Genomic DNA, 72,089 nt, shown 5'->3' with positions numbered 1-72,089 from the left:
CAAAGAGAAAGCTACCATTTTTTGAGAAAAAATCTTTAAAAAAATGAAAAATTAAAAACAAAGATAAGAAATCTTAAATCAGTTTTAGCTGAACTCTCACATCTCTGACAAACAGGGTGACGAGTACAATAACGGGTACTGGTTTCTTCACATGCAACTCACAATACTAAAGATGTGTTTTAAACAACGTTTATCTGCAAGGAACTGTATCGACTCCATACCCACAAGGTTAAGATCTCTTTTTAGTACACCTCAATAAATGGCATAGCCAATTAATCATCAATTGATATCAGATTTGTATCTAATATATAAACATAAGATGCATACAATCAAGTCATCCAACCAGACCAAATCCAAAACATCCAAAGGTAATGTACTATTCACTTGATCTTCTGTTAATCTAATATTAATCTTGAGAATTTGATTGTGTTATTCCAGGAATAGACTACCATAGAGGTTACAAAAGGGCTCTTCTGGAAATTTCTTTGGAGAGGAATAACTTAAAAGTTATTTATAGTTCATGTTATGCGCTCTATGTCATCACAAAGCACTAAAAGGGTTGCAGTCCATGAAAATCGAGCAAATAGTTTTAAAAAAAAATCAGATGAATGTAATTAGTACATGGAGTCACCAATTATTTACCAGTACTTAAAGTACTCATCAAATGGAAAAGGAATGTACATGTATACATGTTTAATTGACCTAACCCTGGCCAGATATAAACTTTTACCACACCTCAACATGGTTAGATTGCTTGTTGACCAATGATGGCTGCTTCTGCTGACATCAAGGTCAACTTTCACAGGCTTTTGTGGTTTTCATGAGAGGGTTTCACCACATAACAACTGTATTGAAGGTTGGCAGTAATCTTTGCTATGTACCTGTATACGTACATGTATGTATTCACTCAGTGCAACAAACCATGTCTGCAAGACTTGATGAGGTAGGCGTTTGCAGACATGTAAATCGACAAAAAACTATTTTACCACGGCAACAAAATTTACAATAAATCAAGCCAACTACTGGAAGCCATAAACTTGTGAGTGAACAAACCCTTTACTGAAGTGCATGTTATGTGTTTTGCTTGAGCCAAGTGTAAACATGATCATATACTAGTAACATGATAGCTCCTCCTGGTCCAAGTCTCATTATCTTTGGTAGAAGGCCACGATAGAGAGCAAAGAATCTATACAATACAAATAAAAATAAAAAAAAAACTCCATAAGTGAAGAATACACATATGTTTGTTATATGTCTGGCACTGTGACATCTGAGGTAAAGTTGATGTGTGAATTATATAGAAAGGTGAAGGTGGAAGAAGTTGCCAGGAGCAATGTTATTGGGAAATTTGTGTGCCTTTTTTTGGTGGTCGGTTGAATATACTTTATCTAAAGTCCTCAGAACATGAAAATTAATTGATGTGACTCCCACTATGTACAGTACCTGTAACACCTCAATCCCACTGTCGTGTGATCTATTACGAAGGACAGGATTGACTTTTCGTAGCTGATGGCAAAAAAAATTGAACCTTTCAATAATTTTCTACAATCTATGATTTCCATGACTGATCTGAGACGATGACTACAATTGTTCTACAATTAAGACCACTGTTTCAATAATGACTCGAATCATGACTAGGTGTAAACCTGTTACAACCTCCTCTTCCTTTCTTTTTTCTTCCCCTCCTTTAAATGTTATTATGCTTTTTACCAATGTCTTAGTATGTTTGTTGACAACTATGTAAAGAAATCATATTACATTAGGGAAGATGTCATGAATAAAAAAACACCCCATATTTTTTTGAACAGTTACGCCAAATTTAGTTCTATCATTGGTTTATGTTATACAGAAAATGTTGTGCTGTGCAACTTTAATATTGTATGAATACAGAATTGCATTTTCATGGAATATGGAATTGCGCTTTAATGTATTTTATTATTTTTTTATATGACAAATAGAATTGAAATAGAATTATAATGAATCTTGGTAGGAAATAGAGAAAGAGAGAGATAAACAGAACTGTAAAGTTTGCTAATCTAACTGACTTTGTTATATTGTCTTACCCTTCTTCTCGATACACCATAGCTATAGTCCTAAAGCATCCTTTATACTTGACTTCACCTGGAACAGGCTGTGGCCCTTGTATTCTACTCTTAGCAACATCAAATGGAATATTGATTGTAGATCCTAGGCAACCAGCCATCAAACCAATTACAAACTTACGCCCAAACTCTAGTCGTGGATCCTACAAGGAAACAATGTGGATAAACAAATAGGATTCAATAACTATATTGATTGACACAGCTAGAATTTTAAAGTTGAATCCAAGCCATATGAAAAGCTGTTTTAACAGAAAAGGGACAAATAAGAAATACAGATAGGTAGGTGAAAGCTTGAAAAATTCAGTCATACAATACAATAGTTTGTGAATTTTTAAAGGTTGTGAAAAAAATGGAAACCTCAACAATCACTGGGATTTCAGATTGACCATACTAGTCGGTAGTGATTATATGTAGTGAAGCTACAAGTATCAAAAGAAGATAAACTTATACAACATTATCTAAATAGGGCAGGGCTACATAGATGGGTCAAATATACATAATACTGATAACAAGTACCTATTCTCCTTATAACTGCAAATGGTTTAAGAAAAAAAAAATCAAATTACCTGTGAGGATGGTATTAAATCCTTGATATTGTGATAGAAACTAAAATAGATCATATTAAAGACACCATGTCTACCCAATGTAGCTGTGAGTCCTCTAAAGAGACCATCGGAACCAAATCCATCTGTTCTTATCACATGTCTTGCCATTCCAAATGCACTCGGTTGCTGGAGAAATAGTAACAGTTATTGTGTTGCGATCAATTGCAAATATCAAATACATGTATAGCACATCAGTGAGTTTTGCTGGAAGAAGCAGGTCAGCAAACAATTGTAAATTTGCCATTTAAAGACTTGAGATTGATCATATAATGACTTAAAATTGACTGGTAATGGATTGCATGGTACTTGCAATGTTCCCTGAAAACCTTTGATTTAACAAATCACAGAGTTGTCACACCCATCTTAAATTGGATGAAAGAGAACAACAAGATAAATGAGAAATTATTGATGTACATACAAAATATGAGAGAGCAACATAAGCATTCACTCTGTGCTATTTCAATATTTGAGAAGAAAAAACAACTAGAAATTATGGTAAGCAAATAAACTAAACATCGCTATAACATATTTCACAGGGTATGACTTCCATTTTTATATAAGCGGGAGTCCTCATTCTGATGAAAAATATTTTGTTTGCTGAAAAGAAACTTATTCAATACAAACTAAATCTATGCAGTTGTATTTTTGCCCTGTTTTCAAACTGCATTGAATTAAAGAACATACTGGATTTGAATAGTTCCTCATCTTTTCTCCTCATCTCTGCACATAACTTAACTCTATCTGGGCTTAATACCTATTACTACCAGGAGAAAGATCAACTTACCTTTTTGAATGTATTTTGATCAGCCTGTAACCTTACTTTCACCACTTCAAATGGATTGATTAGTACTCCCTCAGTCAACCCTGAGCAAAGCCCTGCAAGAGTGAATGTCTGCAAACAAAATATCATATATAATTATCACATTTTTGTGAATCTATAAACAATGTGTATAAACTGGATCACTCTCATTGTCATTAACCCACCCAATCCCCCACAATACAAACACAAACACAAGAAGCAAATGGCCCAAGAAAAAGAACATATAACCTCACAGAATAAATAGGGTGTAGAAGGTGGTTGAAAAGACAAAGGTTTTGACTAGGATGACTTCCATTAGTACTCTAATTATAAATGTATCTATAATTGTCTTTATTTTACATTTTGCTTCTAATGGATGAAACTAATATTCACTGAACAAATACTGGAAAATTACAATTTATACTTAATTACTTCACATGTGACTAACATGACTTTTTATCTCAAGTTAGAAGACATGATTATTGTCATTCCTTCAAAAAGGAAGGAGATAACAATATTCTCCATATTCTATAAATAATCACACATTCTGCACAATGTAATGAGCAGTAAGCATTCTATATACTTTAGTTTATGGCAATATTCAAACAAATTCCTGAAACAGCTCCCGTGTTCTGTAGCACAAAGCTTAGCACATGGCCATAGGGATGATTTTCTACCATTTTAATAAAATTGATTATGTGCTATTCAAGCATACACATTAACTGTACAATCAATTGCTAGTTTTGTGTTACAGACCACTGCAATCTCAATACACTTACCAGCGCAGTTGGTGAGGAACTTCCAAAGAGGAATATCTTTTTATACTGTTCAAAAGTGAAGAACTTAGTGGCCCTTTTAGGAGTCTCTGCCATAATGGGAGGTAATATACCTTTGTACAGGGACAGGGTTCTGAAAATAGATTAAGAACATCCTATCAGTTCCTTTTAACTAGTGACTAAAATTGCTGTTTAATGTTACAAGGACAGTAGATAGGGGTGATCCCCATTTAAATCTAAAACGTGGCCAGAATCATGTTAAGATTTCTTATAAATTCATCACAAAGACATTAGAAAAATCACAATCTTGCCCTTTTTAAGCCATCAAGCAATTCAACTGATATAACACACAATATCATAACGTCAGACCTGCAAACCTTCTACAACAAAAAAAGTTATTTCTTAGAAGGAAAAAAAATGATTTTTTTTTGACAAAGAAAGAGTGTTTTATTTTTATTTTTTCTCAACGTAACAATCGCCAGTCTGTTGTAGTGAGATCAGTGAAAAAAGCAAGTGAAATTACTCTACTTGAAAACTTGATAATTCACCCTTTTAAACATGTGCTCGTAGGCAAGTATTTACTTGTTTTTTTCATGCAACAAGTTACTGGCCCGACAGTGATTTTTACCGGTCTGGGACTGTCACACGCTGTGCATAATACATACTCCATGATCGGAAATTTAAAAAAGTAACAAATCATACAAAAAAGTATTGAGGAACAAATACTCTAAACAGGCAACGGTTGGCATGTCTGTAATGTCCATATGGTTTATATTTTTCCTTCATTTGAATAATAACAGGTTTTAAAAATATACTGTACATACATTATGAAAACAGGTCCTTTTTACATTTTTTTATCAGAAGAACTGCTGGTTACTTCAAATTGAATCTTTGTTTAATTGGTTAAACCATACAATTAGGCATGAAGATATCTTAACCCATTGAAAATTGTATTCTGTTATTCCCATAGACTTTGTATAACACGGTCAATTTGTCAACGGGTTAATAGAAATAGATGAAAGATTGAATGCTAACCCTTCTGTCCTGGTCATCTGTTTAACACAATCCCACATTCCATTGTACTTCATTGTGCTGTTAGGTGCACCTTGAATCTGAAACCTGCGGGATGAATGAATGAAATACAAACAGATCAAGGAACCTTCAACTAAAAACAACCAAATAATTATAAACTCTGAAAGTATACAATAGACATGGCATATATATCATAATTATCATTATTATTATTGTTATCATTATAATTATTATTATCATTGGCAGACAAAAAAACAAAACAAGTGCGAATGATAAAACAAATTGATTAATTCCTGATCAACATTTACTCTAAGGATGGGACACTAGATTTTAAAATATGAAAAAAAACAATTTTTTTTTTCTAAAACCTAAGCATTGTATAGACATGGTATACCAAAGCTCAAATTGTGTATAAAGTCCATAGGAAAAGTTGAAGATGCACAGAGACAATAATTTTTTTTTTCTGGTCACATGCCAACAGGAAACCAGGGTGTGTAAACCAACGTTATTACAATTTAGTAATAGTAACGTGACATTTAGTAAAATTTGAATTTTTTTCTTCTTTTCAATACCCTGGGGCAGGGGGATGGAGTGCTACAATAAAATAAATTCATATAGAAAAGAAACCAATAAAGATTGAATCATTAAAATGTTTAATAGAATTCAAACAGGGTGGGAAATCATATTTTCATTTTCAGGGGCTATTTTTATTTTTTCATATTGGGGCGATTGCTGAATTTTGGGGGCTATTTCTTTTATCTCAAGGGGTACTTTTTTTGGTGCAATGAACAATAATGTGTATGCGCAAATATCATTATTCTGCCATGCGTATTGTATTGATTTTCTAAATTACTAAATACTGTTTTTAGTAATTCAGAACATCACACATCTCTTTATGTGTTTTTTTTAATACAAGTTGCAAGGCATTATGAACGTTAATCATCATTCAACAAATGAGGTAATTTATCTCACTTTATCTGAATACTATGGTAAATAATTAGCCTCTTCACACCATATCTGAATGAGTATTAACGGAAGTACAAGGACAGTATTCATTCCAACAGGATCTTCCTATGAGTCAAGGGCAGATTGAAAAGATATGAAAAGGTTAAATACCTTGTTTTGATCACATCAAGTGGATGCATGATACTGACTTCAACAAGACCTGTAGGTAGAGCAAAGGGGGGATCACACTATGCTTGAAGGAAGATCAATATATGTCAAGGGGAATAACAGCATACTATATGATCTTTGATAGTTCACTATAATTAACAGTACATACATGTAGACAATATATTTCTATATATGCTCCATGCCATTCATAATTCTGAATGTACAATCAATAATGTAATCACAATTCACTATAAATAATTTGCATCATAGAATAAATTATAGGGAGGCATGAATATAGTAAAGGATAGACTGGCTATGCATACTGATAACAAATAGCTAATAAAGCATAACATGGCAACTACATAAAGCCATGTATCTAAAAAAAAGTAGTGTTTAAAAGAGTGAAATCGCCAGCTGAAAAAATAATGCTGTACAGGACAATAGCTTCTCCTCAGATATGGCAACATACTGTGGCTTCTTGTTTTTAGGGAGAGACACAGGACTTTGACAGGATATAATATCTTGTCAATTAAACAAAGTTATTTTCCTACAAAATGTGAAATACAAGGTGCTCTCACACAAGGGGGAAGAACCAAAGAAAGGGAAATTGGAGGGAATGTACATGTACATGTAGGACTATATACGCCTCCCCAATTTATATAATAAAAAAGGATAATTGATGACAAACCTGCCGAGCCTCCTGCCGTTATCTGCTGTCCAGCCTCCTTTAGCCTTCCCATGTTTCTTTACTCTCTCTCTCTCTCTCTGACAAGAAGCACACGCGATTCAGTTGATATTGCAACATCTAATAAGTACTACAAGTGCATCACTGCTAGGCTTTTCTGTACAATAATAAAATGCATTTATGAGATAAATATGATTTGTTTAAATGACTGGAAAGTCAAAATTACAAGTCAATATAAATTGGGTCATTATCATTTGTCACAAAGGCAGATGGTAAGCTTCCATACATCACCTTCGGTACTGTATATGTACTGTATGACAGACCCTCATGAACTGAACTGTCAACAAGTCGTCAATCAGTGCTAGTGTTTACCTCTCTGTAGCAGCTACGCAACAATTGTGACTGATTCTCATTAAGTCATGTGTACGCCTAAAAATCCATCTACCTATAAAGGCCACATTTTTGTTAATTGGATAGTCATTACAGACAAGTTTCAGAGAAAAATAAATAGATAATTTCCAATGTATACGTACATGTATTTGGCTAGGATTGATGGATGCAATTACAGTAATAATCAATCAGAATTAAAAATCCTATATCATTTTTTATTTCATTTCAGGATTACTAACTTTACATTTATGAAGTATGCAATACTGTGTATTGAATTTAGAAATAAATTGTAAAATAACAATAGAATCTCTAACATTTGAAAACTAAAGGGATGCATTGTTACAGTGATGGAATTTCCATCATTGTATTAACAATGAAAGGAATACATATACAGTGTTAATCTCTAAGCCAAGTGGTTTCATGGATTCTAGAAGAGGTTGTCAGTATGGAGTATACCCAGTTGTTGTGTGTCCAGACAATCAATTTTAAACAGCTATTTCAAAAAAGTTAACAAGAAAAGTTCCATCAATTTTTAGTATAAAGACTCAGACTCCGCCACAGACTCACTCCTTTCCCTTTCTTGTCAACGTCTCAAAATCAGTGATTTGAAGCCAGTTCGCAGTACCCCACACGTATTAATTCATCGCCGAATCCAAAATGGCGAACGCGAATTGTGCATGACCATGCTATCATTATTAGCTTTCTTTTATAGAGCACAAGAAGGCATTACGGCATTGTACGTAGGAGTGTCTATGGACAGAGGAGGATAATGACAAATTTCCTGATATTTTTTGACAATTTTTGAAAGTCTTGCAATAATGAAAATATTTCATGAATTGCAAGAGAAACTAGGACTACAGTACAGGGAAGGAAAATCAATGTTTTTGGTTCTTTGTTTAACAATTCACAACCCCAGTTTCTTCTTAGTCACGGAGATGGTGCAGATAACTTTGAAGAAAGTATTTCTGAACAGCTAAATCGTGAAATGCAATCTCTTTCCGTAACAATCGATCCTAACGACCTTTTATCACCAATATCTGAATCTAAATACCTGACTGAAAATGAATTTGTTAAAGAATCTTCCGCCTTTAAAAAAGATATGTCTTTCTTCCAGTTTAACATTAGAAGCCTCTCAAAAAATCTGGACATTTCTTAAAAAATAATCTTTTCATTTCTCTGTTATCGAGTTATGCAAAATTTGGCTGACTGATAGAAATTATCCATTACATCTTTTAGATAGGTATTCATACTTTGGGAATAATCGAAAAAACAAAACCGGTGGAGGTGTGGGATTGTACGTCTTAAACCAGTTTCAAACGAAGTCTTTAGAGGATTTAAATCAAATGTCAAACCTTGCTGAAACTGTTTTTGTTGAAATTATTGTCCCAAGAGGGAAAAATATTGTCATCGGGGAAATTTATAAACCACCTCAAGCAAATCCTCTTGATTTTTTTTAATTACTTGAGGGTCTTTTATCTTCACCAACTCTAGAAAATAAAGTATGCTTTATCATGGGGATTTTAACTTAGACCTCTTAAAATGTAACTCGTGTAATGTATGTCAATTATTTTATGATATAATGCTTTCGAAATCGTTTTTTTACCCTTAATTAACAAACCCATTCGAATATCTGATGTACATGTATCTTCAACCCTTATAGATAACATTTTTACAAATGTTGATCAATGCTTAAGTTCCGGAATTATTATCAGTGATATGTCTGACCACTACCCGGTATTTACTTTTTCCCCAACCCCCGACCATATCATAGACTGCTCCAGGTCTATGACTCGTAACTTTTCTGAAGACAATTCATACAAATTTAGAGAATGTTTAGCACAAGCCGACTGGTCCCAGGTGTACATTAATTCCGACCCTAATGAAGCATATAATATTTTTGTAACAGGTTTCTTAATTTGTATAATACCAACATTCCATTGAAGTCTTCATCCTGGAACTACAAAAAAACTCTGAGATCTCCCTGGATCACTATGTCTCTTCTTCGTTGTATTAATTGGAAAAATTGTCTCTTTTATAAGCACAAAAAAATTAAATCAGATCAAAGTAAACATCAATACTCTTCATATCGTAATACCCTTACTACTTTACTTCGGACCGCTAAAAAGAATTATTTTTCTAGACAATTTGAAGAAAACAAATATGATGTCTCAAGTATGTGGAAGGTGATAAACAATGTTCTAAATAAAAAAACAATCATCTACAATTATGATGAACAGCTCCAAAAATAGAAATCCAATGTTGATTGCTGAAACATTTAATGATTATTTCATAAATATTGGCCCAAATCTTGCCCGCGACATTCCAAATTCCGATGTTGATTTTCGATCGTTTTTAAAAGAACCTAACGGTCAATCTATATTTTTTTACTCCCATTACTTCTCGTGAAATTATGATCATTGTTAAAGATTTGAAAACTAAAAAAAGCTCTGGCTATGATAATATTACGAATTTTCTATTGAAGAAGACTATAAATGAAATAGTACAACCGCTAACTTATTCATTCAACTTATCTTTAATAACTGGGGTAGTACCAGAAAAAATGAAAATATCAAAGGTCATACCGATACATAAGAAAGGTAATAAACATGATATTGGAAATTATCGTCCCATTTCTTAAGCTCTTTTTCCAAAATTCTCGAAAAATTAATATACTCCCGCACTGTTAATTTTCTAAATAAATATAATATTTTATCGAAGGTTCAATTTGGTTTTAGAAAGAAACATTCAACTACCCATGCATTATTAATGTTTTTAGATAAAATAGCTACATCAATAGACGCTTTTTCTCATACTGTTGGTTTATTTCTGGACTTCTCCAAGGCCTTCGATACAATTAATCATGACTTTCTTATTTTCAAATTATCACACTATGGAATAAGTGGAAAGGCCTTGGAGTGGTTCAGAAGTTATCTATCTAACCGTCAGCAGTTTGTATGTATTAACAATAAAGAATCTCATAAAAAACTTATTACATGCGGAGTGCCACAGGGGTCTTTAATAGGCCCTTTATTATTTCTCATTTACATTAATGACTTTCAAAATTGTTCTAATATTCTTTCATTCCTTCTGTTTGCAGATGACTCCAATATATTTATCTCTCACAAAAATCCTCAAACTCTCTTTAATACATACACTAAATCATGAACTAATTTTTGTTAACTGGATACATTCCAATAAATTGTCTCTTAATATCAATAAATCAAATTATATCTTATTCAGTAATACGATCGCTAATTTACCTGGACCTGTATTTTTAAACAACACACCTCTTGTAAAGGTTGACACGACAAAATTTCTTGGCGTATATATCGACAGTAAATTAACTTGGAAAGCCCACATTAATCACATTAGTAAAATTATATCCAGAAATACTGGTGTCATCTGCAAACTTAAGTCATCTTTTCCCACCCGTGTCTTGTTATGTTTATACTCCACTCTAATTTTGCTGTATTTAAATTACGGTATTCTTTCTTGGGGGAACAGTTTAAAACTTCATATCAAGAAAATTTTACTTATCCAAAAAAGACTAATAAGAATTATTAATAATACAAGTTACCGGGCTCATTCTAAGCCACTCTTTTATTCATGTAATGTTCTACAAATCCATGATCTTTATGCATTTAACCTTGGAATATTTATGTTTCAACTCTCAAGAAAAGAATTACCCACTACCGTATCTTTTCTATTAAAGGAGAATGAAACTCTTGGAGCAAGTTAGCTTTTGTGAAAGCAGAAAAATCAAAGAATAAGATCAACAAAATTTTGAGTAAAATAGGACTAGTAATAGAAGAGTTATGAGCATTTGAATGTCAAGATCACTAATGCTATGGAGATCCTCCAATTGGCAATGCGACCAAGATCTATGATGTCACAGATGAACAACTCTCCCCATTTGGACACTGAAAATATACCCCAAAACATCTCTTTTTGCTCATTCTAATCATATGACAAACGACTCATCAATGATATAATGTTGTGAAACCTCTGTACTTGTCCTCTCATAAAGAGAACACCTCACCTTGTGATAGACTCTATAAAAGTGAGAATATAAGTGAAATAAGTACTAAAGTAATGAGGGAGTTGTACGTGTGTGACATCACAGATCTAGGTCGCATTGCCAATGGGAGGATCTACATGGCATTAGTGATCTCAATATTCAAATGCTCATAACTTTCTTATTATTCATTCAATCTTCCTCAAACTTTCAACAATATGTTTCTTAGATGTTTCTCTTTGATATGGATTCAGCTGGTTTCAAGGGTTTCATTCTCCTTTAAGAAGGAATGACGAGATTCACAGCTATCCTACTTGTCAAAGTCATTATTATCATCTTCTACGTACTCGTACAGCTTTTTCACATAAAACAATTTTGCGACCATAGATTTTAACATAAAATTCTTGCATGCATTTTTCTTTCCTTTTGCTTTTTTATGACCTTTTATTTCTCTTCCTTTTCCCTTTTTCTCTCTATTTCTTTCTTTCTTTCTGTCTTTCTTTCTTTTCCTTCCTTCATTCCTTTACTCTTATCCCGTTTTTTTTCCGGTGAAATCCACTGGGGATCAAGGGCCAGCCTGCATGCCCCCGGCGGCTTACGCCTCTGCCGTGGATGTAGGCCTAAGCTATACGCATGATCTTAATCTTCATTATGATTCAAACTAGAGGCGCATCCAAGATTTTCCAAAGTGGGGGGGGGGGGGGCTCGGGGTGAATTTTCTCAAGTAAAATTTGACAATTCTAAAAAAAGGTTCTTACCAAAAAAACCCGGTCATTTTGTCTTGCGTAAAGTTTGACAAGTAAAAAAAAAATGGTCACTCAAAATGAAAGTCATTTTGTCCCCGTAATATTCGGCCCCCCACAAAAAAAATAAAATAAGAAAAGGGAAAGTCATTTTGTCCACGTGATATTTGGCACCCCCCGCCCCCCCCCCCCCCCCCCAAAAAAAAGGTTTTAACTATAGTACTGGGCTAAAGTAATGATCGAAGGTAATTTTGTCTCGTGTAGAATTTGACAAATGAAAAAAAGGTTGTCACTAAAAAAATGAATTTCATTTTGTCCCGCGTAAAATTTGGCAAGCCCCCCAAAATTAAAAAAAAAAAGTTTCTAACTATTATAAGGCTCGCAGGTCATTTTGTCTAGCATAAAATTTGGCAAATAAAAAAAGGTTGTCACTGAAAAATAATAATAATAATAACAAATAGAGGTATATTTATTACCCAGAGTAACCACTTCAGTTCCGAAAACTGTTCTCCCAGCGGGCCCTGCTATTATTACCCGAGCTTTAGCTGGGCTAAAAATGAAGGTCATTTTGTCCCACGTAAAATTGGCAAGCCCCCCCCCCCCAAAAAAAAAAAAAAAAAAAAAAAAAAAAGGAAAATGGTTTTTAACTAATAGTGATCGAAGGTCATTTTGTCTCGTGTAAAATTTTTTTTAAGTTGTCACTAAAAAAGAAGGTCACTTTTTCCACCGTTATATTTGGCAAGCCCCCACCCCCATAAAAAGTTTGTCCCTAAAAGTGATGTACAGAAAGTCATATTGTTAATTTGTTCCCAGTAAAATTTGACAAGCAAAAAAAAGGCAAAAAAGAGAAAAGAATATGAACGAAATATCCCCATTACAAATAATGCTGTGATTCTCATAAGGGAGGGGGGGGGGCACATAACTAGTATTAACAAAATGTTTAATTCCAAAATGTTTACTATAAATCTCAAAAGGGGAACGGGCAGAAATGCTCACCCCCAACCCCTCCCCCCCCCCCCCCCCGATCCGCCACTGATTCCAATCAATAATTACTTTTCTCTGCAATACTGATGCTTTGAAATCAAGATACTGAAGATTGATACGCTTAACATAAATTATGAACGTCTGACAAAAAGATAACCAACCGATCACCTGACCGATCAGCTGACCAGTACGCATATCACTTCGGAGTTGATCACTCGTCGCAGCTGTGTGGAACGCTCACCGAAAATCAACAAAAAGGGCCTGAAATGTAAGTTTAACAATAATCGATTTTAATTTCAACTATTTTTACAACTAAATAAATGTTTACCGACCGAATGAAAGGTATATCGGATAACTCTAACTTGTATTAAGGTGTACATTTACCAAAGCCTTGGGTTGGAAATCAGAACAGCATTGTCCAACCCATAATTTGGGTAATGTCACCTATGAGGTCCATACATGTTATTGTTAATGTTTGGACCTCATTGGTACCGGTACTAGGAGTAGGAGTGGCAATACATGTGAGTGGCTCTGACCCTCTGCCGTGCGTAAAAATGCAGAGAAAGCTCGGTTTCTTCAGATGAGATGGCGCACACTGACTGGGCCTGGGGACTCGCCGCCAGTGGCTCGTGCACAGTGCGGCACCTATCTAAAGAAACCTCGCGTGCTCTGCATTTCCACTTACCATGCTAACGCACTCGGCTGCATGCATTATTTGTATAGCACTCCACTGACTGACCAACAAATATCATAACGTGAATATCTGCATGTGGGGCCATGGCATTGGCATTAATTACTTTGGTCACTCAGTTTTGACAAGCGAGTTAGGGAAATTAAGTTCCTAAAAATGGATCTTGCTTCCAAATAATTAATGCAATCTGACTAACTTATCAATGACTACGGAAATTCGACCATTTGAAATTGATTGGAAATGATATATCTATGAAATCACTTACCTTGCCAAGCCGTCTATGCCAGAGTGAGCTGAGATCATAGAGATGTATACCGGTACTAATAATTAGTACGGTACATCTCTATGGCTGAGACTGTAATCGATAATCGGAAACATGGCCTAGGGGGCGCGGCGCGCGAGGCCGAGCGAGAGGACCAGAGCGGAGGAGGCCGCCAAAAAGAAAAGGTGCCGCCGCGGCACGTCGATGTCTGAAATGTGTAACTCCCCCCAGTCAGATGCAGACCGCAGTTTATGAGCAAAAAGGCCAGATTCATCCAAATCATCTCGTGGCTGAATCCTCCTCCTTGCAAAATCTCGTGATTCTTGAGATTTACTTTTTTTAGGAATTTACCTGTTTAACCTCAAGTTAAATGAAATATTATTGCACCATCAGATAGAGTAAAAGTTACTCTTTCATATTGGTCATTTATTTTGTATACAATATTTTGTTAAATAAGTAAATTTCTGGCCTGAAATTGTGCCTCAAAACTGAATTTTCTTCCTCTGTTTTCTTTTGCAAATTGTGCAAAACTTTTTATTTTGAGCCTCAATGATATCTATATCACCATAAAGCTGAACTTCTGTACTTTCTCACAATGCCACTCTTGATATGCGGCACCTTTTAATCGGGTCAAGATCACACTTTTCCCACCAAGGTACAAGACGAGATTTCTGAAATTTTGTACTTGCATGAAATCCAGAGTTCTGATTGGCTGGATAAGGTTCACAGAACAACAGGTGCGGGGTATTTGAGGAGATTACCACATGGGAAGTGTGACCTTCCCACGAACCCCCCAGGACCAAAATCCAATTGAAACCAGTTGGATTTCCAACTGGTTTCAATTGGTTTCAATTGGTTTTAACTGGTTTCAATTGGTTTTAACTGGAATTCAACAATTTCCAGTTGAAACCAGTTGGGCAACTGGAAATCCTAACTGGAACCAGTTGGGTAACTGGAAATGACTTCCAATTGGAAATGATTTCTAACTGGAACCAGTTGAGTAACTGGAAATCCCAACTGGAACCAGTTGGGCAACTGGAAATCCTAACTGGAACCAGTTGGGTAACTGGAAATGACTTCCAATTGGAAATGATTTCTAACTGGAACCAGTTGAGTAACTGGAAATCCCAACTGGAACCAGTTGGGCAACTGGAAATCCCCGGTGGAAATCCTAACTGGAACCAGTTGAGTAACTGGAAATCCCAACTGGAACCAGTTGGGCAACTGGAAATCCTAACTGGAACCAGTTGGGTAACTGGAAATGACTTCCAATATTGGAAATGATTTCTAACTGGAACCAGTTGAGTAACTGGAAATCCCAACTGGAACCAGTTGGGCAACTGGAAATCCTAACTGGAACCAGTTGGGTAACTGGAAATGACTTCCAACTGGAAATGATTTCTAACTGGAAATCCTAACTTGAACCATTCAGTTGTGTAACTGGAAATCCTAACTGGTACCAATTGGGTAACTGGAGATGACTTCTAACTGGAAAGATAGGTAACTGGAAATGAATTCTAATTGGAACCAGTTGGGTAACTGGAAATTATTTCCAATTGGTTTCCAATTGGAAATTTTCCAGCTACCCAACTGGATCCAATTGAAACCAGTTAATTTGCATATTATCTGCCAGTGTGCACAGATTAATGTTTTATGAGATTAATCATCATTAACAATGTATCTATTTAATTCTTTTCAATTTCAAGTACCACACTTTTTAAAGATAAGTATTTAGAATACTTAGCAGTGAAAACCATGTTCATAAATGTTATAGATTATAATTAAAACAGATTAAAGGATAATTAGTACACCACTAACTGTTACCAAATTACATCAAATAAAAATACATATATTTGAAGATCTTCCATATAAATATATACACATGAAAGTCTGTATTTTATCAATGCCCTTTACATTGGTACTAATAGATATATAACACTGCTTCTGTGTTGGCATGAGAAATAGTTAGTGCAAATGCTAATTATTTTGTAACTAATTAAGTTCGTTCCAACTGGAAGTTCCAATTGGATCTAGTTGGAAACCAACTGGTTTCAACTGGTTCCAGTTGAAACCAGTTGCCTCCAATTGGTTTCAACTGGAACCAATTGAAACCAGTTGCTTCCAATTGGATTCAATTGGTTTTAATAGGGAAATTGGAACAACTGGAACCAATTGACACCAATTGCCAACTGGTTCCAGTTGCCCAATTGGTTTTAATTGGAACCAATTGGTTTTTAACTGGAACCAATTGGCAACTGGTTTTCAATTGGAACCAGTTGTTCCAATTTCCCTATTGAAACCAGTTGGCCAACTGGTTTCAATTGGTTTTGCCCTAAATTGGTTTTAACTGGATTTTGGTCCTGGGCCAGGCACTGGAACCGTTGGAATTTGCCATTGTGTGGTCTTTTTGACTAATCAGAGTGCAGTATACTTGTTTTCAAGCTGCTTTATGTACTTGGCAAATGAAAAGTTTGATCTTGACCCGATTAAACCAATTCTTATTTTTAAACCTATATCATTTCAAAGCATACATATTCAGCTTTATCATGATATAAACATCATTTGGGCTCAAACAAAAAGAAAGTGTGAAAATAGCAGCTTTTGTCAGGTGAAAATATTTATTTTGTAGCATATTTTAGATCAAAATTTTAACCTATATTACAAAATCTTTGAATAAATCCAAACACATGACCTGAAAGAATTATTCTTCTTCTTTACAATGGTACCAAATTCATGAAATTCGATGCATAATTAGAGCAGCAATGACCGAATGAAAAGAGGCGTTTTGGTCCGCATCAAGCTCATTAAATATGCAAAACATCTCAAGTCATGAATATCACTTGGATGAAAGAAGCCACTTTCTTGGGACCTGCAGTCTGACTGCCCCGGGTTCATCATGGTTCTTTACTTACTTACCGTACTTACTTGGATCATGGAGCTATTAATGCTTGGATGTAGAGACGTAAAGCTTGTAGCTTATTTGCCCCTCGTCACGTTGGATGGTCTCTGGTATATATTAGGGTAAAAACTTTAGTGGATGGTTTTTCATGAATATCACTTGGATGAAAGAAGCCACTTTCTTGGGACCTGCAGTCTGACTGCCCCCGGGTTCATCATGGTTCTTTACTTACTTACCGTACTTAATTGGATCATGGAGCTATTAATGCTTGGATGTAGAGACGTAAAGCTTGAAGCTTATTTGCCCCTCGTCACGTTGGATAGTCTCTGGTATATATTAGGGTAAAAACTTTAGTGGATGGTTTTTCCATTGCCTCTCAATAGCTGATTTGATTATTGACACTTGATGCAGAAACTGCTTCCTCTGGTAAAGCATTCCAGTTATTTATACTCCTAATTGAAAATACATTTTGCCTTATTTGCAATTTGCATCTGTTTTTTCTTAGTTTCATGCTGTGACCTCTGGTTCTACCATGAACATCAATCTCAAAGAAGTTGTTTAGGTCAATTTGATCAAGTCCTTTTGAAATTTTGTATATATATTTGGATCAGTTCAGCTATTTTGTCTTCTATAAGATAGAGACGTAGGTATAGTTTTAAAGCCTTCAGCCTTTCAGGATAGTCTAGATGACGTAGATGAGGCAAAAGGCTTGGTTGCTCTCTGTTGTACCTTTTCAAGTAGATCTTTATCTCGTTTATATACAGGAGCCCATGCAGAGTTGCAATATTCCAGAGTAGGTCTTACAATGGCTTTATAAAGCTTGAGCCATCCTTTCTCATTTAATGCTGTGAAAGACCTCTTAATCATTCCAAGTTTTGCATTAGCCCTTTTTGCAATGATCAGCAGCATGGGTGCTGAAGGACCCGGCTGAAGTTCTCAAAAAGGACTCCTATAGATCAGTCTTAGTCTCTTTTTCATCAGACTTTACTTCTTGGTGACCGTCTTCAGTTGTCATATGGTAATGGTATATAATTTTTTATGTGAAGCTTTGATCCTGCACGGCACTTTATCCCACTGTATGCACTATCTAGAGAAGGCATATTTTATCTCCATGGCTCTCTTTATCTTGAATCAAATAAAAAATTAATGAAAATGCTTTATGCAGTACCGTACTGATATTATTGATAAAAAAAAATATGTGCATATATAAAAACCCAACATGATACTGCCTCGGATTCCTGCCAGCTCTCGAGTCCTCTGATCGATAAATTTCCAAAGTCGATAATTTATTGTGAAGAATTGTATTCTTATGTTCTTATGATGTGTGAATATTTAGGCCGTTACTTTTTATCACATATTCAGATGGAGAATTTGTATTATCGATCATTTTAATTAGTGAACGATGTATGTGCACGCACCCTATTTGAAATTATAAAACCAGTTATATAGATCCAGGATGATGGGGCACTGCATGGGCCCCAAACATTTCCTTCATTTGGCAGCAAGTAAGCAACAAAAACAACAAAAAAAGAAAACGAAACCACATGCTCTTCCTACCCCGTCCAAAAAAAAATCTATGCAAGTAGTAAAAACCCCCGGTATGGATCGAATCTCCCCTAGCTCCCCGGCCCATTCGAAAAGAACGTACCGAAAGTGTTTTTGTTTACGTTGTTTAATAAATTGTTTGTTTTTTGTTTTATTTTATTTTTACACACTAGCTCTTCTCCCTTCTATTGTCAACTTCTTGAAAAGTTGCCTTTCCACTATATAGGGTTTAGGCACATAGGCCTATAAACCAGGGGCATATCATAATCTAGGAGTTCATGGGCGCGCAAAGCCGGTCCTAAATTTGATTTTTTATTATTATTATTATTATTGATTCAAAAATAATAATATCAAAGGGGAAGCTCACCCTGACAAAAGATTTGTTGTAAAAATAGCACAATAATGATAATAATATATAACAGTGATATTATTATTAATAATAATAATGATAATAATAAATATTGCCGAAAAATTAAGGTTTAAGAAAAATTCATCAAAGGATAAAACAATATTGATTTGAATTTATTATTTTTTTGATTTGTGACAAATGCGAGAGCCGCGTTTATAGCGTATAATAGTAAAAAAATCACTGAAATGTCATTTTCTCATAATTTTTTTTATTGTACCTTCAGTATATAAATAGAAAAATCATTTTTCACACACGTTTCTGAAAAGAAAACAAAAATAAGTTGTCACGAACCATAAAAAAATGAAATTTATGTACTTTATATTACATAACATTATGGGGCAGCTGCTCGTTTATGACGTCACAAATCCAATACTTAAAACTGTAAATGTTTAATCTTTAATGGATCATCCTCAAACCTTCACCAATATTTTTTAATTATTTTTTTTCTGTTATTTTTACACTATAGACTTTTCTTCAGGGTTAACTTCCCCTTTAAGTAATTATTGTAAACATGAATAAGTATACCTATAGCTGCATGAATTCACAAACATAATGCTTAAAGTTAGTTGAAGCATTTTTAGCATATTTTGTAAACGTGAATGCCGATAGGGCCTATAGGCCTACTATTTACTTAATATTTGCTTAATTATCTCTTTATGCTTTACTCAGACGGTAAGTGCATTCAAGATAAAAAGAACCGAGTAATATTTACGTAAGCCTAAGTAAAGTGAGCTGGGAATCAGATTTCCATGCGCAGTCACTGCCTGTTCATGTACCAAACGGAATGTATAATGATCCAGTTTGGGAGCAGTGGCGGCATGCACCAAGGGGGGGGGGCGAATGCCCCCGTGCCCCCAAGTCAGGATCGTTGCCCCCCGGCCCCGACTCCCCAGAAATTATGAAAAACTGAAGAAAAAAATGTATAAGCATCCTACTCAAGCTGTAAAATGTTCTAAAACAGTATTTTCACTCTTCAAATTTTGAAAAAATTTCTCATTCAGTCACTGAATATTTTATTTAGCTCCCAGCAATAACTAACGCAAATCTCAGTTAGGTCCTAAAATTCCAAATTTCGCTTGCCTGTTCAATATAAAACATTGGACTTCAAAACCCTTCAGTGTTCCGAGTCAATATGAACAAACTATTCTTCTTGGGATGTTTTCATGTTTTAGCGAGATATAAATCAAATATATAGCCTATATAGGCCTATACATGTTTCACAATAATTATAGGCCTAACAAAAAGTGCTGAATTTAATAATAAGCCTATAATAGGGCCTAATGGTGAGATATCAACTTCACAGGTCACTGCAAACAAAGATAACAGTTCTATTTCCAAATCAGAAGGGCCCATACAAAAATTTAGGCAGCGGCTTTGTGCTCGATTTTTTAACTTGGGCACGCAGGCAAAGAAAAATGTGGCTGCCTTGGCCAAAAAATGCTCTTCCCCCCCCCCCCCGGCCCCCTCCCCCCCGGCCCCCTCCTCTAGTTTAAAAATCCTGGTGCCGCCACTGTTTAGGAGAATTTTTTACATTTTGTGAACTTATTTATTGAAGAGTGGGAGGGAGGGCGGGCTATCACAAGACGGGCGTGGCCCGTCACAATAGGCCTACAGTAAACCAAAATATCACTATTGTATTATATTTTATAATTTTGTAGTTCATTGTTTAGTGATCCGTGGGAAGCTTGGGGTAGCAGAGCATAGAAGACTAAAGTTACCACCGTATTTTTCCACTTTTTATAAGTGAGAGGGATATAATGAGTCAGTGTCATCCGCGTGTCAGTTGGCCAAATTAGTTTATTCTTTCTAAGACAACCCGTATCGGGTTTCACTACAAAATTAATGTTACACATTTTTTAAGGAGCAGACAAGACGTAGGCCTATGGGGAAAGATTTTTGCAAAGCTAGCAAGAAACCTTTTAGATTTTCAAATTTATTTCTAATTTCATTTTTGTTTGTACATTTCGTATGCCACATTGTAAAGCGCTTTGATATGGATTTCACGAAAAGCGCTATATAAGACTAAGTTATTAGACAAAAATCTAAGTTTGTGATAGATTTTTATATTAGCTATAGGCCTATATAAATGTAGTGGAGGTAGCCTCCACTGATGAAAAGGCCTTAATTTTCATTTCTTTTTTTTTCTCTCTCTCTCTTTTCTTGTTGTGATGAAAAAAAAATGTGGGGGGCATGGCCCCTAGCCGACCCCCCCCCCCCCCCCCCCCTCCATCTGGACGCCAGTGATTTTTTATGATACTAAGAATCATAAAAATCACACTTGTTTGAATTAATTACCTCGATTGTGGACTTGCATATTGTGTGTTTGTCGCCCTCTTGCGTTACAGTCTTTATAATTATTTCGCGCCACATTTCTTGAACGAGTTGCGGGAAATTGAACAGCTGCGATTCGCAGTATACTATAGGTACGGACGCACGAGCTAATACACGGTACGAGTACGTACGTAGGTTTACGTTTAGAGCTAGTATGTATAGTCACAACGTTACTATTGGGAGTATTGAATTTGACTGCATTTCCCCCAGTTTAATCTTTTGGCATCGCGAGGCGGTCACTGGACATCCCTATTTGCAGTTGACGCTTGTAGAAATAATCTAATTCAATTGGAACCAGAATTGAACTGGACTAAGATTTTGTCAACTGTCAACTTCATTCAATTTCAATTCAAGTTCAACAAAGTCTGATCTGACTGTCAACTCCGACTTAGCTTATTCTGCACTGCCACTGCTAACCTAAGTTAGACTAGAGCGAACTGATCTTCTGACCATGGGGGTAAGTTGAGAAGTCAAGTCATAGTCATTTAATTCTTGGATTGGAAAAAGTTACAATCTACTAGCCTGCATGACTAGCTGTACCCCGGCCCGAAACAGCTGGCATCCGTCTGTTTCGAGGAGTTTTTAAACATTTTACTTTTAGAATTTTAAAAATTAAATTTATCCTCGATCTTATAACTTAGTGATACAGACGGCTCGCGATCGTGCAGCCGCCACTCACTGACACGTATTGTCGTATTGCGAGGTTAGGACTATTAGTCACTGGCGTAAATCCCGGGGGGATATATCCCCCCCACTTTTCGAGGAGGGGGGGATGGCCTGTACAAACATCCCCCCCACTTTTTACGAAAGAAATGAAAAAAAAATCACAAGAGATAGTTTTATTGGTGAAAATTCTTCCTGAAATACCGCTTAACAAATAAAACAATATTATTGAATCATAAAATGCAAATAAAGAGCCAGTTCACCATTTCCAAACGAAATACTTATGTCCTTATTATAACATTGAAGAGAAACTCCCGTTTCTTCCAATACATCAATGTTGGGGTCTTTGGGAAGGGATTAAGATGGAATGTCAATTCTTTTTTAATGTAATCTCTAATATAACCATTAATTCATCATGGGGTAAAAAAGATAATAATATTGGAGGGGTATTTGTCATATGGACATACGGTGGCGTAACTACAGGGGGGGGCACGTGTGCCCCCCCAATCGGCTGAACAAAAAAAAAACGGGGAAAAGGAGAAAAGAGAGAGAAAGGAAGAGAAGTGTATAGTGGGAAAGAAGAAAATATTCATTATAATGTTATATTATGATTATGTTATGTTACATATTATTAGTTACATTACATAAGAAACATTTTTATCATAACTTCATGAAACATAATTTGCCCAGGGCCTACGTCTTCATTGTTCCTGGTGCTTGCATTGTCTATTAACGAGATATATAATCCTTTTGTACTGAAACATCCCGTTTTCAAGTCAATACAAACCAAATATATTTCCAAGCACTTGAGTTATCATTGTTTTATGTAGTGACATATATGCTTCTTTTTCATGACTCAAAAAGTGATTGCCCCATGTTAAGGTCTTCGTATATATGAAACATTTCCTGTCCGTGAGTACGTTCGCATTAGTGGATTGGTGAGATATGTCTGCTCTTCATGAATTCCTAAAATCAGTCCTTAAAATGTCCCTTCTGATCTGAATATAAAAAATTTTCAGCTCGCGCTTCGCGCTCGCATCATTTGGATATTGACATACATATGGTCCTAGTTAATTCCTACAAAGAAACCTTAGAATGCCCCACTTCAGGTCTGATTGTCTGAATTATCTAAATTTTCAGCTTGCGCTTCGCGCTCGCAATATTTGATTAGTGAGATGCGTATGATAATCATGATTGCAATGACTACAAAAAGTGTTTCATGTGTTCATATGTAATTCTTATAAACCAGCAAGCGCTTGGCACTCGCATTAGATGACTATGGTGAGATATGCATACTCTTAATGGATTCCTAAAATATATTCCTCAAAATCTCGCTGTTTGGGGTCAAAATATACGAAAACTTCAGCTCGCGCTTTGCGCTCGTATTTAGCGAGACAGGTACCTATCATGATTACACAAATTTGATTATAATGTCTCTTTTTAGGTGTGAATATAAAAAAAATTCAGCTCGCGCTTTGCGCTAGCATTATTTGATCAGTGAGATGCATATCCGTTTAATGACATTGTCCAGAAAATGTCTCTATTAGGTCAGTATAACTGGCAACTGAGCACGCTCACTCAGTGATTCAAACATTTTGCTGGTCCCCCCCTCCCCAATGCCATGACCCACGGTACGCCATTGTGGACATACATGTATCAATGACAATTCCTTGCATATCTAAAAACATGATTGCAAAAAAAAAAGCCAAAATATTTCAGTCATCCCCCCCACCCATCAACACGGATTTACGCCAGTGGTATTAGTATACTAACCTCGCACCATGAACCGCGTTTGGCAGTGGATTTCTAACTAGTTGATCGCGTGTGCTGGGATCCCACTTCTGGTTTCCACAACATACGCCTTCTATGGCTTGATTTTTCTGTGTGCGGTGGCATGTTATGAACCCTTGGGTGGCCGCCACTAAGCATGCTAGGGGTTAACAATGCAATGTTCCCCGACGAGGCTCATCGATTTTTGTCTTTATTTCATAAAAATATATAAAAAGAACTAGACCGAAATTCCGTTTTGGCCTGAAATGTACCAAAACAGGAAAAAATAAACTTACCTCAGGCGATTGTTCGTGTAGCCTCAAAGTTACACTTCACTACCGCTAACTTAGTAACTACCCTCCACTAACTTACACCTACCCTAACCCTAAAAAACCAGTGACAAACTGTGTCACTTTTTGGTAAAAAAGGCAACAAGTTATGAACAAAAGACATTAATTTAAGAGTACTCTACACTACAGTGACTAACTATCAGACACAGACTCGCTCCTTGCCCTTTCTTGTAAACGTCTAAAAATCAGTGATTTGAATTGAAGCTGGTTCGCATTATCCCTCACGTATTCACCGGCAAATCCAAAATGGCAAACGTGAATTGCGCACGGGTCATGCGCAAATAAGTGTGAGGTACTGCGAACCGGCTTCAAATCACTGATTTTGAGACGTTTACAAGAAAGGTCATACTTTTCTTCAATGGGGTCTTATACTTCTTATGGAAGGCATCGACTGCAGTTTTGTTGGAGCATTACAACCTTTATAGTATAATCATGGCTTGTTGCAAACATTTCCTGTAACTCGTCATTATCATGATTGTGGTTATAGTTTTATTTTTAATGTCAGTCATTACATTTAACGTTAGCACAGATCTGGTTAAAAAAATCCTCCAATGATAAAGTTTATTCAGACCTAGAAATGGAAAGGAATTGATATCTGCAATTTCTTTTTTTTTAACTTTGTTTTCTCATTAACACACAGCGTAAAAGTGCAAAAGGAAAAGAAAAGAAGATGAAAAGAAAAGAGGTGAGTATATACAGATACAGTAGATTTGATGTAATCTAGTAAGAATTTCCTGGACAATTTCACCCTGCTATATAACTGGGGGGGGGGGGGTGGGGTGTGGTGTGATATGATATTTCTGTGACTCCATTTCTTCCGCGGGGGGGGGGGGGGTCTTAAGGGAGTGTTTTGAATAATTTGTTTCAATTTCAAAACAGAAAAGCATGAGGAATTTATAAAAAAAACTGAAATAGAGTCCTAATGGTTTGAGATTTGTAGTTTATGGATATCTTCACTAAATAAGTATGAAATATAACGGAAGACCTACCACCAGACATGGATCATTAGGATTTTCAGATCATCGTTTTCCATAAATTTGTGAATACACCTCATTGGACTGAATGGTGAACAAAATTATTGTTTGGTAAGAGTTCAGTTGCATTCAGCACATAGATCAGTTTCCCTCTTTTTATTATGATGAATAAAAATTATTCCTTATTTTTCAGATCTAGCTAGTTATCTTTCATTGTAAACCCGTTTTTGTAGAAAATTCACGTTACAATTTGCTAGTCTATAGGTTGGAGAGTGGTTGATTTAAGTTGACAAGAGAATTCAGAATTGGCAAGAAGAAAAAAAGGAACAAACAATCATTTTATGGGTAAAATTGATGAGGCTAAGTTAGTATAATTTTATTCGTCTAATCCCCCTAATTGGCTGTCGAAAAATGTTTCTATTCCTTTATAATTCTTTGATAAATAGTGTCCTTACCCTTTAAACAAAAACAAACAAAAAAAAGCGATATTTACCCCTGAAATAAAGAAATGTGTATCATGTCATTTTAAAAGTAAGGTACTTAAAAAAGAGTTATTACTTTTTGCATGTCTATTATATATTTTTTTTTTGCTTCAGGAGCAAGCCAGAATAGCAGCTGCTATGGTTGTGGTTGATGCAGCTAAAAAACTTGAAGATCCAATGCAAGACTTAGCTCCATTCAAGAAATATAAAGAGTAAGTTATTTACATGTGCTATATGAAGAGCTTGGTTCCATAAGATTCTACATCCATTTTGATAGTGATAATTACATGTATATTAGGCTTTAATAGTAAAAGCTTTGATCATAAATTATAACTTCAATGTCACAGCAACCATAAGAAAACACACTTTCATATATCGCTTTTATTAGGATAAGATTAGATTTAGATTAAATTATTTTCGGTCCAATCCACAGACCCTGTACAAAATAATGTATATGTGTTTTTTTTCTTTGATGGAGATGGATATACATGCAGTATATATTTGGAATCCAGGTCTAAAAAGTAATCTCAAAGTACCTTTCCTAAGCATGAGTTGTATGATTCAACACTAAAAAATGCTGCTTAGCAATTTCCGCCTGGGCTACCTACCTTTTTGCACAATGAGCAATTCATATGCCTGTATAAAAAGGTACTTTGTTATTTTGCTGTTCTTGAAATATTGATTTTCTCAATATTATTCTTAATAATTGTTTGGGTCAGATTTGGGAGCAAATTATCTAAAATTGATGTTCACACTTAAGTACAAAAATTAGGAATTTCAGTGGCAATTCAATGCTGTAATGAATGAAAAATCAACTGTCACCACCTCACATAGTATTTGGTATGGGGTGTGGGTGTCATTAAAGATATGTATGCTAATCTATTTGTATTTGTGTTTTTATTCTTCTAGTCTTGATCTGACCATTGAATGCAAGAAGGTTACTGAACTGGAGAAGGATGTCACAGACTGGGTACTCAGTCTAGTCAAGACCAACATGCAATCATTGTGAGTATGAAAAGGTTCCATGTTGGAAGTTTCTATTATTAATTGATTTGAATTTTTCAGCCTGGGGCCCACTACAGGTGATTGGCAGAGGTTTCTGATTGTCCATTCATTCTGTCTTTATTCTAATGGTGATAACGGATTAATATCAAACTTGGCCCATGGATGTGGAGTATCAAGATTAAATGCCACTCAGGTTGTACATGTATACAGTTGAGGCCAGAAGTTCATACACCCAGGAAATTCAAAGAAAAGTTGACGCTTGCCAAACATAAAATTTACTGTATCTTATAAAATAATTGTGCTATCATGACAAATTTTATATCAAACAAATGAGTATGTCATGTTCCTCCATCAGATTACACTTTTTTGTTCAGTGGTGACATGTAGAAAATTTGCTATAAACCATAGATTTGACATTTATGTATTTCTATGAAACGATGTTTGAAAATATAATAACAAACAATAGAATACATTTGACACGAATGTTACTTTTTTCCACCTGAAATATACTTTGATCCCATCGGCATCCCAATCATGTGAAAAAGCTTAATGCTCTTTCATTTGATATCAAATTTTTCATGGTAGTATTTACATTTCTGAAGATATAGTAAATTTTACGATGTTTGGCAAGCAAACAAATTTCACTGAATTCCATGGGTGGATGTAAGCTTTTGGCCTCAACTGTATATATTACATTGCCATATCCATATTTTTTTCCGGGGGGGGGGGGCACAAATATCTAAAAATCTTCAAGAACATTTACAAGTGAGAGAGCGAAGTCACCAAGCTGCCTTTGAGGGCATTTTTGTGATCTTAATTGATATTGAAAGATCTGGTGTATGTATATTTTGGGTGACATTTTGTGGATTATTGTAAAAATTTGCAATTGTAAATGTTGTATTGACAAATAAACTATTTGAAGTATTTCCTTCAGTCTACAATCTCCACTCTCTTTCACTAATATTTAAGTACCTAATTGTACAGTGTATAACAATGTTTTACCTTCCATCAGGTATGAAGACAGTGACTGGGGATGGAAAGAACGAGAGAAGAAAGAAGAGTTGTTAGATGAACAAGCCCAATATTTGATTGCAAGAACAGCAGACGATCAGTTAGTTGGATTCTGCCATTTTAGATTTGATTTAGACTTTGAAGATGAAGTCATTTATTGGTGAGTAGGTCTAACGCTTGATATTCAGTATTTTCCTTCAAATCTGGTTCCTGTACAGAGTTCATTGGTATGAACAGAATTCAACAAAAAAAATGATAATAATACTATTTCAAATTCATTTGTGAATATATTTTGGATAGTGTTTTGCAAAAATATTTATGTCTCTATTTGATTTGGTGATTCATTTTGTTGTAGTATTTGTCTCACCTGCATAGCAGAGTGATACTATAGGCACCGCTTTTCCGACGGCGGTGGCGTCAACACCAAATCTTAACCGAAGGTCAAGTTTTTTAAATGACAGCATAACTTAAAAAGTATATGGACCTACTTCCTGAAACTTGGCCATAAGGTTAATCAAGTATTACTGAACATCCTGCCTGAGTTTCAGGTCACATGACCAAGGTCAAAGGTCATTTTTGGTCAATGAACTTGGACCATTTTGGGGGAATCAACATCAAAATCTTAACCTAAGGATAAGTTTTTGAAATGTCATCATAACTTTAAAAATATATGGACCTATTTCATGAAACTTATACATAAGGTTAATCAAGTATTACTGAACACCCTGCTTGAGTTTCATGTCACATGATCAAGGGAAAAGGTCATTTAGGGTCAATGAACTTTGGCCAAATTGGGGGTATCTGCTGAATTATCATCATAACTTTGAAAGTTTATAGACCTGATTCATGAAACTTGGACATAAGAGTAATCAAGTATCACTGAACATCCTGTGCGAGTTTCATGTCACATGATCAAGGTCATGTAAGGTCAATGAACTTTGGCCAAGTTGGGGGTATTTGTTGAATTGCCATCATAACTTTGAAAGTTTATTGGTCTAGTTCATAAAACTTGGACATAAGAGTAATCAAGTATCACTGAACATCCTGTGGGAGTTTCATGTCACATGATCAAAGTCATGTAAGGTCAATGAACTTTAGCCAAGTTGGGGGTATTTGTTGAATTGCCATCATAACTTTGAAAGTTTATTGGTCTAGTTCATAAAACTTGGACATAAGAGTAATCAACTATCACTGAACATCCTGTGAGAATTTCAGGTCACATGACTAAGGTCATAGGTCAATGAACTTTGGCCAATTTTTTTTTTGGGGGGGGTATCTGTTGAATTACCATCATAACTTTGAAACTTTATGGATCTGATTCATGAAACTTGGACATAAGAGTAATCTGAAAGTATCTTTGAACATCGCGTCCGAGTTTCAGGTCACTTGACCAAGGTCAAAGAACTTTGGCCATGTTGGGGGCAGGGCGCGACAAAACCGCTTGCCCGGGGCAAGTGAAAATGACGTGCGGACAAGCATTTCTCAAAGTCAATTGCCCGATCGGGCAAGTGGTTGTTTTGAAAATGAAAACAATATTACAGTAAATTTTAATAATTTTTTGATAAATTGCAATTATCAGCCAATTATCTCTCATACAAAATGTCATACCAGTCAAAAAACAGTGGAAACATGTCAAATCAGCGCCAATTTACCGACAATTTATCGCCAACGGTCCCGTTTGATGGGGGCTGCCATCTTACTTTCTAAACTATACTATGCGCTACTAATCGACGAAGGAGCTAGCTGGGGAAACCCCTCTCTCGCCCTCTTAGCGCATGCTCTAATACATCGGCGCTACAGTATATGTACGTACGTACGCGAGCAAGCCGACTCTCGAGCTAGATCGCGCTGAATGCATGCAAGCTTCGAACTGACTCGGCCAGGACTCTGCTTCAACTTCAAACCAAATAAACAATGAGTCGTCAGACTTTTGTCGTCGCGATCGGCGACCAGAACAACTTAACAATTGTAAAGAAAAATAAATGCCGAGGCCAGCGCCAGTAAATCAAGTTCAACCAGGACAGAAAAGAATAATTAAGAGCAAAATAATTTTTGAAAAAAAATCGGGCAAGCAGTTTTTTCTATTGGGCAAGCAAATTTTTTTATCACTTGCCCGACAGGGCAAGTGATGAAAATTTTTTTTGTAGAGGCCTTTTGGGGTTATTTGTTAAATTACCATCATATCTCTGTAAGTGTATTGGTCTAGTTCATAAAACGTGGACATAAGAGTAACCTAGTATCACTGAACATCTTGTGCGAGTTTCAGGTCACATGACCAAGGTCAAAGGTCAATGGACTTTGGCCATGTTGAGGGTATTTGTTGAATTACCATCATAACTCTGTACAAGTATATTGGTCTAGTTCATAAAACTTGGACATAAGAGTCATCAAGTATCACTGAACATCTCATGCGAGTTTCAGGTCACATGACCAAAGTCAAAGGTCATTTAAGGTCATTGAACTTTGGCCATTTTAGAGGTAATTATTAGATTGTTGTCATAACTCTCAAAGTTTATAGATATAGTGTATAAAATGTGGATATAGGGTAATCAAGTTTCACTGACAAGTTTTAGGTCACATGATCAAGGTCAAATGTCAATGAACGTAGTATTGTATCATTATATGAATGGTGCTTTTTGTGAATAATTATTTTGTAGTAGTATTCAAAGTCAGCACTGCTGCTATATTGAATCGCATGATGCAGGTGAGACTGCCAGAGGCATTCCACTTGTTTATAGATTTGATGTAAAAAAAATGTTTTCTGTTATAATGCCCCAATGATAATTCTTTTACATTTGTATGAGCTAGAAAATATTTACTCTTTGAGCTGTAATTTAATCTATTGCTTTTTTTCTAAGAGAGTGCATTTTCCCCCAGTAAATGAAATTAGTTTAGCATTTTTAGAATATCACTGTTGTAGGTTGTTGCTGTTCATAGGCCTTCTTATACTGTAGAAGATGAATTTGATAATTCAGAAATAATTTCATATCACCAAAATAGTCACTTTTCTTAACGAGATCAAAATGCACATGAGGTTGGATTTTGATATTCAAGATAAAACATTGAAAAGGGCACATTTGTCAATTTGTACATCATTATAGTTTCCCTTTACTGAGTTTGTCGATCCATCATTACTTTCAAACAATGGTGTTTTTGGTCAAAGATATTGGTCTTTATTTGACTGTTTTTTTCCCATATAGCTATGAGATACAGCTTACACCAGAAGTGAGGAGAAAAGGTCTTGGTAAATTTCTCATGCAGATATTAGAGCTTCTTGCATTCAGGTAAAATAATGATTTTGTAAGAAAATAGGCTCTGCTTATATTTATTTTTTGTTATTAAAAGGAGCAGATTTTGCCTACTTGACTTGCTTGTCTAGACAACCCTCCCCAAATTAAAGTAAAAACATCTCCCTGCTACCATTTTATTCATGGATTCTGAAATACATTTGTGAGAAAAATATGTTGAAATGGACCTGTGTAATAAGTGATAAAATAGCTTGTAAAGGTATTTTATTTATCATTTGATTAACTAACAGCAATACTCAAGTCCAGTTTGTATTACTTGTTGCTTTGTCCATCAAACTTTGGGCCTGCTCTTTTTGTTCAATATTTTTAAAATGAATTTGAAGTGATAAAAAAAAAAAAGTTACATCACATTAGTTTAATGTCACACAAAATAAGTATTTTTCAGTCATTATAAAGTGGAAACATAGGGAGACTAATGCTATTATTTACTCGGCACCTCTATGTGACAAATATTCAATGTACATAAAATGAATGCCATGACCCCTTTTCTCAAAATCCATTTCTTTGTCAAAGAAATAACTTTGGCATATATTTAGAGTGAATCAATTAGCCATTTCAAATTTTTATTCTTCCATATTGTTCTTTGATATTTTATCTCCCCCCTGATTAAGAAATTAAATGTCTCTAGGTTTTTATAGCCCCACCCACTATAGTTTGTTGTGGGAGCCATTATGTTTTAGGTTGTGCATTCATCTCCTTCTTTGCTTTCTCTTGTATTAGAACCAAGATGAAAAAGGTAATGGTTACAGTCTTCAAGAACAATATTGTTGCAACAAATTTCTTCAAGAAAGTACTCAAGTAAGTTATTTGTTGATGATGATGATTACATTTTAAACAAGTAGATGTCAATTAGCAATTAAAACAATCCATATATCATATATATAGTGCCACCTGACGGATTCATGTGATCAGATACTAAAGCATATGATTTCACTTTACTTTTTTCAATCAGTGTCTCAGACTGTATCACTATGCAATCTTTATTTAGATATGTATGAAGACTAATATCCACACATATTTTCAATTGAAAGGTCTTTAGTTGATTCTTCAATTATATTCAATATCACATTTAAGAACTTTCAAACTCTGTAAATCTATTTTTCATGTACAATATTTTTGTGTTATCAAGTAGTATCCTTCAACAAATAATCCAAACTTGGTGTCCAGAATGTAATTGTACATTGGTGTTTTGAAAACTGATGAAATAATATAATATTGTTAATTTTCTCTCCTTGAATTGCTTCAGTTATGAGATAGACGAGACATCTCCCAGCATCTATGACCCAATGAACCCTGAAGAATACTGCTATGAGATCATGAGTAAAACAATCAAACCAAAGAAAGTCACCAAACCAGTCAAGCCTCAAGGTTATCTAGCCAGTGGACGGGAGCTCTTAATGTAATGAAAAGAAATTGTAGAAGTAGTAAGTCATGGTATGCTGCACTCATTTGGCCCAGATTAAAAGAAAGAATCATCCTTGTAGGTGCATTTTTCAATTTGACATGCAATTGCTGAGCTGTTGTGTCTCTTCGATAGAGAGAATCGCAGAAAATGGAAGAACCTTACCATGAATGACTACTGATTATTTGCACCTTTGTGTATCATGTTTTGGTACACCAATAAGTATGAGGAACGTTTTCTTGGTTTCCCAGAGCATTTATCCTGAAAGTCGAATGATGAAGATTGTGACTGTATGGAAAATACGGTTTATTGATGGCTGCACATGATTAAGCATCATTTTGTAGGACTTTAACACTGAAAACACTTGAGGAAATTATTTAATTGTTCCTCTGCTGGTCAAGTAGAAACTTCCAGGATGGTATTTCAGGCTGGTGACGTGTTCTTGAATCAGGTTCTCTGTCATTTCATTCCTTGTGATATCTTGTATAAAAATATCTACACACTTTCTTAACCCTAAAAGGACTGGGCTATTTGAAATGTATCGAGGACGGGGGGGGGGGGGGGGGGGGGGCCCTTCTGATCTCGGCCACCGATCGCGCCGAAATTTGGAGGGCATATTCTTAAAGGTAAATGCTAGTTGTGGTAACGATATCAAAATGAGTTCGTACAGAATCCAATGAAATGACCACCAAAGTGTCTGTTTGTATAAATAAAACATATTTGCCAAAGAGTTCTGGAAGAAATTGTGTAATTGCTGAGAAATCAGCAAATAAGCACAGGATTCGGGTCAAGCGTCGGGCCGACATTCAAGGCAATAATAATACACTGTCCCACGTGCGCTTATCTGTGTTGGTGATCTTCAGATTTCAAGATTTCACAAAGTTCAGTTTATGTAACTGTACCAGATCTAGATCCTCGATGATATACTGACAATTAAGCCTAGTTTACAGACTTTCTCATGAAATCAGTGTTTACTGCAACTACTGGCATTTCTCTTTAACCACATAAACTACAAGCCAGTATATAAAAAAAAATATGAAAATGATTATTTTTTTATTCATTGTGAATAAATTATGCAAAATTATCCGTTAAAAAAACATTTTCAAATTAAACACCCAATTTCACTTCAAAATTTTCTTCTTTTTTTTTCCATATGTCATCATTGTTATGTAATTTAAAGGTGTTCATAGAGAAAAATTGCGAAAGCCAATTTTTTCCTTATGTATTTCTTTGTTTTTTCATCTTTTGTTTTTCAATTTTTTTTCAATAGAAATTATTACAGACCATTTAACGACTAAATTAAACCCTAAATTAATTAGGCAGACCAATTAGAACAAAAAAAATCACCATTTTATGAATTTCATCTCCCATAGACTTTGTACACAAAGTATAAAAATGAGCCATTTTCGGCATGACATTGTCTCGTAAAAAGTTACGTGGTGTCGCAATGCTATACCCGTATGCCACCAAAGAAAAAAGTAATGAAATTTCGCGTTGCTTTCTTTTGCATTTCGGAATTATTGCGAGAATCGTTGTGGGGGGGGCATAGGGTTAAGTAGTATAATTTGAATTTTCATTGCCATTTACATAAATGTGCACAAGAGATGAGATAATTCTCGATGATAAGACATGATATTTTAGTCAACAGAAAAAAAAAATAAAGATAGATGAAAGAAAGACAAGACCCAGGATATTTTCTACTTTTACTTTGGCCTCATCAACTCAACTTGAGAATCACATATGTCTTCTTTCTTTACCCTGATATCTTGTTATCTGGACATTTAGTGTACTTTAAAGTAATTCAATATTCTAGGATATTGTGCCCTGAAATTTGATATCTTTTGGCATTTATTCAGAATTTTCATTTCATTTTCCAGATGTATTTATCATATTTATGTATGATGCAGATTTATTCAATTGCAGTTAATTATTTAGGTACATGATTTGCAGGAAAAATCATCTTTCTAATGGAACTTCCATTTCAACTCAAACAATAACTGAATAATCATGCATTTTTTAAGCTCATCAGCTGAGTATTTGCTTAAGAAACACTAACATTTTTAGCCTTGGAAATTGAACCTGGTGAACTTTAAAAGCTTCTAAAGCAAATTAATCAGCTGGTAATGGATGAAAACTCATGAAACTTGAAACTTGCATTGTTTATTCTGATTACTCTTTCCATTGATAAAGAGTTGATCTTCAAGATTTGCATGGTGATACAGATAAGGTTTATGGTTCACCATTCAGTTCGTCCTGAAAATTGTAAACCAAAGAATTTTTGACTTAGAGGAGATGAGCTGAGACGTCCTTGCACTGATAAGGAGATAGGCGGAGATGTGTAGATGAGCAGTAAAAAGTAGATGTGATGATGTGTCTCAACAATTTGGACATTTGGACTGTCCATCAGGAGTGAGTGCTGGCGGTGGCAGGTTAGGAGTGATGCATTTTCCTTCAAGAAATTTACCCACATTGTGCTGCACTCGACCCAGGTGAGGTGATGGGTACCCAGTAGGAAAAAATTCCTTGAATGCTTGATTGCCTGATCAAGGTAGCCATGTTAAAGCCGGGGTAATAACATGTTAAGCAGGGCCCGCTGGGAGGCAAGTTGTCAGAACTGAAGTGGCTACCCTGGGTAAAATATGACATTAATTATTAGAATAGGAGTGACCGTTATGCAGACTTTGGTGTAATCCAGCTGGTCTGATTAGGGTATTTGGTACCAATTGTTTAAAGGAGGGATAGTTGTGAGAGCGGAAGTTGTGGTGGGAAGTGGGTTTCTGGTAGACTTGATGTGATATTTGGCCCGATGTTACCTTGTTGGTGAGAACATCTAGAAAGAAGGTTGCGTCATCTTGCTAGGTTTCCTTGGTGAATTAGATGCCGGGTTCTGGCTGTTTAATTGATCTTATTGATGAAGATCAGGAGTGCTATGAGGCAAGATGGCAAATGTGCCATCAACATACCTTAAAGAAAGACGTTTGTCAATGTTCTTGGTGTTTGAAGTACTCCATGTAGATGTTGGCTATGATAGGAGACAGTTGGAACCCATGACTGTGGCCTTGAGATGGCTTTAGAAGACAGAACACCTGAATGAATTTGAGGAGAAGATCATAGATTCGGTCTGGGTATAGATTGGTTCTAGTGCTGTGTTCTTGGTCAGAGATCTGTTACTTGATGATGTCACACACTTCGTTGGTAGGGATGCTGTGAAGAGAGAGATACATCAAAGCTGACCAGGGTTTCGTTTATTGCAATTATGGTCTTGAAGGTGGAGTTGACTAAGTGTTGTGAGTTGATGTCATGCTTCTTGGAGAGGCCTACTAACAGTTGGAGTGTGGTTGCTAGATATCATGCAGTGTTGTAGCATGGAGGTCCTTGGGTGGTAAACGATGAGTTTAAGAAGAGTGTGAGGTTTGTGGATCTTGGGCTGCCAGTAGGGTGTGGGGCACTTGGCTAAAGAGGAACATAGTTGGTATTACATCGATTTAGGCATTGCGTTGGTCAGTGGAGGGTCAGTAGCTTCCGATTGATTCTCCTTTCTGTAATTAATGGTGGGCCTCAGTCGAGTTTGGTTAATTTTTGAAATATCTGAGTAGGTCGTTGATCATATAATCATAGTCTTCTCTATCAATGATGACTGGTATTACTCTTTTGGAGTTTAGGATGTGGATAATTACTTGTGGAGGTCCTTAATAACAACATGTTCTTTGGAGAGGTTGGGTTCAGGTAGCTTTGCTGCAGACAAGACCTTGGTTAATGTTGAGGGCAGCAGAAGTAGAGAGGAATTGAAGTGTTGGATGTTGACTGAGAAGGGAACTTGGGTGCCACAGCAGATTCAGAACTGAGACTGACTCTAATCACACAAATGCACTTCATCTAATCAACATTGCACTTTGCACCCCCCCCCCCCCATATCACTATCATCACCTGACGTTCTAGGTTTGGGACTTTACTTTGCTGTGGCATGAACAAAGATACCTTCTTGGGCATCATCCAACAGATAGAACCTAAACTCCACTTCCTCTAAAAATCTGCCATAGACATTTAACTTGAGGAAGCTAATGTCTTCTCAGGTCTCCAAAGCAGCAAAACTCAACACTTCCAAGAGAGAACATGCCGCTATTGATAATCTCCGCAACCAATCTATCCACACCCTTGAAGCCATTAAGGGTAATGCCACATCATGGAAAGAAAACACTGTGACAAGATGATCAATGTCCTACTCCCAGATTCCAAGAATTAACCAAACTCGATTGGGACCCAACATTTAACTATAGAAAGGAGAATCAATCAGGAGCTACTGACCCTCCAACGACCGATGCACCGCCTAAATCAATGTAATACCAACTATGTTCCTCTTTAGCCAAATGCCCCACACCCTACTGGCAACCCAAGATCTCTAAACCTCACACCCTTCTTAAACTCATCATTTCCACCCAAGGATCTCCATGCTACAACACTGCATGATATCTAGCAACCACACTCCAACTATTAGTAGGCCTCTCCAAGCAGCATGATATCAACTCCAGCTCTCCGTCAACTCCATCTTCAACATTACAATTGCACCTCATGACACCCTTATCAGCTTTGATGTTATCTTACTCTTCACCAGCATCCTTGTCAACAGAGCGTGCAACATCATCCAGCAACAACTTATCTCTGACCAAGAACACAGCACCTGAACCAATGTATCCCCATGCCAAATCTGTGATCTTCTCCTCACTCATTCAGATGGTGTTCTGTCTTCTACAGCCATCTCAAAGGCACAGTAATGGGTTTCCACTGTCTCCTATCATAGCCAACATCTGTATGGAGCACTGTGAACCAAAACCCCTTAAAACCACTAACATTATTTGTCTGCCTGGCCTTCCAGCACTCCCAACCTTCATTGATTCTTATATAACATCAACAAACACCACCCTGATATCAAATTCATAATGGAAACCCAACAGGAGGATACTACCTCAACTAAGCTCTCGTAACAATCCCTCCAGTTCTTCCTTACCTCGTCAAAACAAACTGTCGAGTGCCAGTAATACAAGCTACATGAGGGAAGTTACAAATTGTTTTGATGTTCGAGTCCTTGTCACCTTGGTTCCAGACATCAATAATCAGGGGCGGTAATCCTGGAGGGGGGGGGGGTGGGTGGCGCAGTGCCCCATCTTTTTGTAGCATTGAAAAAGTGCCCCTTTTTCGCAAGAAAAATGCCCCCTCATGAATGTGTACTTTGCCCCTTTCATCGAAAGAGGACCCGTTTAGGTGTTACCAGGTGCCCTTTCTCGTATAAGTGCCATTTCCCCCCCCCCCCCCAAAAAAAATGCCCTCTCACCGACGTACGTGTTCTTTGCCCTTTTCATCTGAGAAGGACCCGTTTTATGTGGTTAGCAAGTGCCATATATCTCGTGAGCAAGTGTTCCCTTGCCTTCTTGTTAGTGCCCTTCCTTGAATCTGAGCCCCTTTTTACCCAAGAAAAGTGCCCCTCACAAACATGTCCTGTGCCCCTTTCACCTGAGAAGGATCTGTTTTATGCCATTAGCAAGTGCCCCTTTGCCTTCTTATGGGTGCCCTTTCTTGTATCAGTGCCCTTTTTTACCTAAGAAAATTTGCCCCCATTAACTTGTTCTGTGCCCCTTTACCTGAGATGGATCTGTTATGTGTTAACGAGTGCCCCTGTGCCTTCTCATACTTGCCTGTTCTTCATATCAGATAGGTTGTCCTGAAACACCACTCTTCATGCCCGATGTGCGCCTGGTTTCTTTATTTAGCTCCGTTCTGCTTCCTTTTGCATGCAAGTGCATATAATGAATGAAAAAACTAATCCTACGTGCCTTAAGTTTCATGAGTCATGTGATTGTGGTAGATAAGTCATTTTTTCTTTATTTTAAAATCATGGCCGTACGCAGGGGGAGGGGGGCAGTTGCCCCCCCAAAAAAAACACAAAAAAACTCACATTATTTTACTGCAGGTTTTCACAAAATTCACCAAAAAGTATGCACAAAATCCATTTATTTTGCTTAACAAAATGCAAAAGCGCCTCAATGATAAGCTCGGTCGCTTCGCTTTCAAGTTTTTTCCAACATGTTTTCACGTGCTGCCCCCCAGCGAAAAAAATTCTGCATAGGGCCATTTTTAAGATAGTGCCCTTTTTTTCCCCGTGCCGCCCCTCCCCCACTTTCAACTTCGCTCTGCCGCATGTGTCAATAATCATATCTGATTGATGCATGTCTGTAGAAACTTAAGTTAGACATGCACCCATTCCTGATGACTGACAGCACAGTTGTCGAGAACGTCAAGGAGTGTATTTCTCATCGCATTTACTCTCCACTGCTTATCTACTCACTGCCGCTCCTCTACTTTGTACTCACCAATGTTCATCACTGCCATGACTTCTCTACTCCAAGTCATCAATTTATCTTGTTTACAGTATCTTTAAGGACCTCACTTTATATCCTGTAAGATAATTCTCACTCCCATCTTTCTCTTTCTCACCGTTCATTTTTGTCTCACCTGCATAGCAGAGTGAGACTATAGGCGCCGCTTTTCCGACGGCGGCGGCGACGGCGGCGGCGGCGTCAACACCAAATCTTAACCTGAGGTTAAGTTTTTGAAATGACAGCATAACTTAGAAAGTATATGGACCTAGTTCATGAAACTTGGCCATAAGGTTCATCAAGTATTACTGAACATCCTGCCTGAGTTTCATGTCACATGACCAAGGTCAAAGGTCATTTAGGGTCAATGAACTTAGACCATGTTGGGGGAATCAACATCAAAATCTTAACCTAAGGTTAAGTTTTTGAAATGCCATCATAACTTAGAAAATATATGGACCTAGTTCATGAAACTTACACATAAGGTTAATCAAGTATCACTGAACATCCTGCATGAGTTTCTCGTCACATGACCAAGGTCAAAGGTCATTTAGGGTCAATGAACTTTGGCCGAATTGGGGGTATCTGTTGAATTACCATCATAACTTTGAAAGTTTATGGATCTGATTCATGAAACTTTGACATAATAGTAATCAAGTATTACTGAACATCCTGTGCAAGTTTCAGGTCACATGATCAAGGTCAATAGTCATTTAGGGTCAATGAACTTTGGCCAAATTGGGGTATTTGTTGAATTACAGCCATAAATTTGAAAGTGTGTTGGTCTAGTTCATAAAACGTGGACATAAGAGTAATCAAGTATCACTGAACATCCTGTGCGAGTTTCAGGTCACATGATCAAGGTCAAAGGTCATGTAAGGTCAAAGAACTTTGGCCACGTTGGGGGTATTTGTTGAATTGCCATCATATCTCTATAAGTGTATTGGTCTAGTTCATAAAACGTGGAAATACGAGTAACCAAGTATCACTGAACATCTTGTGCGAGTTATAGTAGTTTTCAAAATCAGCACTGCTGCTATATTGAATCGCGTGATGCAGGTGAGACGGCCAGAGGCATTCCACTTGTTATCTCTATCACTCCAACATCCTTCATATCTTTTCAGACCAACTACATGGTGAACCATAATCATCGTCTTTAAATGACACTGCAAGTGTTAAACACATTTTTGGTGTATGTTTTTTTTTTAAGTGTCATTGCTGATTTTTTTTATAATGAATATGTTAGCTCCATGCATAGTCAACCATTCATAATTTCAAAATACCTTTACTACAGGATATAAAGGATAAGAGGAAACCCAAGTTTCATATATTTTATGAGGAAATATTAATTAGTAACAAAAAGGTTTCCTTTGTTATTCATCTTGTAAAACTGATAATGTAGCATTAGCAATCTCAAATTGTTATGTGTCCAGAATGCACCTTTTTTAATGATGACGAAACAGAGCCCAAAGTCTTTGGGAATGACTATTCAGGACTCGCTTGGTTGCAGAAAATAAAGGCACGTCCAGAACGTACAATAAGGTAATGAGTTGTCTTTCAATGACTATTAACTTTGGCTAGGTTTTCTGTATGACACATGGGTGCATGACCAGTGTAAATATTGTATGTAAATTTGTATTAAAGTCTTTGTTTACATTAAAAATGAGTGGAGTGGCTTTGTCTTAATTTGTAAGTTTTTATGGAAAGTCTTTCTTGTGGAGCGTTGTGGCCCAATGGATTAGTCTCCGTACTTTGAAACAGAGGGTCGTGGGTTCGAATCCAAGTCATGGTGTAATTTCCTTCGGCAAGAAATTTATCAACATTATGCTGCACTCGACCTTGGTGAGGTGAATGGGTACCTGGTAGGAAGAAATTCCTCGAATGCTCGAGCGCCCAATCAAGGTAGCCGTCAAGGGTAATAATAATAATAGCAGGGCCCTGTGGGAGAACAGTTTTCGGAACTGAAGTGGCTACCCTGGGTAAATATGCCATTATTATTATTTCTTGAAATATTTTCAAGATCAAAGAATGGTTGATCTCTGCTAATCAGAGGAAAAGTTGTTGAAAGAAAACTGGATGGTGTGACCAGTGTTGGAGAAAAATTACAGATGAAGCTATGTGCTTTAATGGAAGAGTGTCCGGTTATCTACTACGTCTCCATTATCATTTTTTATGTTTCCAGTCAACACAGGTAGTTGGATTTAGGGGTATAAGGTCAGAGGACACAATGGTCGTATACATGCATTTGAAAATATAAGTTTCCTGCTATAACTGAACAACCCTTAATGAATCGGTTTAATGTGTATGCATGTGCCAGTGAAGATGATCTGAACCCCAAAATTCTGGGGGTCACAGAGGTCATTATAAATTATGTTCATTGAAATATAATATGATGTATTCATGATTACTGAAGAATTGTTCAAGGGATCAACTATAAACCAAGATCCTATTTTTTTTTTCATTTTATTTAATTTTATTTTATGGTGAAACGTAACACAATTCATATCCACAATAACTTGTTCTTGTGATAACCTGAAGCCATTATAAGGGATTGTCTTCACTCTTTAGTTATGGAAGCATATTGGAGTGACAATGAACTGTGTGATACGTGAAGATCCATTGATCAAGTTCAAACGTGGCCCAGGTGTCTGTTTATGTATGACAGAGCAATAACTGATAAGATTTTTGCTGATAAGGTCAAGTAAAAGGTCACACAGTATGGATGGCTCATTCTCGCGATGACAACTATTGAAGAACCTTTCGATAGCTCGTACGTGCATTAGGGGAGTGTACTGATCTGATCCCAGGATCTGTTCTGATTTGGGGGCTAAGTTCTAGGTCATGACTCAGCACAAAGGCCTTGAAGATAAATCAGAATTAAACAAGGCTCATAATTGTGGAAGAGATGATCAGCAGCTAATCCAGGATTGACTATATAGTGAGTGGAGGGGGCACAAAAGTAGACACATTTTTTCAAACATTTCCTGACAAGCATAAACAAAAGTGGCCATAGGCTACATTTCCGACTTAATTCCATGATTCCAGCCTAATTTTTGTAACAATAAAAGTCATTTGCCAAGGGGGTGGGGTAAAAATAAATATTTTCAAATTAGATTATGACAAGGAACAAATTTAAGTACAGAAAGAAAATATAATTCTCAATAAACTAGATAAGTAAAAATATTAAAGTAATGCCACAGGCTAATTCAGAAAATAGCTTTAGTAATTAATATCAATGTAGTCAAAATAATACTTAATAAACAGTTGATATATCACTGACAATGAATTTGTTCCAAACAAAATGGAACATTTCCAAATTGACGGATTTACTTATCTAAATTTTGAACAGGGAGGTATGAGAGGCGAATGAGCAAAGCAAAATGTATTATGATTAGGAGTATCATTATAGACTTATGTTTTTGTTTGTGATCGCTGGCAGAGAGAGAGAACGGGGCGGATCCATCAGCTTTTGCCAGTACGAGGGGCCGGGTGAAGTAACTCCTCCACATTTTCCCCGATGGGCCGCTAAAAGCTGTTTTTGGTTGGGTTTGTGGGGGGGGGGATTATTTCCGACTTGAAAACTAAATTTGTTGTTTACTTGTGTTTAATCATGAACAGGAAAGATTTCCAGTAGACTAGTTTTAGAAAGTGTAATGAAATGCGAGCGCGAACCGAGAGCTAAATATCTTGGTATCCAGACTTGCAAACGGGACAGTTCTAAGCACTTTTTAAATAAATAGATAGGATAGGATATGTATCTCAATAACCAATTCTTGTAGGGCGATCTGAATGTTTTGAGATGTAGACCTAAGAATGGGACATTCTAACTCCCTTGTTTTAAAGAGAAAAAATGTCCCTAACGATCATCTAGACCACAAAGTGCGAGCTGAATATTTTGAGACCAACTAAAAACGACACATTCGAAGCCATTTTTTTTCAATTTTTTTAAATACAGAATTTGTATCTCGAACGATAATTGCAAGCTCAAACTGATTATTTTTCGGGGGTCGATGTATACTAACTGGATCATTCATGCACTTGTTTTGTAATCATGAAAAGGATTCGTATTTTAGCTAAATAAATTGGGCGAGAGCGAATCACGAGCTGAAAATGCTTGCTATTCCGGTCTGAAAACTCTAATGGACACTTTTTAAGCACGTTTTATATAAACCGTGTATTTTAAAGGTCAAGTCCACCCCAGGAAAATACTGACTTGAATAAATAGAGAAAAATCAAAGTAGCATTAGTGTTGAAAATTTCATCAAAATCGGATGTAAAATAAGAAAGATATGACATTTTAAAGTTTCGCTTCTTTTTAACGAAACAGTGATATGCACAACTAGGTGAGTCAGTCGATGATGTCCACTCACTATTTCTTTTGTTTTTTATTTGAATTATACAATAATTTATTTCATTTTTTATAGATTTGACAATAAGGACCAACTTCTCTGTACCATATAGTATTAAACAATGCTAATTCCACATGTTCAGGGAGGAATTAATCATTGTATCACTTGACAATGAGGAGAAAATTAGAATATTTCATATAATAAAATACAAAAGAAATAGTGAGTGGATGAAGTCATAATAGTCTCCTCATTTGCATACCAGCCAGGATGTGCATATAACTGTTTTGTGAAATTAAGCAAAATTATTAAAATGTCATAACTTTCTTATTTTACATCCGATTTTGACAAAATTTTAAGTGTTGTGCTTGTTGGATTTTTCTTTTTTTATTCAAATCTATTTTTTGTTAGGGTGGACTTGTCCTTTAATAAGCAATTATTCAATAATGTTTTTTTTAAACCCCAAAACAAGGTTATCTGCGAAAGGGGGGACATTTCAAAGACTGTTTGTCGGAGGATAAACCCATCTCGCTGAAATGATTAGCCCCGGCGTGAGCTGATTTTTTTTTTATATTTGACATTCAACGCAACTTTTGTAATCGTGAAAAGGATGCATATATATCTCAATAAAACAAATTATCGAAAATAATTTGCGCATATATAGTGAAAACGGGATACTTTAAGCCCCGGCCATGTTATCATTTTGAGCGGATTATTTTCTCAACAGGAAATGCGAGTGCGAGCAAAATTTTATTTCTAAAATTCTATATAACTCGAATATATAATAATTCTATCCCCTGCATCGCTTTCATTCACTTTTCTCCCTCCTATAATTTTCTTTTCCCTTTCTTTATTTTTTTTTGCACCGCCGAGGGGGGGGGGGGGGGAATGTTCGGCAGCCGGCCTGGATCCGCCTATATGGATGAACAATAATTGAATGTGATGCATGAGAACTATAGAAGATCGACGAAGAAGGGGGAGGGCCGTAGTAAACTAGTATGCTTTTCACATTGCATTTCTTTAACCCCATACTATCCTTAACCCCGGACTATCCTTAACCCCATACTATCTTTTTTTGGATTCACACTGTCTATCTTAATCCCATACTATCTGCTTAGCCGGGGTTAACGCCTTAACCCCGGTCTATCCCACAGCTCATGAATATTGATGATTTTACCAGATCGAGCGTGATTAACGTGCAATTTCGACTTCTGTGATTGGCTATTGCTTAGCCCCACTTTTCCCTGGTCCAGTTTCGTTTCACACTGCATCTCATGCTAGCAGGCGCGTAGCCAGGGGGGCGGTGGGGGCGGTCGCCCCCCCCCCAAACGTCCCCAAAAAGAAGGGAAAAAAGAGAGAAGAAAAGGAAAAGGGAAGGGAGGAAAGGGAAGAAAGGTAGCTTTGTGTTTTTTTTTCCTTTTTATTCTTTTTTTTTCTCAAAACAGAAACTCCTTCACTCTTGCTCTAAATTTATATATGAATTTTGCTTCCGCGCTGCGCGCGGTTAAATGACAATATTGAAGAGCTCCATTGTTTCCCCCACCCTTTCTCTAACCCTGTTTTTCTACCTCAGCTATATGTGTTTATTGCCAGTTAAAGTTCAAATGTATACATTAGGGCATGGAATTAGAGTAAGGTTATTTTAGGCCGAAGTATATGAAGTTATCTTTTTTTTTTAATTGATCGCGCAACTTCTGGTCGGGTCGGCTCCGGGCGGGTAAAATCTTTATATCAATTTCTTCCGTCACCTCCATAAAGTCAACTTCTCCCGCTTTTCAGCTCATTACTAAACAACCATAATTTTGGGGGCAAACAGGTTCCTAATCCAAAAAGAGGAAGGGGCGGATCCAGCTTTTTATAAAGGGGGGGTTGGGGTGGTATGCGAGGGAGCGTAGCGACCGAGTCCAAGCGAGCGGAGCTAGCGAGGGGGGAGGGTGTGGGAGGGGGGTGTCCCCCCTCCCACAGTAGGGAAAATTTTTGAAAATCTGTGTGTGAAAATGGCGTTTTCTTGCATCTAAAACACCACTCTTTTTGGTATAGAGGTCGTTGCCAAATTTTGACAGAAAATCCCCAAATTCGTTTTTCATAAAACTCAATATTATTTTCATTCCCAAATATTTATTTTTCATCCCCAAAGACTTCAACAATCCCCCAATTTTTTTTTTTTTTTAATGTGGGAATTTTGGGGATGAGAATCGGCAACGCTGGCCTAGCTTGTCACTTCGGCGGTGGCCCGTGTCCTCAAAAAAGCTGATGGGGGTGGGGGGGGGGGGTGGGGGCAAGGGACTCTGTGACATTTGTTCGCCCAACCCCCCCTCCCCCAAAAAGAAATAATAATAATAATAATAATAATAAATGAAATAAATACATAGAAATAGAATTTAAAAAAATTACAAGTTTAAAAAAAAAGATTAGATTTAAAAAAATGGTCCCCGGATTTTTTTTTTTGGGGGGGGGGTTGCAACCCCCCCTCTAGATCCGCTTCTGGAACTATAAGGGTATTGAATAAAAAAAAGTACAATATTTTTAATCAAATTCTATTAAACTTCATGTCATTTTCCTGTACATTCATCTCCTGTCCTGTTTTGCGCCCTCAGTTTGAAATTTTGAATGACTCTTCAGTTTCTTTCTAATTCAAAATGAAGCGCTTCAGGATAAGTCAAAGAAATTAGGCATCCTTTTTATATAATTTCAATAAATCACAGAAGTTTCAACTTTTTGCGCACTATTTTCCTTTTAATGAATTTCAATAATCTTAGAAAATTAATTGAATTAGAGCCGATGGGGTATTGGAGATATCTGCATTATTTTGATGAAACATCCGCCCTTTGAAATTTCAGAGTTTCGTTGCTCTGCTCGGGAAGGAATATCTTCCTCCTGGCATATACACTTCTTCTCCTCTGTTTTGCGAGTTAAAGATATGCACTGTCGCTAAATTGTTTGTAATCAAATCTGATCTTTCCAAGGGAAGTATTCAATATATGTTTGAGAATATCCTTTTCTCGGGACCCTTTTCATGGCAAAAAAATTGATAAAACGCTTTAGCTTCCGCACTTCGCGCGGGGTTATTATCATTTTAATTTCCTCCATTGTATTCCTTTATTGTGCGTTCACAATCTTTTTTGAAAACAAGGTTCATGAAAACCAGGTTCAAAATCACAATATAGTCAACTGAATTGGAGCTGATATAGATACTAGAGACAAGAGAGACGGCTCCTTTTCACTTTAATTTATGAAACACCAAAAGCTTCGCGCTTCGCGCGGGAGGGGGAAACTCCCCTTCCCTGCACCCACCCCCTAGGGAGCGCGCTTCGCGCGCTCTGTAAGTGTTGGCACCTGGTTGGCACGCTTCGCGTGCATTTACCGCCCCCTCCAAAATGAAATCCTGGCTACGCGGTTGCACGCTAGCACCACAATAAGCCGGCTAACCCTGCTTTTTTGCAGGGCCATGATAGTACCGTACTATTTACCGTGCTAGCCCACTTTGCTATTAAAGACGCAGTGTGAAAACGAAGTGGCGGGCTGAGCTTAACCCCGGGAAATTGGTGGGGCTAAGGCCCCCCCCCCCCCTTAGCCCCACCAATTTCCCGGGGTTAAGGAAAAAAAAGTAGTGTGTATATAGATATTTAAGAATAGAGTAGAGACGCGATTGAATAAAACGAGTAGTGATGAAGAGGAAAATAAATGTGATGTTTGAAAAGAAGGAAAGGTGGGTCGAGGACTCGTACATTGGGACGTATGCCTATACATGCAGATGACAGGGGAACATGCATAGTACACCCCGCACCGCCCCCTCTCATATCGGGGGCCCTCTTCACAATGATTTGATACTCTTTGCTTATAAGTCAACCGCCTCATTTTTTATGTTATATTTGTAATTGTCCAGTTGCAAAGCCATCGAAATGTCACTTTCAATATGTTTTTTACTCAGTGCATGTGTATTGATCCCGGTTATTGATCAGATGCAATATATGTGGTCTGTCGTTTGTAATGTTATTTTACTTTATATGCATACTCAGCTGCAATTGATTTGGTATGTTACTTTCTGTAAGAATTTTTTTCAGATCATGTATATATGTTTTTGAACTGAAAAGACAGTTAGGACTACTTATACTACAATGTCATTGATTTCGAACTTCCCTTTGCCATGTTATATGGTAATGTAAACTGGGCATATTATGTGGCGAGCACATGTTATGCCACGTCAGTGCAAAATGAGCAGCTGGGATGAGCGGGCGCTTCGAAAATTGAAACTAACAAGACTAACTAGGAGTTTTGTGTTTACCGGGGTGTTTACATGGATAATTTATTTTATGTAAATGAATTGACTTATATGAAAGGGGTAGGCCTTGGTTTTCCGCGTGATAAATGGCTCCACACAAATTACGTATCCGTTTAAGGTATGGTAATGATTTTTTAACTTAGGAAAATGGAAATGGGGCCAAGCGATATCGACGGCGCCAAGGGTTGCCGTACCCGGACATAACTAAAAAAAGAGGAATCGTTTGACTCTTATGTGCTGACATAAGATAAAACTAAAGAAATAACAGAATTAGACATTTCTCCCAGTTTGCAGTCACCACAGATTAAACAAAAGCATACATTCTTAACAAAATTGTTTACCGGTATATTATGTTACGTAAATTTATTCCCAGCATAGCAGCGCCTGTAATTTAGACTAATACCGGTGTCGAAAAGAAGGTCAACGATGTCTACGTCTTTCTGTGTGAATCTTGTTTGTCGGAATATTGCCCCAGTTTATTGCGAGTAAAAGGCATTGATTTCTGTTTACTACTGCGCTTCAGAAGTTTTGGGAATTCATAAATCTTCCTTCAGTTGGTTTTAATAGACTCATTACATTTAGCGTCCTCCGTATTCGCTGGTTCATGCTGAAGTGAAGAGACAGCTTTTTTAATTGGCATAGGGTGGCACGACATAGCAGAGGCACGGTACCGGTACGGGTCTACGGGAGGAGTCGGGCAGGGCAGTGCTTGTCTGCTCTGGTGGAGAAGACAAGCTAGCTGCAGCCTCGGCTGCAGTGTACTGTACATACTGTGCCGTCTTTGTCAGTGAGACGGACCTGTGGCTGTGCTGTGTATGTTTGTTTTTACACCGAGATGAAAACAGAATAGCCATTCTTCATCATGAAGTATGTTCACCAGTTGACTGTTCTCATGCTGTACCTGTCTTTCAGAGGTAAGTTAGGTCTACAGACTACACTACAGAAAAAAATTGGTAGCCTAGACTAGCCTGGAGGCTTCTGGGACTGGGGAGTCATCTACTCTACGTAGGCTTACTCCCCATGAAGCCTGGGACACTAAGGCATAGTCATGCACGTACGGCCACAAAACCTGAAACTTTCGCCCCCGAGATTTCTACTTCCCCTCTAAAATATCTAGCCCTAAATCATGATGTACATGGGGTTCAACTTCATTTCCGACATTTCTGCGATATCGATTTCATTTTTAAAGAAGAATTCATAAAAAAAACGAGAAAAATGTTATGAAAAGATGGGAAGAGCTTACTGCCGTGTTTACGTCGCCATCTTGATTTCTTTGTCTTCCGCTTGGCGACAGCACGCAAACCGCGCGATTTGATTTAGGGCTAGATCTTTTAGAGGGAAAGTAGAAATCTCGGGGGCGAAAGTTTCAGGTTTTGTGGCCGTACGTGCATGACTATGCCTTAGTGTCGCAGGCTTCATGGGGAGTAAAGTAAGCCTATGTAGAGTAGATGACTTTTACTCCCCAGAAGCCTCCAGGCTAGCCTAGACTAGTCTTGAGGACTCCATGATGATGTTTTTTTAATATTTTGACATATATTTCTTCATCATGGAGTCTTGAATCCCCGTCCATATATCTATAAGAGACACGTACACAAAGATGGATTTCCCTAGGAAATCAATAGTTAGAGGGTGAAATCGGTTTGTATTGTCGAATTTTATTTATCTATGAACCTTCAGGCGCCTAATGCGTATAAAGGGATAAAAATTATTTCACTGTAAATGGTAAAAATGAGACGTTTCTTACCAGACCCGATCTCCCGTAGATCCCTCGATCCGTTTGTCAACAAAGCAAAGACAATAGACCTGACCCTTGAACCGCTTCGTGATGACGTACTTCCGACTAGCGATGCCGTTTTGAAGAACAATTTATAGATAAAAATTATTATTTCACAAATACTAAAATTTAATACGTGATTATAAATAATTAGTATAAAAAAGAGAGATCCGGATAAGGGGAGGCCGAATAAGAGAGGTTGGACTGTACATATAAGTCAGCATTCAGTTATTCAGGTTGATGTACAGGTAGACAGATATACATGAACATGTAGCGATTTGTTTGAGAAACCAAAGCTGCTGAATATTTCAATCAATCTTTGATCATATTTTTCCTCATATCTTTTCACCTAGGTTCTGCATTAGCTCAAGAGGGTTTGAATCCAGATAGCAGCAACCCTCAACGGAATCCAACTACTGAAAAGACTGAAAAGGTTTTGCATCTGGATGACAATGCAGACCAAACTGTTTCAAATGTTAATTCTGGAAAGGATTTAAATGTGCAATCAATAGAGACACCTGCTCCATTGGAAGCAGGTGAAGAAGACACTCCAAAAGTAGTCCCAAAACAATCTGATAATCAAGAGCAGACTGGGGCACAAGAATTTGTGAGAAAACATAATTCAATGCATTCAGAAAACTCTGATCAACATAAGTCTTCCACTGAAAAATTAAAGCAGGAGCAAGTAAGGGACCAGAGTGTCACTGATGTAAGGACTAATAATGAGCAAGTGCAACAGAAAAGTGATACAAACGTAAATCTTAATCCACAAAATATTATTGATGCAGCTGTCCAACATGATCAAACTGACCAATCAGGTGCAGCTAGCCAGCAAGTCAGACAACAGAATACAATCCAGGATCCAAACCAACCCAATGTGGTGCAGCAACAGCAACAGGTTTCTCAGGGTAATGATCAACCACACGATCAAATGCAAAAGCAGCAGCACATCCATCCTATTAGACAACCAAAACAAACTCAGCCATCTGGGCAGCAGGATCAGGAAGCACAGACTTCACAAGCACAAGGAAATGTTCCACAACAGCAGCCAATATTCCAACAGCCAGAGACGGATCAATCACCACAACAACATGGGTCTACTGTACAGCTACAACAGCCAGTAATTCAACAACAACAGCCATCAACAGCATCACATGAAAAAAATCAACAACAAGAAGTGGATCTACAGTCAGAATCAGTTGGTGACCAACAATCTTCTCAGTCACAAGAACAAGAAACTAAACTAACACAGACACCATCCAAAACACCACAAAATCTTAATCAACAGAATAATGCTCAGACACATCAATATGTAAAGGGTAGCTCTAGAACAGTTGTACATGGTGATAAAGTAAAAGAAAGTGCCCCTTCCTCTAGTTCTTCATATAACCCTCCTGACACGCAACAGAGCGTCTCAGATAACCTACTCAATAACAACCAACAACATGAAGGATCTTCTACTCAAACCGGTCATGCCATCATGGAGAAGACAGAGGAAGATGATGCAAAGGAAACCAAGGGTGATACAGCCATTAGAATGACCAGTGCATCCGGAAATGAGCAAATCTCAGATGATGACATCAAACCTCTGGCTAGTCCTCCTGTAGAGAATAATGAAAAAGGTAAAAATTCTTTTTTTTTTCACTTAATAATTCTACATGTACTATACATGCGCCACCAAGATTCGTTATCATGAGAGGATTGTGGGTCAACAACTTTCTCCTAAGACATAAAAGGTACATGTAGCACAGGCCGCGAGTAAGAATTTGAAATTTAAAGAAACTTTTAACTGAATAATGTATCCTGACCCCAGGGAAGAATAAGAATAGCACAGTATGATAAAGGAAATCCCAGAAAAACTAGTATTTGAATGAAATTTGTATCACTTGAAAGAGAAACACTGTGATTATGCATGATGTGAATTACACTCAAGATTGTCGACCAATCTATCATGATAAGGATGAATGAGTATAAATGTCACAACAAGGTGCAAGCTGTGCAGTATTATGAAATACACACATTATGCATTTCTGATTCTTTTACTCTACATGTAGCTATATTAACCCCAAAAAAGAAATTGGGAGAGGGTGTATACATGTACTGGGATTTGAATTGAATGAGGTCGTTTCACTCTCACTGAATCCTCCCTTGGTAAGAGTAATTAGGGCAGAAAAGGTTACCCAGTAAGCCTATTAAAACAGTGCATTTCAGTTGTGACTCAGAATACAGAAACATGTATGCTGCAAGAAATATATTCTTAACATGAAAATTATTCATATTCCTCTCATAATACTTGAAAAGATGTATTTTATCTGGAGGGATTATTCAGAAATGAAAACAAAGTTTATTCTACATCTTATGGGAGCACCCATATTATTTATTACATTTAATGTTCTGCTGGATTTTTCTTTCTTTAATCTGTTGATAACAATTTTATTTCTGGAGTGCATGGTCTCTTTAGAGTCGAGACACATTTAAAACATTGATGAATTATATGAGAAACAATACATTTCTATGATTTATGTATAATGTATCTATTACAGAGAAAGTCGAGAAGCCAGTCGACCCAGAAACGCAAGAGAGATTGAGGAAAGGTAGGTTGCTACCAAGTTTAGAAAAACAGTCAAGACTGTTCCAATAAAATTAGAATAAGTACTTTTTTTTTTTACTGTAAAATCACATTTCAAGCATTAAATGAGCTCAAAGTTTCAGGATATTATCTTTTTATATAGCTTTCTGATATGGGCATTTTCACCACAGATGGACACAGAGGCAAAAAAATCAAGTTGATATTCATGTCAAATGCTTTATGTTTTTTGATAAAACAAGACCTGAAGTTTCTGAGACAAATTTTTTTTCCGACTCTGGCAGCCATTTTTTATTTCAAAATGGCTGCCAAAGTATGGATACAAATTAGTGTTGAAAATAGTATATTGATACATATTTTGTTTTGACAGATTTTTAAAGAACAGGTTTGATTATGATGTTTTCGCCTGTGATTTAGCTTGCTATTATAACACTTTTTAAAATCCCACAGAAAGAAACACCAGTAATTCATTCATCTGATAAAAATACATTGATGAAGTATGTGATATGGTATGTAATGTCAGTTACCGAAAGCATGAACTTTTTTTCTCATTTCCTGGAAAAGAGGATATATTATATGAAACTTGGTAGATTTCCTCTCTAGGTAACACTACACCAAAATTAAAGATTACCAATTAACAATGAAGCCATAGGGTACCATTAAATATATGTAATGTCAGTTACCAAGTGGAAAATGTAATGTCAGTTACCGAGATGTAATGTCAGTTACCATGATAAAACGTTGGTCACCAATATTGAAATGCAAATATGTGCTCAATTTTATTGTGAAGAAATATTGTATACTTGTTATTTAAGTCTTTCACTTTAAAAGTCACACCAGAAGGAGCTTGCTATATTGACTTTTAAAAGGTATAGTTCACAAGGAATACTATATGAAATTATGAAGGAAGTTGCATTCCCATCGTGCCAAAAAAAATTACTATGAAATTGTTTTGTACATGCACTTACCAAGTACCTAATTGTTTTTATCAGACAATTTTTTGTTTGGTTTTCGGGGGGGGGGGGGTACTTTTCCCAACCTGTTGCCTAAATCTGCAACATTTTTTAAGCTTATCATTTTGATGAAGGGGATTTCCAGGGTCCCTTTTTTTGTTTCTAGGATTCTTTTGAGCATTGCCTCGCTAAAAGTAAATTCCTGGTTTTTATACCTGCTAGTAGTGTGGATGTGTGATACAATTTTGTTTTTGGTTTACAAGTATAGATGAAATTTGAAATTTGACAGTTCTGATCAATGTTGCATGGATCTACTAAAAGTGTGTTTTTTATTCTTCTAATTTACAAATAGTTCAGTTTCAGTTTAGAAGCTGGAGTTTATTTTTTGTTGACAGCTTAAAAAAGAAATTAGCAAAGAAAATGATTAAACAAATTATGAAGAGAATTGAAATCCGACAGATATGAACAAGCATTGCTTGCACTGACCAGAATAGAAATCAATAAAACTACATGGCTGCATGAGATTCGGGGGAGGGGTACGTGTAGCCTAGGGGAGGAGACCCTTATTCATTTTGCCTTTTTTGAGGGGAGGGGGAGGTTGGAGATGGAAAAGGTTTAAAAAGTCAATATAAAACTGATGAATATATTATGGGTGTATAGTCAGAAAAATCCATGTGTACAGTCAATGCAATATTAAATTACTATAGGAAAACATGTAGCTGCTATGACCCCACCCCCCCCCCCCCCCCGAGTAAGTAAAACATACATTTCTTATCTTTTGATAATTAAAAATGTGAAGTATTATGCAACTTTTATGATTTTAAAAAGCCTTACATATAAGTACCAAGAAAATTATGCCTTTGAAAATCATATAGCACTGGTAAATGTTAATGTGTATTGTCAGTTACCGACAAGTAATGATAAAAATGTTCAAATCAGAGAAAGGAATTAAGAAAAAGAAAAAGGTTTTTCATTGAAATGTTCCTAGAAACTCGGGTATACTTCCACATCAAGCTCACTTTCATGTGAAGCCCTGCACAGAAGATACAATGCAATGATTCCACACATTTGACTTCCATGTGTTATCTCTATGGCAAATTAAGTGTAATGTCAGTTACCAGCATGGTTGTGGAAAAATTATCATAGCCCCCAAAAGACAAAAACGAATTGTTTAATATTTTGACACATCTTAACCTAGTAACGGAGGTATATTTACATATTCAAATTATTACTCTATCTACTCAGGGACATGAGATATTTCAATTTTAATGAACACCCTGAAATTGCATGTCCTTTTGCGTAATGTCAGTTACCGACACATTTTTGCTTGCTGATGCGTAAAAAAATGTGGTTACATAGGAAAACGTAGTATCAGAGTATACAGCAAGGTTCACTTAATTAACTCTATCAAAAGCAAACTCTCATCATTTGTTGTTTTAGAGATACACACAATGAAAGGTGTGAAAACATTGTGCCGTGTAATATCAGTTATCGTGAAAATGCCCATATGCAACCACTAAATCTGCAAGATTACAAAATAGTGTTTTAAGGGCATTTATTCAGAAAAATTCAAACATTACTGAGAGAGGGCACAAAGACCAGTATACAAATTAAAAGTTGATATTGTAAAGACAATTGATGGTGTGTCTCACTTTGATTTTGTATGACAATTGAAATAAGATACCTATGCAGAATCAAAGTGAAGTTCATGTTATTGCACTATAGTGCGTCCCACAAAAAAACGAAACCGAGATTTAGCAATGATTTATCATAACTTAATCATAAATAAAATAGACAAATGACCTACCAATGTAAAGCTTAGAATCTCATCTTTCATCTGAAATTACTTAGATTATTCCTCATTCACGCATGAGTGAGCAAAAACAATTTGAAGAAAGGATACCAAAAACTCATTTGGCTGGGGGTATCTGAATTTCAAAAAGAAAATCACATCCCTAAAAAGTTGAATATCTGCTCTTTTATTTGATACCTTAATCACAGAAAATGGTCAAGAAGTACAAAAGTTCTGTTCCCTCGAAACAATGCTTGTATTTCCATAATTTCATTTAAAAAGGTGTTTTCACCGGTTTCCCACAGAAGCTATTGCAGAGATAACAAAAGACTTAATGCATGGCTGATCATCAACAAAACGGAGTGTCGAGTGAGTCTTGACGCTAGCCTGTAAAACCTCTTCATTTTATGAAATTATTGAAATTCAAGCCTTATTTCAAATAACCAGAACTTTTTATTTCTGGACCATTTTCTGTATCAAATTAAAGAGTAGATATTGAATTTTTTAAATATGTGGTTTTCTTTTTGAAACCCAGATACAGCCTGCCAAGTGACTTTTTGGTATCCTCTCTTCAAATTGTTTTAGCTGGCTCATGTGGGAATGAGAAATAATCTAAGTAATTTCAGGTAAAAAGGAGATTCTAAGCTTTAAAATGGTAGGTCATTTGTCTATTTTATTTGTGATTAAGTTATGATAAATCGTCGATAAATCTCGGTTTCGTTTTTTGTGGGACACACTGTATATAATGTATGGAGATATCCAAGAAAAAAATTAGGTTTTTTATACCTCAGTACATTTATTTAAGGCAATACTTCTTTCCTTTAATCAGTACTTGTTCTTGCTCTCCCTCCCTCTTCTCTTTTTCAGGTGAAGAGCTTTACCAACAAGCTTTGGAGCTTATTAATTCTACTGAAGACCAGTCTGATCTGTAAGTCATTCTAAATGATATTCATATTATATTGAATGCAATGATATTTTTGGAAATAAACATTTAAAACATCATTTATATGTACTGGTTCCCCTTTGATGGTATATGATAATGATAATAATTGATATTCCTAAAGTGCTTTCCACATAAGATTTAAAGAGCTTGTATATTGCATTCAGCTTTCAAACATTGTATTATTCATGCTTGCTGAATTTCGCCATATATAATGTATCTGATTATTTTACTGTGATTTAACCATGAAAGAAAATTCAATATTGGGAAACCAAAAATCAAAGTGCAGTCAAACTAATTGATGACCATGACATCACAATGCTTCTTGTGTCTCTCCTTGCCAGAGCTACAGTAAGCACTGAAGTTCAAATTAGAATTCATTTAGCTCTAGACAAGGAGATACACAAGAAGCATTGTGATTTCATTGACTAGTTTTGTTGACCACTATGGCCCGAATTCACAAAGGTGGTTTTGAAAACCCACGTTTGAGTCCATGGTTTATGCAGATTTCCTGTATAAATTACGCTTATTTTACCGCGTATATTAAAAAATGTCCAATGCTGATCCGCGCTTTTGTCACAGTATGCCAAATTGACGCCTGTTGCCGTGGTAATCCACGGTATTCTATTCATGAGTCCACTGTTTTTATTCATGAGTCCACTCTTCAAACAGTGGACTCATGAATAAAATAGTGTATCTAACCATGGTAACAGGCGTCAATTTGGCGCACTGTGACAAAATCGCGCATCAGCATTGGACATTTTTTATACACATGCCCGATATGCGCCAAATTAGGCGTAATTTATACAGGAAATCTGCATAAACCATGGATTCAACCGTGGGTTTTCAAAACCACCTTTGTGAATTCGAGCCTGTATGTCCCGGCTTATTGAATATTAAACAGAGATCAGTAATTTTATGATTAAATAACCTAACATACAAATAAAAAGAAGTATACTAATGATATTGACTTCAATCAAGTTACAATTTCTTATTTATCAAAATTTGGGAAACGGAGGCTTCACTTTGGAATGATTATCTATGTTTTAAAGGAAGAAAGAACATGTCCAAGAGCAATTTCTTCTTTCCCAATCCTGGCTTGATGTGAAACAATGTTACATTTTGATTTTCCATTTTCTGTAATGATATTGATACTGTATAAGCTGTTATTTTCGCGAATTGCAAATCGGCCGCGACGCAAATTTAACAATGTGCGAAAATATTGACACATTAGTAATTGGTGCCAATGTCCCCAACAGCAAAGCTTTACTATTGCAAATATCCTGCGTGGTGAAAATTTGGAGATAGGCACCTATATTATGTACAAAAAATATAAAGTTGAAAAAGTATGGTCAGTAATTCTAAAAGTTAGCTAGAATTTCACTTTTTTTATTTCTCAAACAGAATCATAGCCTGAATTATTTCCTGACATATGTTTATCAATATTTATTCACTCACTGCAATATTACAATGTACTTTCCATAATATGGTATGATTAAATTGTCATCTGATTGACTCTATACACACGTATATTGGCAGCTTTTTGTATACTCATTAATATTTATAAGTCACATGATCAGAGGTTTTGCGCCAAAACCAACTAAAAAAAAAATGAATTTAAACAAAATACAACTTCCAAAGATTACTCTTGCAGATATCAAACTGTGACATGATGAATTTTCAGATCTAAAGGTACAAAAAAGAAAGGTGAAATTTAAGCCACTTTTTTCATACTATGTAACTTGTTTTACAGGGACATATTTATGTACAAATGACACGTCAGCATGGGGACATTGAGTAGCATATTTTTGCACATGTTTTGCACTATTTTTGCTTCTGAAATGCTGTGAAAGTTGTTTGATACATCTTCTGATGGCAAATTCAACAACTCGCAAAATGAGGACCCCTGCGATTCGTGAAAATAACAGCTTATACAGTATTAATCAATTTGAATTTGGTTTATAAAATCTCATGATTCATTGACAGAGCATACAAGCTTCTTGTAAAGGCAGCATACCTAGAACATCCTAAGTCTATGTCAATGGTCAGTTATTCCTTCCTGTTTGGTGACAAGCTACCTCTGAACATCACTGGAGCTTATGACATATTCACCCGTCTTGCTAACCTGGGAGATCCACGCGGACAAGCAGTAAGATTTCACATTTTTCTGTTTATTTTTCAGGACTGAGTAATAGTTATATATTCTATGAAAATTGATATATATTTTGTTGTTTGTTTTCCTTTGATTCTTTTATCCATGAATGTTGTTGAAGTACCTCAGAAGTTTAACCTATTCAATTCTGCTTGGAGTCGAAAGGACTTTTTATCCAAATTATTATATTTGATTTGTAAGTTTGATTGTTCTACAAAGAAATTTTTGTTCTCAAGATTTTTTTAATCCAGCCTGTGCATTGGTATACAAATAGTGAATAGGCCTGAGTGCGATGGTACAATATTTTGCATGAGGTGAAAGAAAGATACTCTATGCAACGAGGCATAGCTGAAAAATATTGGGCAATTGCATGAATAAGACATTTTGTTATTTGTGTTGTACTCTTGGAAATTAGGGAAAATGCAAAGAATATTTGACTTTTTCTGAGGTAAATTCCTCAACAAGAAATCTCTCAGCAGTAGTGTGCATTCAGCTAGTTGGCCCTGTGCATATTGCTTAGTTAGCGCAATGAATTGAACTGTATTGTGACATTACCTATTAAGCCGTGCATCGGTACATTTTGGACGGTACAGTACATGCGAAATTGTAAGAATATTGCACATTCAGCCTCCTATTTGTTTGTGTACAACAAGTTAATAGGAATTGTACAGTAATGAAATATTGAGTGATCAATCATGGAAACCCAGTACCTCTGTATTTAGTCTTGCAATATTGCATTATTATCTGTTACAAGGCAATTCATTGATGCTTTATTAAGGAAATTCTATCATGGGTTGTAAAATATCAAATTGAGTGATATGTTAATATTCCCTCTTTACACAGGGTCTTGGTTTCATGCATGCTACTGGTGTTGGATCTAACTCTAGTCAAGCCAAAGCATTGGTCTACTACACCTTCTCAGCTCTTGGTGGGGATGCTTTTGGACAAATGATGATGGTGAGTAGAACTTAGCTAGGAAATTAAATATAGCCAATCTTTCATGTGCATAATTACACCCAGATTGGAAACTCCATATAATTAAATAGGTCAAGAATAACGTTGAGGGTATGAGACCAGTTTATGATCTACTAAAGATTATGATACTCTCTCAGTACAAGTTCAAGTTTATTTGTTTAAAGCCAAAACATCACATTATAATAATATCAATATATTTTACCATACATATAATGGGTAATTAATATATCAATTAGATTATAGCATAGACATTTCATATGTGTAGATTATTTTGTGACTCTTCAGTCAGTAACTTTGAAAATGAGTTATTTTTTCATTGTATGATTATGAAATGCATTTTCTTTAAGTCTTTTATCTCTGCTGGTGTACTTCAAAAATAAACAGAAAAACACCTCATGAAAAGTAGACAGTAGATGGTAGAAAATGATACCCAATACTATGCTTTGCCTTTGTAGGGCTACCGGTTTTGGTCTGGGGTAGGAGTAGCTCAAAACTGCGAGACTGCTATGTCATACTACAAGAGAGTAGCCAGTAAAGGTAAGATATTTTATGTTACCTGGTGATTCAGACAACAGTGTTTAAGAAAAAAATGTAAATGTAAATTATAATAGTATTTTTACTCATATGAAAGAGCATTTATTCCAACTAATCTGTTATCATTTTTGTCACATGCATCAAAGTTTGAGAAGAGATCACTTTGGCATCTGTCTGTTTACCATCTTTCCACTGTCCCTCTGTATTCTAAATGAGCCATAATTTTCTCAATAGTGATAAAATTTGGAAAAATATAATGTCATGGCAAGGCAAGGCGAAGGTCACCTAATAGTTCAAATAACACTTGCATGGGTCAACAATTTGTTTAAGCTCATTATTTTTTATAGCCCATAACTTTGCCCCTATTTTTCATTTGTGTCCAATCTGGGAGGAAGATTTGTCATACAGATTTGAGGGTCACCACATGGCCAAAGGTAACTGTCAGGTCAACATACTTTTGGAGCACAATGTACACGAACCTGGGCAAGACTTATTTTGACTATCCCATTGAATGATACATAGGTACATGTTTCTGCGATGATGAACAGGGACATTGTGTTTAATAGAGAGTGCAAGAATAAAAAGTATTAATTGATATGGATTGAATGCTGCCATTCTTTCTATCTATATCATTTAAATCTTTATTTTGGTTTAATTTTCAATCCATTTCTACCAATCTCCCTTGATTAGCAAGAATACCCATGCTTACTTTTTGCTGTTCTTTTATTTGAAATATTGCCAGTAATCCATTTTCACTTTCCGCCATCAAATCTATCCATAATCTGTTGTATTATTGTTTACTGATCAAACAAGCAGCTTCCCAACTAGTTTACTAAAAAAAAGTCAATGACTAATCTATTCATGATTACAAATAATGCGTTTATATTTTGCTTCCCATTTACAGATCCATTTGCACTTTTAAAAAAGCATTTTATGTTGTACTGATGCTTTGTTCATTTATTTCTCAATAGTTGCTGACAATGTGGTGATTTCTGGGGGTAATATTATGGTTCGAGTACGTCTCTTTGATGAGAATGAAGATCTAGACACTGATGCTGGAATGCTTGATGATGATCTCATTCAGTATTATCAATTCTTAGCAGACAAGGGTGATGTCACTGCTCAGGTATAAACATTTTGAAAAAGAGACAAGACGTGCGATTGATCCCTGCCTGTTTTTGGTGTATTTGTATATATTCTGTGTATATCATGTACTGAGAAGCGTAATTAAGAAGTTAGAAAAAAGAATATGTATTTGAGTCCAATGTTAATATTTCAAAATTATTTTTGATTTGCCTGCAATACAGGCTATTACGACTTGAACTTATATGTGATTTATGCCCTGCATACCATTTTTGCAGTTTAAATGGATATTGAATTTTTATCTTGGAGAATCACATGTTCTACTAATTCTCAGACCATTTTCTTTCCTTGAAAATATTCAAAAAATTATCCAGTTTCCTTCATTTCAATATTAACCACTTAAAAGAAGTTGATAGATCAGAATAGAAAATTGTTACATGAATGAATAAATGGAACATTAGATTTCAATGCTTATTTATCATGTAAAGCCAGACTATTGCCTTGGTGATAATAGGAATTGAAACTATTAGAATAAAAATTGTTTTGTTTCTTGTTCCTACCAACTCTTTGTAGGTTGGTCTTGGGCAACTCAACTATCAAGGTGGAAGAGGAGTCCTTCGGAATCATCAGGTAAGTAGAAAGATTATTGTTGAAATATGTTTTATACAAACTCGAGGTGAAGAAACCATGAATTTTGGTGGAATACTGATATATTCACTTATATGCCTTATTAAGACTTGATGTGAAAAAAAATTGCACGTATCACTTCTTTCAATGAAGAGAAAATGTGAACTTTTCAGAGGTGATTTTGAAAATATTTAATTTTGAAGATTCTGATGACTACGGTAGACTTTGATGGATGTGTTTTTCTCTCAAAGTTGTACGCTTTTTGTCTCGCCTGCATAGCAGAGCGAGACTATAGGCGCCGCTTTTCCGACGGCGACGGCGGCGGCGTCAACATTGAAATCTTAACCAAGGTTAAAGTTTGAAATGTCATCATAACTTAGAAAGTATATGGACCTAGTTCATGAAACTTGGACATAAGGTAATCAAGTAGTACTGAACATCCTGCCTGAGTTTCAGGTCACATGACCAAGGTCAAAGGTCATTTAGGGTCAATGAACTTAGACCATGTTGGGGGAATCAATATCAAAATCTTAACCAAGGTTAAGTTTTTGAAATGTCGTCATAACTTCTAAAGTATATGAACCTAGTTCATGAAATTTGGACATAAGGGTGATAGTGTATCACTGAAGATCCTGCCTGAGTTTCAGGTCACATGACCAAGGTCAAAGGTCACTTAGGGTCAACGAGTCAACGAACTTCGACGATGTTGGGGGTATTTGTGGAATTGTCATCATAACTTTGACATTTTATGGATCTAGTTCATGAAACTTAGACGTAAGAGCAATTAAGTATCCCTGAACATCTTGTGCAAGTTTCATGTCACATGATCTAGGTCAAATGTCATTTAGGGTCAACGAACTTTGATAATGTTGGGGGGTATTGGTGGAATTATCATAACTTTAAAGTTTATACATGCAGATCTAGTTCATGAAACTTGGGACATAAGAGTAACCATGTATCCCTGAATATCTTGTGCTTGTTTCTGGTCACATGACCAAAATCAAAGGTCATTTAGGGTCAATGAACTTTGGCCGTGTTAGGGGTATTTGTTGAATTTGCATCATAACTTAGAAAGTGTATGGATCTACACATGTAGTTCATGAAACATAGACATAAGGGTAATCAAGTATGAATGATTGTTTTGCAAATAGGTCATATGATCATGGTCAAAGGTCATCTTGGGTGAATGGACATTGTATTCTTTTATGAATAATTGTTTAAAAGCTGTTTTCAAAGTCAGCACTGCTGCTATATCGAATCGCGTAATGCAGGCGAGACTGCCAGAGGCATTCCACTTGTTTCATTTTTTGTTTGGTAAAGTCACTAGCTTATTTACAGTTAGTCTTAGCTCCATGTTCTGTGTAAATTTATATGTGAAATACTGTATGTTTCTCTTAGACAGTTTTGAGAAATACATGTCTTTGCAAATCTGGACACTAGGTAGATAACAAAGAGAGGATTATTCCATGCTTTGATGGTAAATTTTCACACCTACAGAGTCATTGTTCTGAGGGACACTGTTTTACCAATAGGAAATCAATAAACCTATTGTTTATCAGAGGAGTTTTATAAGGGGTTGAATTAGTTGTATACAGACAACCCTACTATTGTAATTTTATTTGAGTAAGTCATGGAGTAGGAATATGTATCAATAGTGATTGCTTTATATCCTTTATCATGTGCTCATTTGCTTAGTGATGCTCTTCTGTAGGGACATGGTTCCTGTGCTATTTTCTGAAAGATATGTCCCATAGAAATCCATTTTGATTTTCATACAATGATGGTAAATACCCTACAAGGTGGGTGCAGAATGTTTGTATCAATTCATTCTGTCAATTACCATGCTGAATGAATGAAACACCAAACCTCCAAATTGGATGCAAGTAAAATGAAAAAAAAAAAAAGGAATTCAAATGAAAATGACTATTTTTCAAGTCATGAAAACTTAAGTAAATGACAATATATTATTTTCATCCAGAGGGCATTTGAGTATTTCACCCAAGCTGCTGAATCTGGTGATGCTACAGCTCAAGCCTACCTTGGAAAAGTAAGTGTATCATTGTGGGCCTGTGTCTCTAACTCGATATTGTATATCCTACGTTTGTGGACATCCCATTAAGATGTATATTTATTCTACATTCAATGCTTTAATGAAATGACTAGGAAGTTATACTTATAATCTTTCATTTTGATTGAAACTTTTGTGAACTGTAGACCTCTTTAAAATTTATTATAATAATAATTTTCCGCTATTATATACATCATTCCACACTTGCTACATCCGAACAAATTCTTTAAGCAGTTTATAGAAGAATATTATCTTGGTCATGGGATATGGCCCATGAGGAATGACCCTAAAGTGAAAAATCAGTGTGATTTGAACCTTTAAGTTAATCTGTTTTTTCCACTGCATACCTTTCTGAAATAGATTTGCAAAAAAAATAACCATTGCATAATTAAGTTGATTTGTCTTCTGTTTGGAATATATTGATTATATGAATGATTTTTGTTTTGATTTAGATGTACTCTGAAGGAGGACCTCTAGTAAAACAAGATAATGCCACAGCTCTGAAATATTTTAAGAAAGCTGCTGATCAGAATAATCCCATAGGACAGAGTGGACTAGGTCTTCTATACCTGCATGGGCAAGGTGTTGAAAGGGTAGGTGTATTGGCATTACATCTTTTGGGTTATGTGTAGATAAATACCCAATCCTTTAATTGGACAAAACGTATACAAACAAGAATCGTGCCATGATGGTTAGTATTAGTAGACCTATGTTGTTGTTTTTTCTTTATCATAATGTTTTGTTTCATTATTTCTGTTTTATATGTTATAATAACTTTATATCCTAAATGTTAGTTGAACATTGTTCATACAAAAGAGTTCAGTTGATACATGAAGTAATTTATTTATCATGTGGATTATTTTACAGGACCATGTTCAAGCATTCCAGTACTTTCAACAAGCAGCAGATCAAGGTTATGTAGATGGACAACTTCATCTTGGTACAATGTATTATAGTGAGTATATTCAACATTTATCATCAAACCGTGTTTACATTATAGCCGATTTTGTGTGGTGTCTTCTTGCATTTCTCTTAATACTTCTCTTTACTTGTCTGCTCTTATCTGATATGCACATTTCTCTCCTTTGATATTTGGTTCTGTGTATACTACATTATTTGTCTGCTTCTTTCATTGTAACAATCTATTTTTTTCTTGGATTGGGCTAAGAATTGAATAATTGTCTTTTCTGTGTCCTTTGATTATTGTTTAGTCAACACTAAAAAAAACACATACATAAACATATATGTTCATGTAGCGAAATAAAATACAGAATAAAATTGACAAGGATGACACAAACGTGATTTTTTTAGCACTTTTTTTAGTGTATCAGTTGGCAGCCAGGGAAGAGAAGAGCAAATTTAATTGCTGTAACCATGATAATCCCTCTGCTGAACCAACTGATGCACTTGGAATCCTGGTAAAAATTATATGGGTAAATAAAATGACAACAAGAAATAATGATGGATAATGATGGTAAAGGTAATGACGAGAAGCAAATACATGTACATTACTATCAGAATTAAATACTTATTGTATGTATAATGGTAGAATAAACTTGTCAGTCATGATGCATAAATATGAATTAGAAATTTATTGAAACCTGCAGTTTACTGCTTCGAGACTAGAATAATGTTTTAGTCATTGGGAGTTGAATAAGAATGATTGAATTGAAAAATTCTGATTGGTGTCCAGGGATATACCCTAAGGGCAAACTAAAAGGGCATGAAGAGAAGAAAAAAAGTATGTCCATACATTGAAATTTAGTACTTTTGTTTATAATTAGGCAATAGAATGTTTGTAATTACAAATTCAATGATGATAGAATGCAATTATCTTAACACTTTCTCCACATAGATATCAACAAGGTATTAATACTAGTAAGCATCATATGTTTAAATAATGCATTGAGTATATATGAAATTTGAAATTTTACTCGATATTACTAGTTGAATATTGCTTTGATGAAGGTATTTTTTTTTCTAGTTAAAATGCTTGGAGGCATTTACAAAAAAAAAAGAAAACTTGGTGCCAATTGAAAGTCCATATAGCTTCCAAAATTGATTGTAAGTCTAGTGATTAATGAAGATTGCAATTGATTGTTTTGTTTATTGTAAGTATAAATTAATTTGCTGTGATGAAAATTAATCATCCATTTCAAAATTGCAATTTGCGTTAGAATCACTACAAAGAAATTTCTTATACCACCGTCTGAGTCTTTAGCAGAATTTGCTCAAATTGTAGTAGATTAAGAATATTCACCAGTGTTTATTATTTTCTTTTCATTTTAAGGTGGACTTGGAGTAAAACGAGATTATAAGATGGCAGTGAAATACTTCAATCATGCCTCTCAATCTGGTCACATCCTGGGTATCTATAACCTAGCTCAGATGCATGCTACTGGCACAGGGGTCATGAGATCATGTCATACTGCTGTGGAGGTTAGATGATAATCATATTAACATCTAAATTAGTGTTTTTTATTTGTTCCTAATTACAAATGATTATCAGCAATTTTACATCATTTCAGAGTGGTTAGAATAAACCTTTGGTGGAAAAGAAGACTCTACTAGGTGAACCAAAAGTTTTACTGCAGTCACTGTTGCTCCTCTTTCTCCCTATGGCCTAAATTCACAAGAGACTAGCATATTGATCAAGCTATATTCACTCTTGTACCTTAACGTTGTATAACCATGAGAACGGAAAATAATTTACACAGAGAGATGATTGATTAAAAACATCAATGCTAATTCTCTCTCCTGATATATGATCAGGGGCAAGGCAAAGCATTATAAAACAATATTTTTAATGAAATAAAAAGGTCAACATTCATTTTGTAAACAAGCAAGCTTCAATCTATCATTCATGAATATGAATCCACAAATCATGGTTTGGGTGTCACCTATTATTAATATTAAACAGCTAAGTTTAGTAAAATCCTTCATGCACAATGACAACACCTCATCTTTCAATCCTCAGAAATTTTGTGATGTACGCGATAGGGGAATTAGATTGTATCTTTGCAGTTTAGATGAGTTTAGGTTGAACAAATTTTCAGTGTAATGTGAGTTTGAATTTCAATAAATAAACCTGTTTTCATATTATCTTTTAGCTGTACAAGAATGTTGCTGAGAGAGGAGAATGGTCTAGACTCCTTGAGTCAGCTAGGAAAGCCTATGTTGATAGGAAGATTCACACTGCTCTTCTACAATACTCATTCGCTGCTGAACTTGGATATGAAGTTGCACAGAGTAATGTGGCATACCTATTGGACAAAGGTAAGACAGAGACAGAAAAAACCTAATTTGCTGATTCATATTATACTATTTTCCATAACGTTATCATGGGGGGGGGGTGGGGTAGGCCATATTGTTCTCTCTGTTTTCAACTCCTCTATGGAAGAATTGTAATGTTACGGGCCAATAAATTCAAGCAAGAAAATTGAGAACTGCTCGGTTCTTATTTCAACCGACCTACTTGGTTAATCATGTGAAAGTGTTAATATGAAGATCTACATAACGAAAAATAGGTGTTCAAATTGTTGATATTCAATATTTGGTGATGCTGAATGTCTTATGAATTTTAAGGGCTGACTTTATTTTGAACATGGATGCATATGGGAGTGACAATAAACTGAGTAGTTTGTGTGGCCTGGAGATCAGATGTTCAAGGTCACAGAGATAGCTACATGTATCCACCTTACCATACATTGTACTTGTGATAGCTCACTAACTGTTTGAGGTATCAACTTATTATTTAGAAGATTTATGCTACTGGAGTGACTATGATCTGTTATAAATAATTCTGATTTATAAAACAATGCTTAATGATTGCTAATATATCCAAGAGTTTGAAATTTTTAAAAAGAAAATGGGAAAATAATTTCCGCCGTTCAGTGCCAGATATGGTCTATTTTTTATGAATAAACGTTTAGTTCAATAATTATTTTCTCTCTTGCAGGTTGCTCAAAAAGTTTCTAATACCATGCCAATGGCATCATAGATTTGATTGTAAAATGGTGACACAACATTTGCTCTGGAAACAATTGCTCTGGGTTTTCTTTCATCTATGATATAGGGTTAGCGTTGCAATAGGGTTTTATGTTAGGTTTAGGGTTAAGTTTAGTATAGGGTATAGTGTAGAATGGTTTATTTGTATATCTTTTATTGTATTTCAGGTGAAGTGAATATATTTGGATTCAATGAAACATACCAAAGAGCCTTGCTTCATTGGCAAAGAGCTGCTGCACAAGGTAATTATCTTTATGATATGCATGTGATCATTCATTATAAGCATGGCAATGATCATTCTATTTTGGTAAAAGATTTAATCAAGAAATGCTGTATCTAGAATTAGTGTATAATAACTCACCTTCTATTTTTGTGATTGTATAAACATAATGGGTTGTATTCTGATGATTAAACCTCTGTAGAGTGTAATGTGATCTGTGTGCTGATTGGTATTGCTCAAACAGGTCATTATCAGCCACGTGATCCATAAGTCTTGGACATACAACTTTTTCAATAATCTTTACAACAAAACTCAAATTGGACACAGGTCTATAATTGGAAAGACAGTTCCTGTCGAGTGATATCTTTTTAAGAAGTGGTCGAAAAATTAATTTTATTCCACTATGGAATGGTTGGTTTCACCGTATTGCATCAATATTCACGACAAAGATGTTGTGCCAAATAGTTTATTGAAACTTTATCCTCATATTCCTGTTTCATTAAACTTTTCACCACATATGTTAAAGGTTAAGTCTGTCCCAGAAAATTGTTGATTTGAATCGATAGAGAAAAATCAAACAAGCATAACGCAGAAAATTTCATCAAAATCGGATGTAAAATAAGAAAGTTATGACCATTTGAAGTTTCGCTTATTTTTCACAAAACAGTTATATGCACAACTCAGTGATATGCAAATGAGAGAGTTGATGATGTCCCTCAATCAATATTTCTTTTGTTCTTTATTGTTTGAATTATACATTATTTCTATTTTTGCAGATTTGACAATAATTACCAACTTAATTCAACCATAGACTAATAAAATAATGGTAATTCTACATGTTCAGGGAGGAATAAAATTTTGTTTCACATGACAATGAGGAAAAAATTAATTTTCATTTCAAATAATAAAGTACAAAAGAAATATTGAGTGGGTGACGTCATCAGTCTGCTCATTTGCTTACCGACTAGGATGTGCATATAATTGTTTTGTGAAATTAAGCGAAACTTTCAAATTTCATAATTATTTTATTTTACATCTGATTTTGATGAAATTTTTGGTGTTATGCTTGTTGGATTTTTCTCCATTTATTCAAATTAACTTTTTGTTGGGGTGGGCTTGTCCTTTAAAAATGTTCCTGATAAATGAGGTGGAAAAGGGAATGACATCTAAATGTGGTCTAAGTCGTCCCATGATTTATTTAATCATTGCTATGAGAATATCACCCAATGAGTGTTAACATAATAATCCAATATAAAGTATAAATCATGTACTGGAAAATTATTGAAAATTTCTAAGTATAAACTTACGAGTCGCAATGTTTCACCAACCATTGTTGACTTTATCAGGCAAATGAACACCAGGCATGTCTATCCTAGTGACTTTGCATCCATGTCAGTAGACCATAGAGAAGCGTCACTTGATTCCCCAAAGCGGGAAGTTTATCACATGAGAGACGGCTTTGAACTTTCCATAGAATCCTATCCCATGCGTGTGAAAGTTAGAACCATAAACTACCTCTCTATTTCAACAAGGGCTTTAAAAAACCCAGTTTTTTGTTCATGTTGTCCTCGTTCAGCTGTTAAGAAATGGATGTTGCTAACTTTTCTAAAAATCTCCTAACATCCCAAGCTATATCCGATGCTTGGTTTCAACTTTGATAATTTGTTTTGATGGGGTTGTTGAGGGGGGAACTTACTTTTGATGCTGTGTTTACAATATGACTGAGCAGTACTCTTTTGTTTTTATTTCTTTTGACAAGGTTACACCCATGCTAGAGTCAAGCTAGGAGACTATCACTATTATGGTTATGGGACCGATGTTGATTATGAAGCTGCAGCTCTACATTACAGACTTGCATTTGAACAGCAACATAATGCACAAGCCATGTTTAACTTGGGATACATGCATGAACAAGGATTGGGCCTTAAAAGAGTAAGTATGATGATGTCATCTCTCTTTTATTTATACTCTTCATTCTGTATTTCAACACTGATTGTTATAATCATTCTCATCATCATTATCTCTGACACCAAACTTGCCAAGACACCATCACATCATTGTCTTCATTGTTACCCACATGGTTATCATTAGTGAGAACCAAAATGATTAATGTCTTTTTATACGCCCGTCCTAGACGGGACGTATTATGGTATCACACTCGGTTTCGTGTGTCTGTCCATCTGTTAACTTTTCCTTGTACACGCGATAACTTCAGTTTGACTTAACCTAGGCTCATATAATTTGGTGTGTATGATACTAGCACGGATCCCAGGAAGTCTATTGATTTTGAGGTTAAACAGTCAAAGGTGAAGGTCACAGTGACATATTTTCATCTTACCCTTCGGAAGTCCTTGTAAACGCGATAAATTTAGTTAAACTTAACCTAGGCTCATATAATTTGGTATGTATGATACTAGCATGGATCCCAGGAAGCCTATTGATTTTGAGGTCAAAGGTCAAGATCACAGTGACATGTTTTCATCTTACCCTTCTGAAGTCCTTGTCAACGCGATAAATAGTTGAATTTAACCTAGGCTCATATAATTTGGTGTGTATGATACTAGCATAGATCCCAGCAATTCTATTGATTCTGAGGTCAGGAGGTCAAAGGTGAAGTCGCCACCTTCCACTTTTCTTGCTTGACCAATAACTCCATTTCTGCGTCACAGGCGGACATATTATGTACTCGCCTTAGCGACACTCTTGTTCATGTTCCTATCATGTCATTTAAACCTATCTAGGCCGGGGTATTTTGGGAGATCATATCGCCGGGGGGATCCCAGGCCCCCCTTGAGATTTCGGCTGTCAATTGCACGATCCCGCCGAACATTGGCACGCAGCTTGCCTGGAACATAATCTACAAAATTCTGTATTAATTTATTTCATGAAAATTGCTATTAATTAATTATGGTAATTCATGCGTAATTAGTATGCAAAATCATACTTTTTCCTATAATTCCCTAAATAAAGCTCCAAATGTTCTAATTTTTAGTGTAGAAACTCTTTGTGGTGTTCTCAGCAAATGAACATGAAAAAATTGCGATATCAGAATAATTTCTTATGTATTATTATTATTTTTGCAATTTCTTATGTATTTCTCTGTTTTTTGGACCTTTTGTTTTTTATTGTTTTTTCAATGAACTTTGTCGGGGACTCTTTTGAGATCATAATCAGCATAGAATAAATCCATTTAGACTAGCAAAACTAAAAATAATCATACATATATGATTAGGGGTTGAAAACACAATTTGCATTGACTTTGTACATGAAATCACATTTTTGAGCAATTTTTGGTCTGACATGCACTTAAAAAATGTTGTGTAATTTTGGAACCGTGTACCCGGTCGTCGCAAATTTGGTCTCAAAAGATGCGCAAGACTTGAAAGTAAAAAGTCAGTGAGCGACGCGGTCAAAAAAATTCACGCAGCGAAAATATTGCGCGAATCGTTGAGGGGGGGCCTCGGAGGCCCCCACCTCGGCCTAGATAGGGTTAATCAACATCATCAACATAATAATCACAATAATCATCATCATCATTGTTATGTCTTCAATGGCATCATGTTTGCATCAACTTTATTGTTATATTCATCATTAACTTCACTAGAGGCGTCCTAGAGGTGTGTAGTGATTCTGACCCCCATCTCTTAATTATAGGGTGCTGGGTTCAAATACTTTCTAGGCTTTTTTTTTCAGCTAAAAATTATCCATATTATGTTGCACTCAATCCAGGTGAGGTACTTGGGGACTAGGGTCCTTTTGCATTAAAAAATCATATTTTGTAATTTTGTTATCCAATGGTATCTATCATGACAATCCTGAATTCTGATTGGATGCTGAGCATCTTTACATGGAATTTACCATTAGATGGATAAGTTATCATAAGAGAAGCTTTTATATAACAGGACCCTGACCTTAAAAATGGGACATGAGTATATCACATGAATCATATAGCACAACATTTGAAAGAAAAAAAAATGACAATAAAAAGCCTCTGCTCAATGCAGTTATCACATCAGTAGACAAAAATGCAATTTCTGCATAGATTTAGGTGCAAACAGTTTGAAATACTTAAAAATCATTAATTATCACAACCCAGAATCATTTATTTTATATTGTCTTTCTTTTGACTTAAAGAAAATCAAACAGTGCAACAAGTACAACCATCAAATCAATAAAATACACAAATGATAGTAAAATGTAAAAAAAATATGAACAAAGCAATTCAAATAAGCTTTTCTCTTAAGCTAATACTTCAAAAAAATTGTTATAGAATGCTATTTTTGATATTTAGTGACATTCCAGACACCTCTATTAATGATACAAATATGCAATGTTTATGAGTGTCCTATTACATGATTGTGCATTTTGGGGAAAGAAAGAAAAATTGTAAAAGTCAAATTTTTTCTGTTATAGCAGTTTAAGTGTATTTTGGTGTTTTTTCCCATTCATCTTTTGTTTTTCATCATTTTTTTTCAATGAAAATTATTACAGACCATTTAACAACTAAGAATAATGCTAAATTAATCAAGCAGACCATTTTTGAAAGAAAAAAATAATCACCCTTTCATGAATTTTGTCTCAAATTGATTTTGTACACAGTACAAAAATGAACCATTTTCTGTGTAACATTATTTGTAAATAATAACCCTACTTTACATATACCCGTATGTTGCAAATTTGGTCTCGAAATTTGCGCAAGATTTCAAAGAAAAAAGTTTGTGCTGTCCTAGAAGTTTGTGCAAAAGCCTTTTGGGTTATTGCTAATAGCAGTTACTATGAAAGAGGCTGATTACTTACAATGTATCTATTTGAAGTAAAAAAAAAATTGATTCTTTACTATGAAAGTTAAGATTAATGTAATATCTGTAAACTTATACGTATTAAAAAATACTTGATATCGTCACTGGACTGCAAACAAATCGGAGGTCGACTCAAATCAAGTCCAATCAATTCTGATTGATAAGTATATTTCAACCAAATTCCCCACCAATCCTACTGCTGAACCTAAATCCACAAACTATGCCGCTGAAA

The 72,089-nt window shown here is 35.8% G+C and overlaps 3 protein-coding genes across 3 annotated transcripts; 2 read left to right on the top strand and 1 right to left on the bottom strand.

Annotated features, from left to right (window-relative positions):
• Positions 1-598: 598 nt before the first annotated feature.
• LOC129265109 (mitochondrial 2-oxodicarboxylate carrier-like) lies at positions 599-14,288 on the bottom strand. Its single transcript, XM_054903101.2, has 9 exons — positions 14,201-14,288; positions 7,116-7,269; positions 6,431-6,479; positions 5,318-5,401; positions 4,286-4,415; positions 3,492-3,599; positions 2,669-2,833; positions 2,064-2,245; positions 599-1,186 (listed from the first exon to the last, which is right to left on the bottom strand). Exons 2-9 carry the CDS (start codon positions 7,165-7,167, stop codon positions 1,072-1,074), a joined length of 885 nt encoding a protein of 294 aa, XP_054759076.1. The 5' UTR covers positions 7,168-7,269; positions 14,201-14,288; the 3' UTR covers positions 599-1,071.
• A 7,133-nt stretch (positions 14,289-21,421) lies between these two features.
• LOC129265111 (N-alpha-acetyltransferase 40-like) lies at positions 21,422-33,714 on the top strand. The gene is made up of 8 exons (XM_054903102.2): positions 21,422-21,838; positions 24,805-24,849; positions 25,735-25,832; positions 26,530-26,625; positions 27,638-27,796; positions 30,837-30,920; positions 31,665-31,742; positions 32,191-33,714. Exons 1-8 carry the CDS (start codon positions 21,833-21,835, stop codon positions 32,345-32,347), a joined length of 723 nt encoding a protein of 240 aa, XP_054759077.1. The 5' UTR covers positions 21,422-21,832; the 3' UTR covers positions 32,348-33,714.
• A 14,024-nt stretch (positions 33,715-47,738) lies between these two features.
• Positions 47,739-71,306, top strand: LOC129265589 (protein sel-1 homolog 1-like). The gene is made up of 16 exons (XM_054903568.2): positions 47,739-48,259; positions 49,473-50,741; positions 51,663-51,713; positions 55,319-55,379; positions 57,378-57,540; positions 58,387-58,500; positions 58,974-59,055; positions 60,024-60,178; positions 60,709-60,765; positions 62,741-62,809; positions 63,283-63,423; positions 63,698-63,785; positions 65,121-65,269; positions 65,941-66,106; positions 67,006-67,080; positions 68,818-71,306. Exons 1-16 carry the CDS (start codon positions 48,208-48,210, stop codon positions 69,147-69,149), a joined length of 3,024 nt encoding a protein of 1,007 aa, XP_054759543.2. The 5' UTR covers positions 47,739-48,207; the 3' UTR covers positions 69,150-71,306.
• The last annotated feature ends 783 nt before the right edge of the window (positions 71,307-72,089 follow it).

Source organism: Lytechinus pictus, chromosome 7 (genome assembly GCF_037042905.1).
Source record: "Lytechinus pictus isolate F3 Inbred chromosome 7, Lp3.0, whole genome shotgun sequence".
NCBI lineage: Eukaryota > Metazoa > Echinodermata > Echinoidea > Temnopleuroida > Toxopneustidae > Lytechinus > Lytechinus pictus.
The sequence above is the reverse complement of the archived record's forward strand: the minus strand, read 5'-3'. Positions and strand labels throughout refer to the sequence as shown.

Bases quoted from the DNA above. Each gene is read 5' to 3' on its own strand.
- LOC129265589 (XM_054903568.2), top strand. From the start codon at position 48,208: ATGAAGTATGTTCACCAGTTGACTGTTCTCATGCTGTACCTGTCTTTC. The intron at 55,380-57,377 runs GTAAGTCATTCT...ATTCATTGACAG, and splicing joins ACTGAAGACCAGTCTGATCT to AGCATACAAGCTTCTTGTAA. The intron at 62,810-63,282 runs GTAAGTGTATCA...GTTTTGATTTAG, and splicing joins CTCAAGCCTACCTTGGAAAA to ATGTACTCTGAAGGAGGACC.
- LOC129265111 (XM_054903102.2), top strand. The intron at 24,850-25,734 runs GTGAGTATATAC...TTTTTGCTTCAG, and splicing joins AGAAGATGAAAAGAAAAGAG to GAGCAAGCCAGAATAGCAGC. The intron at 27,797-30,836 runs GTGAGTAGGTCT...TTTCCCATATAG, and splicing joins GAAGATGAAGTCATTTATTG to CTATGAGATACAGCTTACAC.
- LOC129265109 (XM_054903101.2), bottom strand. From the start codon at position 7,167: ATGGGAAGGCTAAAGGAGGCTGGACAGCAGATAACGGCAGGAGGCTCG. The intron at 4,416-5,317 runs GTTAGCATTCAA...ATCTATTTTCAG, and splicing joins CAGATGACCAGGACAGAAGG to AACCCTGTCCCTGTACAAAG. The intron at 2,246-2,668 runs GTAATTTGATTT...GTTTCCTTGTAG, and splicing joins ATTTAATACCATCCTCACAG to GATCCACGACTAGAGTTTGG.